This window comes from Pinus tabuliformis, chromosome 3_2 (assembly GCF_031772625.1).
Source record: "Pinus tabuliformis cultivar Carrire ecotype Pingquan chromosome 3_2, CPIR1, whole genome shotgun sequence".
Taxonomy (NCBI): domain Eukaryota; kingdom Viridiplantae; phylum Streptophyta; class Pinopsida; order Pinales; family Pinaceae; genus Pinus; species Pinus tabuliformis.
The window spans coordinates 38,440,077-38,512,165 of record NC_142302.1 but is presented as its reverse complement, the minus strand read 5'-3'; the positions used below and the strand labels follow the sequence as shown (position 1 = coordinate 38,512,165).

At 38.5% G+C, this 72,089-nt stretch overlaps 2 pseudogenes; one reads left to right on the top strand and one right to left on the bottom strand.

Moving 5' to 3' along the window:
* Nucleotides 1-20,959: 20,959 nt before the first annotated feature.
* On the bottom strand, nt 20,960-23,482 carry LOC149179708 (putative pentatricopeptide repeat-containing protein At3g25970 pseudogene; annotated as a pseudogene).
* Nucleotides 23,483-48,833: 25,351 nt separating this feature from the next.
* Nucleotides 48,834-49,409, top strand: LOC149179707 (metal tolerance protein 5 pseudogene; annotated as a pseudogene).
* Nucleotides 49,410-72,089: the final 22,680 nt, after the last annotated feature.

Sequence of the window (72,089 nt, the reverse complement as noted above, 5' to 3'; positions counted from 1 at the left end):
ACTAAGAAATCTCACTTGTCTTCTCCTTCATCCCTTGGAATTTTGCCTCGAGTAGCACAACTTGGTCTTTGAATTCTTTATTCTTCATCAGTGCATCATGGAGCTTATGCTTTAGCTCCTAGTTCTCCTTATTTGTCTCTGCCAACTCATATATTTGCATGGGGTGTGCATATGGACTCTTGAGTTGCTTTTTCATGGAGGATATTTACCTATCTTTGTCTTCCAACACAATCTTGTATTGAATAAAATCACGAGGAAATGTGGCCAGGTGAGTGACTTTATCCTCCAGGGTTTTTATCTTCATCTTCCTATATATGCATACCATCCTTCCATATTTAAATCGAGTGCTAGCCTTGTTGTACAACCCCTACAACTTCCTAGTTGTAGCATTAGTCTTTGTTGGGTTGTGTTATATTCTTTCCACGTAGTTAACAAGGGGTTTGAAGGGCACCCGTAACCCCACTTTATGGGGCCCGGGTTAGGTTGGGCGGACCCACTTATGGTTTTGTGCATGATTTTGCACATGTCTTTGGATGCGATGGTTTTCGATCCATGGTACTGGACGTGATGTTTTTTGGTCCATGGTATTGGATGCTTCAGCATGTATAAATATGTATTGTAACATTGAAAGGAACATAATGAAAAATCAAGCTAGTAGTCCCGGTTTTGGGATCCAGTGGGAAAATCTCTGTGTATATGTGTTTTATGTGTTATGCTCTTGCATTGTTTATTTTTTTATGTTTTAGAATTCGTACGCAGGTAATTTTTGTACGGGGTTAAGACCTACATTTGGTATCAGAGCTGTTTTGGCTTCAAGGGGACGCCTTTGTTGCTGAGGGGTTTCGCTCGGGCCTGTGGTATACCCTGTTCAGTGGGATATCTGCGAGATCGATTCTGGTGGTGAAAGAAGATGGCGAGCAGTGGAAAGATAGAGATCAAGAAATTTAATGGTCAGAGTTTTGAGTTGTGGAAACTCAAGATGGAGGATCTGTTGGTGGATAAAGATCAGTGGATCACCGTAGATCCAAGTACTAAACCAACAGGAGTGACCAATGAAGAATGGAAGAAGTTGGATCGAAAGGCAAAGAACACAATATGATTGTGTGTCTCAGATTCAGTATTGCTGAATGTATCAGGGGAAGCTATGGCAAAGGCTTTGTGGGACAAGTTAGGGACTTTATACCAATCTAAGTCTCTAGTGAATAAACTGTTCCTGCAGAAAAAGCTATATAACCTAAGGATGAAAGATGGAGACTCAGTGACAAAGCATCTAAATGCATTTAATACTGTGGTAAGTTAGTTAGCATCTGTTGATATTAAAATTTCAAATGAAGATAAGTGCATTAGTTTGTTGTGTTCTCTACCAGATTCGTGGGATAGTCCAGTTATTGCAATAGGTAGCAATGCAACTGCCTTGCATTTTGATGAAATAGTCTCATCCTTGCTGACAGAGGAGATGAGACGGAAAAATATGGAGAGCCAGAATGGTGATGCCTTGTCTGTACGAGGATGGCCCCAGAACAGAAACAAAAATAAGTCATCGAGTGGGAGATCTAAATCTAGAGGGAGATCTAAATCTCCAGGAAAACCTGTAAAGGTGGTGTGCTGGAAATGTGGAAAGGAAGGGCACTACAAAAGGGACTGTAAATCTAAAGCTCCTGACAAAGGAAAGGGATCCGATGAGGCTCCTTCTACAGAGGCGAAAACCACCTCAAATGAAGGTGGGGATGTGTACTTTTCTTCTTCAAGTACACATGTAGATCATGAGGCATGGTTGATTGACTCAAGTGCATCCTTTCACTTCACTCCCCATAGAGAGTGGTTCTGCGAGTATGAGAAATATGATGGTGGTGATGTCTTCTTGGGGGATGACAGGAAGGCTAGAATCGTTGGTCATGAAAAATTAAAGTTGAAGTTGCAAGGTGGAAGGGTTAAAATGCTTCCAGGTGTTCTACATATTCTTGCATTAGCCAAAATTCTAATTTTTGTTAGAAAGTTGGATGATGCAGGTGTAAAGGCAGTGTTCGAGAAGGATACCTGCAATATGGTTCGGGGAGCACTGGTATTGTTGCGGGGAGTTCGGATTGGAACTATGTACAAGCTGCAAGGTAGCACTGTTATTGATGGGTGCAATAGTTCTATGGTTCCTGAAAGTGGAGCAGAAAATATAGTGGTCTCTGGAGAGAAGACCATTTTCATGGTAAAGGTATGGTAGAAGGTATGAGTAATAGCTCTCTGGATTTTGATTTCTGTGAAATTTGTGTATATGGGAAGCAAAATCAGGTGAGTTTCCCCTCTCGTAGTAAGAGGGCGAAACAAATATTAGAACTTGTGCACAGTGATGTGTTTGGACCTGTGAAGGTTCCATCACTGGGTAAGTTTGTGTACTATGTATCATTTATAGATGACTTTTCAAGGAATACATGGATATATTTCCTTAAGAAGAAATCTGAAGTCTTTGATAGGTTTAAAGAATTTAAGGCTCTGGTGGAAAACCAGACAAAGAAGAAGATAAAGGTGCTGAGGACAGATAATGGTGGAGAGTTTTGCAGTAAGGAATTGAAGAATTCTATAAGAAGTGTGGTATACAACGACAGAAGACTACTCCATATACACCTCAGCAAAATGGAGTTGCAGAGAGAATGAATAAGACGTTGATGGAAAGGGCAAGAAGCATGCTCAGTGGTGCCAGGTTAGGACAGGAATTCTGGGCAGAGGCCGTGGATACTGCATGTTACGTGGTCAACAGGTCACCTTCATCAGTGTTGGAGGATAAGACTCCACAAGAGGTATGGACTGGTAAGAAACCCTCTCTTTCACATCTGAGCGTATTTGGATGTGATGCATATGTACATGTTCCAAAGGAGAAACGAACCAAGTTGGATAGTAAATCTGAAAAGTGCATCTTTATTGGGTATAAAGATGGTTTAAAGGGTTATAAGCTTTGGAACCCAGTCACACGGAAGGTTGTGTACAGCCGAGATGTGGTGTTCAGAGAGGTAAAAGATGTTATTAAACATGAAGTCCAATGAAAGGAACCTGAGAAGATAGAGTTTGAGCTAAAGGAGGAAGAATCAGACTCTACAGTAGAGGAGGAATCAGAAGATGAAGAGCCATAAACTCCAACCGTGAGAAGAAAAGTTCGAGAAAGAAGGAAGCCTGAAAAGTATAGTCCATCTGCTTTCTGTTCAACTTTTGCTTTATCTATTACTGACGATGATCCCAGAACTGTGAAGGAAGCAGTAGATTCAAAGGATGGAAAACTCTGGAAAGAGGCCATGGTTGATGAAATGGCATATTTGCACAAAAATGAGGCTTGGGATCTAGTGGAGTTGTCGGCTGGAAGGAAACCCATTGGAAGCAAATGAGTGTTCAAAAAGAAGACAAATGCAGAAGGAAAAGTGGAGAAATACAAAGCTCGGTTGGTAGAAAAAGGTTATTCCCAGGTGCTGGGAATTGATTTTGGTGATATTTTTTCTCCTGTTGCCAAGGTAACTTCTATTGGATTACTTTTATCTATTGCTACTGCTTTTGATTTTTAGGTAGAACAGATGGATGTGAAGACAACTTTTCTTCACGGGGATCTGGAAGAGGAAATCTACATGAAGCAACCTGAAGGCTTTGCAGTGAAGGGTAAGAAATAACTGGTATGCAAGTTAAAGAAGTCTCTGTATGGGTTAAAACAATCACCAAGGATGTGGTATCATAAATTTGATACTTTTATACGGGGACTTGGCTTCACCAGAAGCAAAGCAGATCACTGTGTGTATTTTAAATTAATTGGTGACCATGTTATTTATCTGGTCTTATATGTGGATGATATGTTGTTGGTTGGAAATGACAAAGAAATTATCCAGGATTTGAAGACCCAATTGTCCTCCAAATTCAACATAAAGATCTTGGTGCTGTAAACTATATTTTGGGTGTGGAAATTAAAAGAGATCAGGCAAAGAGGAAGCTTTGGTTAAACCAGAGGAAGTATGTCGAGACAATACTGTACAGGTTTAATATGTAGGATAGTAAACCTATGAAGGTTCCTATTCCTGTAGGTGTGAGGTTATCTGCTGAAAAATGTCCCAAGTCACAAGAAGAGGAAGAGGACATGTCCCGCGTTCCATATGCAAGTGCAGTCGGTAGCCTGATGTATGCAATGGTCTGTACTAGACCAGACATTGCACATGCAGTGGGAGTATTGAGCAGGTTTATGTCAAAACCAAGAAAGGAGCATTGGACAGCAGTGAAGCGAGCTTTTAGGTATTTGCGTGGCACTAGTGATTATGGTCTGTGCTATCAAGGAAGACCAGGATTGGACAGAGTGTTGGATATTCGTGGCTTTGTTGATGCAGACTGGGCTGGAGATCTAGATCAGAGAAGATCTACAAGTGGGTATGTGTTTAACCTATTTGGAGGTGCAGTCAGTTGGATGAGTAAGAAACAAAACTACAGAGGCAGAATACATGGAAGCCACTCATGCAAGCAAGGAAGCAATTTGGTTGCAAAGATTGTGTTCAAGTATGGGGTTAGTATAGGAAGCTATAAGGATAGACTGTGATAGCCAAAGTGCAATTTTCTTGGCAAAGAACCCTGCATATCATTCAAAGACAAAGCACATTGATGTTCAGTATCACTTTGTGATGGATATGATAGAAGACAAAAAGGTGTTGCCAGTAAAGGTGGACACGTTGAAGAATACTGCAGATGCATTGACAAAATATGTGAGCTCTGAGAAGTTCTCTTGGTGTAGAGAGACAATGGGCATTTCAGGGTTGGGAAAATGACTAAGCTCTCTTGTGGGCCCCTGTGGAAAGAAAACAAGTGGGAGAATGTTGGGTTGTGTTATATTCTTTCCACGTAGTTAATAGGGGGTTTGAAGGACACCCGTAACACCACTTTATGGGGTCCAGGGCAGCACCCCAGAAAATTTCGATTTCGGACCCTATGTTAGGTTGGGCGGACCCACCTATGGTTTTGTGCATGATTTTGCAAATGTTTTTGGATGCGATGTTTTTCAGTCCATGGTATTGGACGTGATGGTTTTCAGTCCATGGTATTGGATGCTTCGGCATGTATAAATATGTATTGTAACATTGAAAGGAACATAATGAAAAATCAAGCTAGTAGTCCTGGTTTTGGGATCCAACAGAAAAATCTCTGTGTATATGTGTTTTATGTGTTATGCTCTCACATTGTTTATTTTTCTATGTTTTAGAATTCCTATGTAGGTAATTTCTGTACGAGGTTAAAACCTACAGTCTTGTGCATTTTTCTATGCACCTATGAGTCACCAGCATATTCAACTCCATGATATATGATATATGGAATATGATCTACTAGAAAGGACAGTTGATGAACTTCATAATCTTACATGGATCTAGTTGTCTCTACCTTGGATTGTAACACCACCAACATGAAAATTCCCCTTTCATATTCCAATGCACTCTTAACTTACATGGGGGAAGTGGTTGATTTTATGCTATTCTTATGTCTCTTTTTCTTTCTTTGGTTGTTTTCTTAGCCATTTCCTAAAATTGTTCCACCACTAACATTTTTCCATTCTTGGAAACCTCACTTGACTTTGTTGTTTTGAATGCTTACATGGTAGAGGACTTGTGTTCCATAGTAAAATTCAGCTTTGATGGGGTTTCCAGTTGATTTTTATGCAACACTTTTTCATGTTACTTTGTCTCATCATCACCCTCCTCATCATCATCATCTCCTTTTCACTTCTTCTACCTTGGCTTTCTTGGAGCTAGGCTCCTCCTTTTGATTAACATCCATGGGTTCTAAAGTGGCCCTTTTCTTCCTTGAGAGGTGGGAAGTGCTTAACTCAACTGGATGCAAAATTGATTTGAATTATTCCCAAGTAGACTTATTGGCACAATCTTCTACTATGGGATTTGGGTCATGCTTATGATTTTCTCTATCCTCATCCTTTCTCATCTCATAAATGATGTTATGAGGGTTGTACTTCCATACCCCTTGTTGTAAATAGAAACTCTAAAGTATATTCTCCACAAGATCTAAGGCATTCCTTGAATTGACCACAAATGGTCCTACCTCATGAGGGAGGTGGAAATTCATAGTTGCCTTCTTGGAAGTGAAATGTACATTCTCGTTTTTGACCCTTTTCCTAATGTACTCTTATGCAAATATGTGAGGAGTTTAGAATGTTGGTAACTAGTAGGGTTTGCCTTTGAATCCATACACTCTTATGACTATGTAATCTTGGAACAAGTACCAATCACTTATTCAAGTATCAAGAGTGAGTTGTAACTTCTCCGTGAGGAACTGAGGAACTATAGGTAAAGGTTGGACATGCAAAAGAGTTGTAATATACCTCTTATACAACATATATATATATATATATATATATATATATATATATATATATATATATATATATATATATATATATATATATATATATATATATATATATATATATATATATATATATATTTGTGTGTGTGAGAGAGAATGAGTTCTCCATCTCTTAATCTGATTTAAACAATTAAACTTTGAAACGGGAACTCTGGCAAAAAAACCCCAAAAAAAACACGAAAAACAGTGCTAAAAACGAAAAGTGCGTATGCTGGAACGATGGCTTCTTTTTTTAGGGTCAATTTTCAACATGTTTTAAAAATGGTAGTGAAAACCAATTTTTTGTGCAAAATTTGTGCAAAAAACACCCTGAAAACGAAAAGTGTTGATACTGGAATGATGGTTTTTTTTGGGGTCAATTTTCAACATTTTTTAAAAATGGCAGTAAAACCAAATTTTTATGTGCAAAAATTAGTTGTTTTTGAGGAAAAAAACACACTAATGTTTTTGGTAGAATAAAATTTTTCTTTCCTAAGTATAATTTCAACATGTTTTAGTAATGACGATAAAGATAAAATAATGGGATCTGAAACACATTAAAATTCTATTAGTTTTCATCCATGTTGTTAAACATATAATAACATGACACTAAAGATCACTAAAATTCTAATTCTTGCCATCCATAACATTAAAGATACAAAAAAATTTGGAAATTTTTCAACCATGAAATTAAAAAACCATGACATTATGAACAAATTGCATGACTAAATTAATCAAAATGTCATTACATGTAGATTGAATGAAACATACATTATATCTCTAAGTTATTGTTGCATTATAGATATTCTAAGCAATAAAAATCATCATAATTAAAACATATAATCCAACAAACATAAAAATTACTCATAACTTCTGATTTAATACCATATGGAAATCAAATTTTTTATTTCAAGATACGATGCAAACATCAGTTATATAAACTGTCTTAGACAATTATTGAAAACCTCTCATATTTTCTTGCACACCATCAGAATTCACATCTTCAGATGAATGACTAGATGTAGATGAAGATGTACCATATTCTTCTCTTTCATCAACTAGTGCCCCATTTGAGTCCACATGCATGCCCACCATTTCAGGTTTCAAAATTCTTCTCGATCTACGACTGGTTTCAGCAAACTCCCATCTCAACATTGTTCCTTCTGGTAACAACCTTTTCAGAATATTTATCGTCTCGAAGCAAAGAGTTCATCTCTTTGTTAAATTGAAGTCATAAACAAGTATGTCAACATCCTCCAATTTTAAGAGGTCTATGCGGTGACGATTTATATTTGTACCCTTTCTTTTTCTCTTTCCGCCAATTTTTTTATCAACTACTATCTCTAACTTATACACACCATTAAATGGTTGTGTATTTGTGGCATACCAATGTACTTCAACACCTGTAACATCTTCATTTTCTGTAATGACCTTTATAACCTTAGCAACCCAGAATGGATATCCATTGGGATCTCCATCTGCTAGCACTGCGATCATGCAACCCTCCTTAATATCATGTACTGAACCCCTGTAAAGGCCTTCCATGGCTTCACGTTGTGCATGAGATCTTTTGGAACCAATATAGATATCTCTTTCCTCTGCCTGTGAAGAATAAATAATACCTTGAGATTGTTGATGTTCAACAATGTTTCTTTCCTCATGTTCATTTGACACATTTTGTGGCCAAATAAATGGATTTTTCAAAGGTATATCTTCATTTGTTGTTCTTAAAATGATATCACTTTGATTATTGAAAAAAGGCTCCCACCAAACTGAATCAGCAATATCAAAGTACTCATATGTATATCTAATACACTTTTTAATTTCTTCTAGGCAATCAGAATAATTTATATCTCTATTATGTCTACGTGCAATATGAACGTCAGCAATTGATTGTAATAACAATATATTTGATACAAATATCGGATGATCTAGAATGAACTTCAAAAATTCCAAACCTTATGACGGTGCCCATTTTGCAGTAGTTGAATACTTCTTGCCCCATATTAGTGTTTTCCCATCAATATTTTTGATACGAAATTGATGTTGGAAGCTAATGTGATTAAGTTTTTCAATGCATTTCTCCTCACCATGCGATCCCAGAGTAAACCTTCGCATGTCAATAGTTTCTTCCAACACATCAAAAGTAGGCTTTGGAATGTATGATTTCTTAATACATTTAATTAATGATGGAAATCTCCGAACTTCCTTCCTCAATGTGACTGAAAAACAACTGAACATCTAATCAATATGGTCATGAGTGTGCCCAACAAGAAGGTAACCAACCTTTACCTTCTGAAAAATTCTCAATTCAACAAGCATGTGTAGATATCCAAAAGCAATATGATTTTTGTTTTCATGGCAAGTGTTGTCTAATTCTAGATACAAAACTTCAGGAAGATTACTAGACCAATGAGAAAGCACATCATGAATTATGGTTATTGTCAGATTTGCATCATTATGAATATTTGGAGCTGTGAAGTATACCCTTGGCAACATTTTCTCATTGAAAACCATACAACCGACCAAGTGATACTGAATAAAATTTTCCTCCTGTAAATTTTTTGGTGTGCGAACAAAATGTGGTAAAAGTGTTTTCTTCTGGTCCATACCATCAATTATCAAACCCAAATATTTATTCAGATTATCATAACACTTCTTTCACAATGAAGTGCTTTGACAATGGAATCTACACAACATAAAAGAAAGTCATTAAGAAATACGTTTTCATAGTTGATGACTATAGAATTTTAAAAGTTAAAGTTATGAATGCTTACCTCTTTCGGACCCTTCACATTCATCCCTTTTTGATTTAACAGAATCACATGTACTGCAAATCCCCATCCTTGTCTTCTTAGGAATATAGATATTTTGAATTATTTCTTCCATACCTTCACAAAATATTAATATGTAATAAATCGACCATGTCCCTTAACACCTTCTGCATATTCTTTGTATAAGTTGTAGATTTATCGTCTTGAGAAATTATCTAGAATATGTATTGTCTCTCTATTTGGCATACACTTTCCATTCTTTGAAATAAATATTTCATCCATGACATTGCAGTATTTGATAATGGCCCAAACTGACATTTATGACGTACTTCTGAGTAAAATGTAGGATTCTTTTCCAAATTTTCTTGGATTCTTGATAGACGAAAATTACATAGTGAATGAAAATTTTTGAAAGCCTTTCTACAGATAAATAAAGACCCAATATGATAATCATAACCTGAAAATGTAGATTTCATGCACCCCACTAAATATGAATTTTGCATGTTTTTATTCATTGAAAAATATCTCTTCCTTTTCTTTAATGCAAACTTGAAATCCATATGTTTCAAGCAATCTTTTTGACAACATTCACTTGAAATGAGAGCGCTAATAGAACTTCTTCTCATCAGATATTCTGCTCTACCCCTTGTATAACTAGAACATCTTGGATTGATACGAAAAGGTCTGCTCCTACTCCTCGATACAATATTTCCTGGCAACATCTCCATCATTGGATCATCATTTGTATAAGCATTTTCATCATCATTCTGAGGAATGTTATCCTCACTATGATCATCTGTGCTTTTGAAATACTGACTTGGAGGATATTCTTCATCTTTCCCTTCTTCAGTGCTACTCTCATAGTCCTTAGAATTAGGACTAAATGGAAAATTTGACTCGATGTTTATTGGATATTCTTCATCATGTGCATTGTCAGTGCTACTCTCATAGTCCATAGGATTAGGACTACGTCGAAAATGTGACTCTTTACTTACTAGAAATTCTTCATCCTGCCCTTTATCACTGCTGCTCTCATAGTCCTTAGGATTAGGACTAAGTGCTTCATCCTTTCCTTTGTCACTACTGCTCTCATAGTCCTTAGGATTAGGACTAAGTGGAAACCACGACTCTTTATTTATTTGAAAATCTTCATCATGCTCTTCATCACTGCTGCTCTCATAGTCCATAGGATTAGGACTAAGTGGACACCATGACACTCTATTCATTTGAAATGATTCATCATATTCTTCATCACTGTTGCTCTCATAGACCATATTATTAGGACCAAGTGGACACCGTGACACTCTATTCATTTCAAATTCTTCATCATGTTCTTCATCACTGCTTCTCTCATAGTCCATAGGATTGGGACTAAGTGGACATTGTGACACTCTATTCATTTTAAATTCTTCATCACTGCTACTCTCATAGTCCATAGGATTAGGACTAAGTGGACACCGTAACAGTCCATTCTTTTGAAATTCGTCATCATGCTCTTCATCACTGCTGCTCTCATAGTCCATAGGATTAGGACTAAGTGGACACTATGACACTCTATTCATTTGAAATTATTCATCATGTGTTGGCATTATGATTCAGGTGTTGTCCTTGATGGCAAACTCATTCAGGTGGTAAATCAAGAAGGACGCAGGAAATATGTTCAGCAAGTGCGTCCCCGCAGGTATACCATACAGAACCCGCGTCCAGGGACGCAGGCCAGCCGTTCAGGAGGTGCGTCCGCCCAGTGCACACATTTCAAGGCAGAGAAAAGCACGTGGGGGTTTCTTGTGTGGTATCTAGCCGACGGTTTTTGTGTTTCTATGGTGTCGGCTCGTGGTATTGTTCCACGCTTTGGGGAGAAGCTTGCCTATATAAAGCAAAGGAGTTCATTTGGATTATGCATCATCTTGGTTGAATATCTCTTGGTGAGCTCTAGTCCAAATCTATAAGGGCGAATCTTCTAATGGACTACGATCTATATGGCGCATGATCAGATCTGTGGATCTGAGTGTTTGGGTTGGTTCTGAAGTCCTCTTATCTTCTATATCTGAAGGGACGCAGATTCAGTGAAGGGAAAGTGCGCCGGGACGCAGTACAGTAAAGGCTCAGGTGCGTCTCTGAGGCAAAGGACGCGGCGCGACTGTGGTATTGGGTGCGTCTCTGAAGCGAAAGACGCGGCGCGATAGTGTTTCTGTGTGCGTCGGTCGCAGAAAAGCAAAGAGGAACAGTGCGTCTGCACGTAGAACAGCATAAGGTACACTGCGTCCAGTCGCAGGCCACAGAAAGAAAATATGCGTCCCTGTCTTAAGATGATCTGTTGACTGTATATTTCTGTTCATAAGGTGTTCTGGGTTGTTTCTGTAATTATTGATCTGATATCTGTCGTAGACTGTATCTGTTGTATACTTGTTGATCATTTGATTCTTCATGAAAAGAAGTAGGGGGTTGTAGCTCCCTTCCAGGAGAGTCTGGAAAACGAGAGAGAGTTGTAGCTCTCTGCAGGTTGCAGCCTGCGTGCTGGTAAAGGACTGCACCAGTACAAGATCATTGTAAAAAGAATTTCTTGAAAGAAGATAGAGACATATTGCAGCAGGTGGTTTTTCTCCCGCATTGGGTTTCCACCTTACATCTTGTGTTCTTTGGTGTGACTGTCTATTTTCTTTATTCATGCTCATTGTTTTATGGTACTGATATACAAGAATATTTCAAAAGAATCAAATAAGGAAGATTTGGTAAATTGCTAGATAATACTGATTCACCCCCCCCTCTCAGTATTATTTCCAACAATTGGTATCAGAGCAGGTCCTTCTGAAAAGCTTGATCGCTTGAAGGTAGATCGTTCATCATGAGCAACTACGAGAGAGAAGCATCAATCAGGCCACCCGTCTTCGATGGGACAAACTTCAATTATTGGAAGGTAAGAGTTACTGCATATCTTCAATCTCTTGGTACAGAAGTTTGGAACATTGTAGAATCAGGCTATGCCTTTCCTTCAGCTACTCCTACAGATCCAGCTGAGAAAAAGCAGTATGAAACAAATGCAAAAGCAGTCAGTACTCTATTAGGAAGTATATCCCAAACAGAGTTCATGAAGGTCATGCACTTCAAATCAGCAAAAGAGATATGGGACAAAATGATCACTAGCTATGAAGGAGATGAACAGGTAAAAGAAGCTAAACTTCAAACTCTCAGGATTCAATATGAGACTCTCAAGATGTATAATGATGAAAGTGTGGCTAATTATTTTCTTCGGGTAGATGAGATTGTTAATTGTATGAAAAATTTGGGTGAAGAAATAAAAGAGACTATAGTAGTTCAAAAGATTCTAAGATCTTTATCCCCCAAGTTTGAATCTAAAGTATCTGCAGTAGAGGAAAAGGAAAATCTCCGTGTTCTCACTATGTCTCAGCTACATGGAATTCTAACTGCTTATGAAATGAGAAAGGGAGGTCCATCAGACAGAAGGGAAGCTGCTTTTAAAGCATCAGGCAAAGAAGATCACTATGAAGCAAGTCATGTTCCAGAAGAAGAGGAAGAAGAATCAAATTTTGTCAGAAATCTTCAAAGGGGTTCTGGAAGGTTCAGAGGTAAGCTACCTTTCAAATGCTTTGCTTGTGGAAGAGTAGGTCATTATGCTGCAAAATGCTCTTATAAGGATAAAGGAAAGGAACCAGTTAGATGGAACAAGAAACAGAGTGCAAATAAGAAAAGCTACTACACCCACGAAGATAGTGATGGCTTATCAAACAGTGATGAAGATGAACAAGGTAACAAATACAGATTGTTAATGGCATTTGAAGATGATGATTATGAGGATGCTGTAGATGTAGATAACCTTTATGATGAAATTACTAGACTCAAGAGATGTATAGAAGAAAAGAACATGATTATTGATACTCTACAATTTCAAATTGATGAAAAGGAAAAACATCTTGAAAAATTAGAAGGTGAAATTGTTGGTCTTAGAAAAGAAATTGAGAAAACAAAAACTATCAATCTCAAGTTTGTCAAAGGATCTGAAACTTTGAATGAGATTATCAGTGTGCAGCGGTCTCCACTAAATAAGACAGGTCTGGGCTATAATGGAGAAACTTCTCAAGCATCCACTTCAAAAAGTTATCTTGATGCAGCAAGAAGAAATGAGCAAGAGCACAAGGAAGATCATCAGGTAAAGCAGGGACAAACGTCAAACAGAAACTATCAGGGGCAATCCAGCTTAAGGGTGAACAAAAGCCACAACCAGCCACAGGTAAAATCTTCCCAATTTGGTTCAAGAATAGATGAAAATAGAAATTACAATCAGTTGGCTGGTAGATTCAATAATCGCAGAAGCTTCTTCAATGGACAATGCTTTTCTTGCCATAACTTTGGTCACAAAGCAGCTCAATGTGTTGCGTATAAAACAATCATGACTAGGGAAGCTCAAAAACAAAGAAGTATGACAGGGATTACAAAAAGGACCTATAACAACTTTTCAGCTCTTGAAAATGAAGTTGAATGCTCTATTTGCAATAATTTTGGACATGAAGACTTTGAATGCAGAAGCAGGTTTCCGGAAAGAAAGGTACAAGAACAAAAAAAAGAACAAGCCTCAGGCACCAAAACATGGAAAATAAAGGAACCTCAAACAGAAAGATGTGGGATAGCATTCTATGCAGAAGGACAAGAAAATCTATGGTACATTGACAGTGGATGTTCAAAGCATATGACAGGTGATAAAGAAAAACTTGAATCTTATTCTAATTTAGAAAAGGGAAAGAAAGTCTCTTTTGGAAATGATACTCCTGCAACTATAAAAGGAAAAGGTATTGCTCCTTTAAAAGAAGATGTTAAGGCTGGAAATGTTTTGTTTGTTGATGGACTAAAGCATAATCTTCTAAGTGTAAGCCAAATGTGTGATCAAAGAACCGAGGTTATATTCAGATCAAATGGATGTCTTGTTCGTGATCTTGATACAGGTAAAACAGTTCTCAAAGGAAAAAGAACTCCAAATAATCTATACATATTTGATGAAGGACAACAACAATGCTATCTAAGCAAGGATGAAGAGCACTGGTTATGGCATCGAAGGTTGGGACATCTAAGCTTCTCACAAATAAGGAAAGCTTGCAAATATCAGGCAGTTCGCGATCTTCCAGATATCAAAATTCCTGACAACACCATATGCAGATCATGTCAGTTTGGAAAACAAACCAGAACTAACTTTCCAGAGAAAGAAGGATCAGCCAGCATGCCTCTTGAGCTAGTACATACAGATGTATGTGGACCATTCAGAAAAAGAACACCTAGAGGAGAGGAATACTTGATATTATTTATTGACGATTTCTCCAGGTTTGTTTGGTTAGGACTTATGAAGCACAAAGATGAAGCTTCGAAAAATTCAAATCCTTCAAAGCTTTGGTTGAAAATGAATCAGGTCACAAAATTAAGTGCCTCAGATCCGACAGAGGTGGAGAATTTACTTCAAATGAATTTTTCGATTTCTGTGATGAACATGGGATAAGGAGAGAATTTTCTACAGCTAGAACTCCTCAGCAAAATGGAGTAGTGGAAAGAATGAACAGAACAATTCAGCAAATGGCTCGTGCTATGCTTGATGAATCAGGAACTCCTGCAACCTTCTGGGGTGAAGCTGCACATGCGGCAGTTATTATTCTCAACAAGACAAATGTCCGAGTGAACAGCACTCAAACTCCTCATGAGCTCTGGAGTGGTAAAACTCCTTCGGTAAAGCACTTCAAAATCTTTGGGAGCAAATGCTATATCAAGAATACTGAGGAGCAGCTTGGCAAACTTGATCCTAGAGCAGATGAAGGAATTCTTCTTGGCTACTCTCCACATAGCAAAGCATACAAATGCTACAATAAAAGACTTGGCAGAATTGTTGACAGCATTGATGTAGTGGTTGATGAGAAAGGATACATTCCTAGGCAAATACATCGTGAAGACATTGAAGAAGATGAAAGCTACCCTCAAAGACAGAATGATGAAGAAGAAGAACCGCAAGAACAATCTCAAGACGGACCTCACGAAGAAGCAGAAGAAAGAACAAGAATAGAAGAAAAGACTCCATCCAGATATGTTCAAAAGAACCATCCGGAATCTCAGATCATGGAACAAAAAGAAGCAGGTATACAAACTAGAAGAACAGTTGCAGAAGCTTCAAGTTATTTGGCATTACTCTCCTCTACAGAACCACAAAATGTGAAAGAGGCTTGCAAAGATGAATGTTGGGTGAAAGCAATGGATGAAGAACTTGAGCAAATCGAAAAGAACAACACTTGGGAGCTGGTTCCTAGACCAAAGGATAAGAATGTTATCGGAACAAAATGGGTTTTCAAAAATAAATTGAATGAAAATGGAGAAGTAATTAGAAACAAAGCCAGACTTGTTTGTAAAGGGTATGCACAGCAAGAAGGAATAGACTTTGAAGAAACTTTTGCTCCTGTTGCAAGACTTGAGGCCATCCGAATGTTTCTTGCTCTCTCAAGTTGTCAGAACTTCAAAGTATTTCAAATGGATGTGAAATCAGCCTTTCTGAATGGAGACTTGGATGAAGAAGTGTACATTGAACAGCCAGATGGTTTCATTCTTGGAAACGATCCAAATCTTGTATGCCGATTAAAAAAGGCTCTCTATGGTCTCAAACAAGCTCCAAGGGCTTGGTACTACCGGTTGGACAAATATCTTCATCAACAAGGTTTTTCAAAAGGTTCAGCAGATAGCAATCTTTATATAAAAGTTGAAAATGACAAATTACTAATACTTGTTGTGTATGTAGATGACATTATTTTTGGCAGTAATGAAGAAGCTATGAGTCAAAGCTTTGCCTCGGTCATGCAGAAAGAATTTGAGATGTCCTTGCTAGGAGAACTGACATACTTCCTTGGTTTGCAAATCCAACAAAAGAAAGGAGGAATCCTTTTATCTCAAACCAAGTATCTCAAGCAGATTTTGAAGAAATATGGCATGGAAGATGCAAAACCAGTATGTACACCCATGGTCACAGGATGTAGTCTCAGTGCAAATGATGAATCTGCAGCAGTACATCAACCAACCTACAGATCTATGATTGGAAGTCTACTATATTTGACAGGTACCCGACCAGACATCATGCATGCAGTTGGAATAGTTGGAAGATTTCAGGCAAATCCAAAGGAGACTCATCTTCAAGCAGTGAAGAGAATCTTCAAATATCTTCAAGGGACTCAAAATTATGGCCTATGGTATCCTAGAGATACAGATCTCACTCTTCATGCTTATACAGATGCAGATTGGGCCGGAAGCGTGGATGACAGGAAAAGCACAAGTGGTGGTGCATTCTTTATGGGTTCCAGACTGGTATCTTGGTTCAGCAAGAAACAGAGTTCAATTGCCTTGTCTACAGCTGAAGCGGAATATGTTGCTGCTGCATCTTGTTGCACCCAACTTCTTTGGATGATGCAGACTTTGCAAGATTATCAAATCACTTGTACACCTCCTATTCCTATCTTATGTGACAACACAAGTGCAATCAGCATCTCAAAGAATCCGGTTATGCATTCAAAAACCAAGCACATACCAATCAAGTACCATTTTCTCCGGGAACAAGTACTTGAACAGAAGGTCAAGTTGGAGTATGTTCCTTCTAAGGAACAAGTTGCTGATATTTTCACCAAACCGTTGCCCAGGGACACTTTTGAATACCTCAGGCAAAAGCTGGGGGTTGTTGATGCATCATCTCACTGTTGATCTTCTTCCTATTGATGGTATAGGCTCAGGGGGAGCACATAATGCATTGTTGGCATTATGGAGAAGGAGATCTTGGAAATAGCTGCAATATGTTTCTGTCTCCTTCATGATGGATTTCTGGTTACAGATCTGGAGAAGCATGAGCATAGGGGGAGCATACCCTTTGCCCTTGATGTCAAAGGGGGAGAATGATGACGCTGAAGATTATGTGGTTGCCATCAAGTCCAAAGGGGGAGTTTGTTGGCATTATGATTCAGGTGTTGTCCTTGATGGCAAACTCATTCAGGTGGTAAATCAAGAAGGACGCAGGAAATATGTTCAGCAAGTGCGTCCCCGCAGGTATACCATACAGAACCCGCGTCCAGGGACGCAGGCCAGCCGTTCAGGAGGTGCGTCCGCCCAGTGCACACATTTCAAGGCAGAGAAAAGCACGTGGGGGTTTCTTGTGTGGTATCTAGCCGACGGTTTTTGTGTTTCTATGGTGTCGGCTCGTGGTATTGTTCCACGCTTTGGGGAGAAGCTTGCCTATATAAAGCAAAGGAGTTCATTTGGATTATGCATCATCTTGGTTGAATATCTCTTGGTGAGCTCTAGTCCAAATCTATAAGGGCGAATCTTCTAATGGACTACGATCTATATGGCGCATGATCAGATCTGTGGATCTGAGTGTTTGGGTTGGTTCTGAAGTCCTCTTATCTTCTATATCTGAAGGGACGCAGATTCAGTGAAGGGAAAGTGCGCCGGGACGCAGTACAGTAAAGGCTCAGGTGCGTCTCTGAGGCAAAGGACGCGGCGCGACTGTGGTATTGGGTGCGTCTCTGAAGCGAAAGACGCGGCGCGATAGTGTTTCTGTGTGCGTCGGTCGCAGAAAAGCAAAGAGGAACAGTGCGTCTGCACGTAGAACAGCATAAGGTACACTGCGTCCAGTCGCAGGCCACAGAAAGAAAATATGCGTCCCTGTCTTAAGATGATCTGTTGACTGTATATTTCTGTTCATAAGGTGTTCTGGGTTGTTTCTGTAATTATTGATCTGATATCTGTCGTAGACTGTATCTGTTGTATACTTGTTGATCATTTGATTCTTCATGAAAAGAAGTAGGGGGTTGTAGCTCCCTTCCAGGAGAGTCTGGAAAACGAGAGAGAGTTGTAGCTCTCTGCAGGTTGCAGCCTGCGTGCTGGTAAAGGACTGCACCAGTACAAGATCATTGTAAAAAGAATTTCTTGAAAGAAGATAGAGACATATTGCAGCAGGTGGTTTTTCTCCCGCATTGGGTTTCCACCTTACATCTTGTGTTCTTTGGTGTGACTGTCTATTTTCTTTATTCATGCTCATTGTTTTATGGTACTGATATACAAGAATATTTCAAAAGAATCAAATAAGGAAGATTTGGTAAATTGCTAGATAATACTGATTCACCCCCCCCTCTCAGTATTATTTCCAACATCATGCTCTTCATCATTGTTGCTCTCATAGTCCATAGGATTAGGACTAATTGGAAATCGCGACCCTTTATTTATTTGAAAATCTTCATCATGCTCTTCATCCCTGCTGCTCTCATAGTCCATAGGATTAGGACTAGGTGGAAACCGTGACTCTTTATTTATTCAATATTCTTCATCATGTCTTTCATCAGTGCTGCTCTCATAGTCCTTAGGATTAGGACTAAGAGGAAGATTTGACTCTCTATTCATAGTGGAATAATTTCCGTTATATTCATCAATATTAATAGAGTTGTTACACGACGAAGATGTTGATGCTTCACAAAGCGAAACTTCATTATAAAAAGAATCCATGTCTTTCAAATAGAAGAGGTTGAATGATACAAATTCACTCTTTCCTAATGATAATATATAGCTTAAAGAATGAAAATTTCCCTCCAAAGTTTCCCTCCAAAACATTTCACCAAAATTTTTCCCTCTAAAAAATTTGTTTCATGTATTTCCCTCCATAATTTTCTTCTACAATTTATTAAAAACAATTAACTAAAATTTTCTTATGAAATAAATCTTTTAAATTAAAATTGTAAACTAAATCTTTTACCTAAATTAATTTTTTACTTAAACTATATAATATTTACTAGACAATTGAATGCTTTTTATTTTTATTTTTATTATATCTTATAAAACAAATTAATCTCACATTCATCGTGTTGTAAAACAATTCCATAATGTTCGCTATATCATAGTTTACTATATTGTCATAACAAGAATTATATGTTAAATTCTTTATAAAAAATAAATTAATCCCACATTCACCATGCAATAAAACAATTATGTAATGTTCGTTTTATCATAGTTCCCTATATCACCATAGCAAAATTTACATGTTAAAGTTTTTATAAAAACAAATTAGTCCCACATTAACTGTGTGATAAAACAATTTTGTAATTTCTGCTATAACATAAATTTCATTATCACTATTTCTCAAATCACATCAAGGTTTTCCAAGGTTTGTTAAAATACTTGGAGCGAATTTGTGGCACAGCTACATTGCTATCAACAACATATTCAACAAAAGATTATCACATTTGAAATGTTAGTTCGAAGTTTCTCTTTTGTCATGTGCAAGTTTTAAAATTCAATAGGTTTAATGAACTTTTAATTTTTTTTAGAAATTAAAAATTTAAATGATTTAGATTTACCCACTACGTCCACAGTGGGCATGGTGGGCACAGTCATGCTCCCCGACGACCCAACGGGCCCGTGTGTAATGCCCTATTTAATCTTATCCTGCAAATTTTACTAAGTGTTTAAATTTCCTTAAAATATGGACTTATAATTATCAAGAAATATTGGTATATACCTACATTGGTGAAACTATAAATTTGGTACTGATATAAATTTTTTTATTTTCCTCCCAAATTTTTAAATTTTGAGAAGACATAGTCCTCTCCAATTCTTTGCCAAATTATATATATATATATATTCATACCTCATTCTCAAATGTCCTCTCATATTTACTTGGGAGAAGACATGGTCCTCACCAATTAATTACAAATTTATATATTCATCTCTTGTCCCCAAATGTCCTCTCACATTTACTTGAGAGAAGACATGGTCCTCTCCAATTAATTACTCAATTTTATATTCATATCACATTCCCAAATGTCCTCTCAAATTTACTTGGGAGAAGACATGGTCCTCTCCAATTAATTACCAATTTATATATTCATCTCTCATCCCCAAAATGTCCTCCCACATTTACTTGGGAAAAGACATGGTCTCCTCCAATTAATTACCAATTATATATATTCATCTCTCATCCCCAAAATATTTATTTGGGAGAAGACATGGTCCTTTCCAATTAATTACCCAATTTTATATTCATATCACATTCTCAAATGTCCTCTCATGTTTACTTGGGAGAAGAGAAGTCAAATGTAAGGATGAGGGAGAAGTTATGACATTAATGAGAGGTGGTTGAGGTGGAGAAGAGGAGAGCATAAAAGGGGAAAGATGAGGGGAGGAAGGGGATGCTTGGTCATGCTTTTGGTTTTGGTTGGCTATGGTTTTGGAGGAATTGTTTGAGAGAGAGGAGGGCAGTATTGTCTATCTTGGGCACACACTACATCTTGTTGGACTTGGGCTCGAAGGGCTAGGGAACCTGTGGAGGTTTCCTGGGCTGAGAATTATTTCCTAGTTGGTTGGGAGGTAAATCCAGTCGATAGTCAAGAGGAGCGTTCCAGCAGGAGCAACAGCTCAAGGACATCTCCACCGGACCATCGGTACATATATTCCTCTATGCATAGATTACTCATGTAAGTGATTGAAATGAAATGTTCACTATTTAAATTGTAGGAATTATATTTTAAATGGTAAATTATCATCGTTTAAATGTCTTGTCAGAAAATAAATTATTTCCCTTTTATTGCATTTAAAATTAGAGAATATAGATCAGGTAAAAGACCCTAGGAGGGGATCTTACACGTGGTATCAGAGCTTAGGTTCAAAATCTGGACCCAAAACCCACTAAACCCAAATTTCCGCTATAAGAGCTTGTAACCCTCATAATTACTTGTAATCCTAATATATAAATATATGACCCTATATATATATATAACAATTTGTTTTTAGATTGAAAATGATATGTCTCTTTATTGCCTTGGAAAGCAATAAAACTTGAGTAAAGACATGTTAGAGTTGTGTTTTACAGGCATATTAATTGTCATATGTTTCAAAAAAAAAAAGATGTTTGTATATGTTCCTGAGTAAACCGTGGGAAATTTTTTACCCCGGGACCTTTGTGGCTTTCTTGACAAAGGTTGTCCTTTCAACGTTTGATGCCAAACTTCTCTAGGTTGCATCTGAGATGAGAACCTCAGAGTCCTCCATTGCCCTGTCCAGCGATGCCTTTGAATCCATCTGCTCCTAACCCTCCTTGTGGAAGGAACTCCTCCGCCTTCATTTTCCGCCATTAATTCTTCCAATATTAAATATATCTCCTCTATTTGTGGATGGGACCTGTCTTCAGCATTAAATGTATGAACTGTGTTCTTAATCTCAATCCAACTACACCCTGGCTCCTTTTTCAACCCCTTCTCTCTCATCATTTTTCTCATCTTTGCACAATCATCCCACCTGCCAGCTGCAGCATATATATTTGACATTAGAACATATGCTACATCTTCTTATGGCTCTAACTGAAGGAGATATTTTTCCGCATGTATCCCAAGCTCAATATTGCCATAGGTTGCACAAGCACCAAGTAAGGTCCGCCACACTGTACCATCAGGCTTAAACGGCATTTTGTTAATGAAATCCATTGCTTCTTCCAAGTGGCCAGCACGTCCAAGAATATCAACAATACAGGCATAGTGTTCCATTCTTGCATCCCATCGAATTAAAGTAGCAGACCCCTTCATTGACTAAACCTGCATGATTGCATGCAGAAAGAACACTAACAAAAGTGATGTGGTCTGGTTTCAAGCCTGCCTCTTGCATTTGCTCAAAGAGTTGGAGGGCCTTCTTGCAATGCCCATGCTGTGCATATCCAACAATCATTGCATTCCAGGATACTGCACACTGTTTAGAGGTTTCATCAAATACTTTGCACGCATACTCTATTACCCCACACTTACCATACATGTAAACAATGGCACTCCCTACAAAGGCATCCATCACAAAACTGGTTTGAGCAATCTGGGCATGAACCTGCTTGCCCTGTTCTAAAGCTGCTAGGCTTGCACATGCCCTCAGGACACTAGAAAAGGTAAAACTTGTCTTGCCTTGTGCAAGTATGTTGCATTTGACAGTAAAATTTCAAAGCCTCTTCACCATGCCCATGCTGGGCATAGCCTGCAATCAATGCATTCCATGAAACCACATCTCGTTTAGTCATGATGTTAAACACTTTACTAGCATCCTCCACACAGCCATAAGTGGGATACATGGTGATCAGAGCATTCCTTACAGGTGTCTCTGACTCAAGTCCAATTTTCATAGCATGGGCATGGACACCCTTCCCTTGCTCCAAGACTCCTAGGTTGCCACAAGCACTAAGGATGCTAGTTAATGTAAATTTGTCTATCATCATGCCCATTTTCCTCATTTGAGTGAAGAATCTCAGGGCCTGCTCAGTATATTCATTGTAGGCATAACCAACGATCATGGCATTCCATGAAACCAAATCTGGTGCATTCATCGTCTCAAATACCATTTCTGCATCCCTGATATGCTCACATTTGGCATATACTGTGACAAGCGCATTTCCCACAACAACATCAGACTCTAGTCCATATTCAATAACCTTAGCATGGACTTGCCTAACCTGCTCAGGAGCCTCTGAACTAGCGAATGAAGTAACAACACTGGCAAAGGTCGATTGATCAGGAGTCGCGCCTCCCCTCTGCATTTGATTGAATTGTTCAAGGGCTTCTTCAACATAACCGTTTTGAGAATATCCTGCTATGAGAGCATTCCACGAAACCGTATTCGGCTCAGGTAGTTCATCAAAAGCTCTCTGTGAATCGTCTATTCTGCCGCATTTTCCATACATGTCAAGGAGCGCACTTCCTGTGTGAACATCACCTTCATATCTTGTCTTTATGATGTGGGTATGAATTTGTTCGCCTTGTTGCAGAGCTGCTAAACTCACAGACGCTCGCAGGGTGCTACCAAAGGTGAATTCATTCGGTTTCATGCCTGCCTTCTGCATTTGCTCAAAAAAACTTCAGGGCATCGTCAGCCCAACCACACTGGGAATATCCCGAAATTATTATATTCCATGAAATAACATCTCGTTCAGGTATTTTGTCAAATACTTGGCATGCGTCCATCAAACTCCCACATTTGGCATACATGTTGACGAGGTTATTGCTCGCAAACATGTCTAGATCAACGCTAATTTTCAGGATGTGGGCGTGAACTTTCTTGCCCGTCTTCAAAGCTCTGGAATTGGCACATCTCTGCAACAGGTTATTATAGACAGTCAAGTCTATCCACATGCCTTCTTCATTTTCAAACTGGTGCATGGAATCCAGCACCTCTGTCAATCTTCCAGCTCTGGAAAATTTAACCACATGATCAGAAGTTACATAAGAAGCTACATCGGTTCTATGTTCTTCTACTGATTGCCATTCAATGGCCATGGCAGCAAATGTTTTACTAATCGTACGCCCTTTGAACAACGCTGTTGGATTCCATAGTCGAAAACAACAATCAACTGCAACATATGGGTTGTTGTGATGGAAGGAATGAAGTCTCTTGAAATTTACATTGGTTAAAATAGAGATGTCGAATTTCATCATTCATTCATGCCAAAAGATTTCGTATAAAGACATTATCAACCCATAGCTACTCAATCCAACCCTGAAATCCAGAGCATGGAGACATCATCGAACAAGTAAAAGAATGGACGCTCAATTCAAACCTGAAATCCAGAGCATAAAGCCATCATTGATTAAGTAAACGAATGGACACTCAATCCAAACCTGAAATCGAGAGCATGGTTTCTTGAAAAAGTAAAATATGGAGGAACCATTGAAAAAAAATCTACTGGTATCCAATATAAGAAGCATTCAAGAAGTACCCTGAGGTTGTGAATAATGTTGTCCCTACTTATGATGGTCAAAAGGAACCATGATTTATCCTCTAAATTCTTCTCTTTATTTCCCAGTAGGTTCTGTATAGATAGGAGTGATTTCCTGTCGAATTCCTTGGTTATCCATTGGTTTAGAAACATGATCACATATGTTTAAATGCCTTTATCTTGCAGCCTTTGGTGCCACAAGTATACCAATGACCATAATGCCCGATCAACAAATGGCATGTTCATATTTAAGAACAGAAGAGGTGTTCCTTGATAACATATATTGATAACAACTATATATATATATATATATATATATATATATATATATATATAGATAGATAGATATATACATATAATCTATTTTAAATTAAATAACATTATACTCTACTTTATTTACTATAATATTTAAAAATTCTAAATTCTCAATTAACAATTAACAATTATATATATATATATATATAATCTATGTGGATGTAGGGGTTTTGAGTAGTTAAAAAAAAAAAAAAAAAAAAACAAAACAAAAAACAAAAAAAACCCTATCTTCTAAAACTTTAACACCCAACTCCATTGCATTGCACAAAACATATTTATCTTTTCTTTTTAGTAGATTTTAATACATTAAAGTTGTCAAATATGAACAACAATTGATTGGTATGATAGAATCACTTACAATATACAATATCATTATCTTAAAACATGTAGCACTAGCCATTCTATATACATTAATTAGATAGTACATATCTAACAATAATGTCAATGTTGAGTTGATTGGGACAGCTAAGCATCCACTTGAAAACTAATCTAACGTTGTTGATGGAATTTAAAAAGGGCACCTAGTTATAATAATGTAAGTTAATGTTTATGTGAATGCTCAAAATGAATAAGATGGATTTAGTATGATTGTTTCAGGATATCTAAGGATATTTGAGGGTGACTAGTAGTGTGTGGTAGCACTTGCTTAGATAGCAATGGGGGAGGATATAGTGGACCCACATTTATCATCTCTATATTAGAAATAGTCATTTACAAGTATAACAAAAGAAAAACATGCATCTATCATTATGCAAAACATGTGTGAGCGGAGTAAGAATTGAGGGGGTCCTAAGTTGTGCTAATAAGTCTTACATATCATACAGATATTTGAACCATTCAAAATGGTGAGGACACGAAGAAATCAAGGTCAGGGGGAGTCATTACAAGGAACTCCTACAAATAACCCATTACCTTCACTGGACTTGACTCTCATCTTGTGTTCCCTAGAAGCAATTAATGAGACCTTAAAAGGGCGCCAAACAAATGAAGTGGAAGTGGAGCACCCTCCCTCAGGGTTAGGAAATCTCGAGGGATCAAGAGACTCTGATAGAGGACCTCCAATCAAGGACATTACTAGGGAGCTCCAGAAGATTAAGCTCCCGAAGTTTGTAGGAGGTCGTGCCAGTGAACGTGCAGAAGCCTGGTTAGAAGGAATGAGAAGGTGCTTCGCACTAAGGGATTACAATTCCAATTCAAAAGCTAAAATAGCAATATTCCAACTCAGAGATAGTGCTCTGAATTGGTGGGGTAACTTGGAGCGTCAACTACACCTCACTCCAGACACAGTTACTTGGGAATTATTTGAGGAGAGATTTAGGAAAAAGTACCTGCCAGCATATTATGAAGAACAACAGGTAGGAGCCTTCCATGCCTTGGTACAGGGAAATCGTATAGTAGAAGAATATGAAATTCGATTCATGGAATTGGTCAAGTATGTCTCCTACATGGATACTGACCAGTGCCAAGTGGATCGTTTTATTTATGGATTGAACCCTAAGATTAGGGCAATGGTGCAGATGTGGAAACCATCCTCAGTTGCAGAAGTTGTAGAACAGGCTCGTTATGTCGAAGAACACTTAGACTTAAAAGGTGGAGGCAAAGCCATTTTTCCACGCCAACTAGGGTTTATGGGGAAGGCCCCTCGTACCTTCCCTAAGGGAGGAAATTTGAGGCCATCACCATATGGAAACAAGGTTGTACCTAGAGCACCGACAGTGGGGATTTCAATGGTTACTAGTGCAGCTTCACCCGCAGCTTCAAGGGCGCATACAAATCAAAGTCATATGCGAGGAGAAACAAGTGGGGGCAAGGGTCCCAGGGGAAGGAACTCTTTCCAAAGAACTCCACAACATTCGGTTCAAGGTCTATCACGCATCACTTGTTGGGGATGCAGAGGACCTCATTACCAGTGGGACTGCCCTGAGTTACAAGCTGGTAACAACTGTAGAGAAGGAAAAGCACCAGTGGGGGGGGCAAGTAGCCACCATCGAATCTATGCAGCAGTTGATAACCAGCAAGTTGAACACTAGTTTACTGTGGTAGAAACCTCAGGTATGATAAATAAAGTAAAATTTAAAATTTTGTTTGATTCTGGTGCTACAGATAGTTTCATTTCACCAGTTGCATTAGAAAAATGTGGGTTGGCAGCCTATGAGCACGATGACTTTAAACAAGTTGAGATGGCTTCTGGGATAAAACAAGCAGTAGGACCTAGTGTTAACCAATGTCAGGTAAACCTCGGGGTGTGTATGACTAAGTTGAAGGCATACGTCACAGCATTGGGGACGTATGATGTAATTATTGGAATGGACTGGCTAGAAGCTCATCGAGCTTTGGTAGACTGTTTCAAGAAGGTGATTTGTTTAGATGATGAAGGTAGGCCAATTGAGATTTTTGGAATCAAGAGGGGAGTGTCACTACGATTCATATCCATGATGAAGGTAAAACGTTGTCTCCGACAAGGTTGCAAGCTATATGTGGTCGAGGTTGTAAGTGACTAGAAAGGACCCTCCCTAGATCAACACCCAATTTTGTCATAATTCAAGGATGTTTTTCCTAAGGAATTGCCTGGATTACCTCCTGTAAGGGACATTGATTTCACAATCGACCTAAAACTTGGTGCCAAACCAATATCTAAGTCACCCTATAGGATGACAACTCCAGAACTTTGTGAGTTGTAGATGCAATTAAAAGAGCTCTTAGACTTGGGATTTATCAGACCTAGTATTTCACCTTGGGGTGCACCAGTGATTTTTGTCAATAAGAAGGATGGTTCCTTGCAGCTATGCATAGATTATAGGGACTTAAATAGAGCCACAATAAAGAATAGGTACTCGATACCTTGAATAGATGACCTATTTGATCAAATGAAGGGAGCAGTAATTTTTTCAAAGATCGATCTATGATCTGGATACAACCAATTGAGGATTAAGGAAGAGGATATCTCAAAAACTACATTTCAAACTTGGTTTGGGCACTATGAGTTCGTAGTTGTTCCATTTGGTTTCACCAATGCACCAGCAGTGTTCATGAGCCTCGTGAATGGTGTGTTCAGGAACCATTTGGACCAATTTGTGCAAGTCATTCTCGACGACATTCTTGTGTATTCCAAGAATGAAAAGGAGCATGAAAATCACCTAAGGGTTATCTTGACTTGCTTAAGGGAAAATCAATTGTATGGAAAATTGTCAAAATGTTCCTTATTTCAGAAGAAAGTTCATTACCTTGGGCACATCATTTCAGGAGAAGGGATTTCAATTGACCCGGAAAAGGTGAAGGCCATAATGGATTGGCCAGTACCAAAAAATGCCCATGAGGTACGTATTTTTATGGGGCTATCAGGGTATTATCACAGGTTTATGGAAGGGTTTTCAAGGATTGCAAAACCCATCACCACATTACAGTGAAAGGGGGTCAGGTATGAATGGACATATGAATGTGACACTGCATTCATAGAACTAAAGAGGTTACTAACTAGTGCACCGATCCTTCGAGTACCAGACATGGAAAAAGACTTCATTGTCTGCACCGATGCTTCAACGCAAGGATTGGGTGCAGTATTGATGCAAGAAGGTGGAGTATTAGCTTACAAATCTAGAAAATTGAAGAAACATGGAGAGTTGTATGCTAGCCATGACTTAGAATTAGCAGCAATGATGTTAGCCTTGAAACTATGGAGACACTACCTCATTGGGAGAAGATTTGAGTTAAGAACAGATCATCAAAGCCTTCACTCAAAGGGATTTGAATGTCAGACAAAGGCGGTGGAGCGAATTCATGAGTGAGTATGATTTTGAGATCTCATACATCAAGGGAAAGGAGAATGTGGTGGTGGATGCACTAAGCAGGAGACCACGAACCTTCTCCCTAGTAGCCTTAAAGGTAAATTTAAGGGAACGTGTGTTGGAGAAACTCTTTGAAGATAGTTGGTATCTAAAGGTCATCTCAGCAATCCAGAGTGGGAAGCAGATAGAACCAAAGTTTGAGGGATATGTCCTTGAACCAGATGGGCTATTGAGATTTCAAGGGAGAATGTACGTACCTAAGGAAGGGGGTATAAGAAGAACCATCCTCGAAGAGTCACATAGAGCACTCTATTGTGCACATCCTGGAGTAAAGAAGATGTACGCAGACACAAAGAAACTCTTCTTTTGGGCAGGCATGAAGCACGACATAGTCCAGTTTGTCGCCAAATGTCTTGAATGTCAACGAGTGAAGGCTGATCATCACCATCCAGCAGGACTCCTACAACCACATGACATCCCTATATCTAAATGGGAGGTAATTTCCATGGATTTTGTTGTGGGTTTGCCACTCACTTCACAGAGGCACAATGCTATATTGGTTATAGTTGATAAATTGACCAAAAGTGCCCATTTCATTCCAGTAAGAGACACTTACGATGTTACGGATGTGGCACGAGTGTTTATAAGTGAAGTTATTTGACTACACGGGTTACCCACAAAGATCATTTCTGATAGAGACTCTCGATTTACATCGAGGTTTTGGACAAGTTTGTAGTCAGCGCTAGGGACTCAATTGAACCTGAGCACTGCATATCATCCAGAAACAGATGGGAAGACTGAAAGAGTAAATCAGGTTCTAGAGGACATGCTTAGGATGTACGTCATGGATAATCAGACTCAGTGGGAAAGGTACTTACCATTGGTAGATTTTTCCTATAATAACAGTTACCACAGTTCAATCGGGATGCCTCCTTATCAAGCTCTATATGGAAGGCCATGTAGGACGCCATTGAGTTGGAAAAAGTTGGAGGACCCAGTAATAGTTGGCCCAGAATCAGTTCAAGAAATGGAGGAATAGGTAAAGCAAATTCGACAAAGGTTAAAGGAAGCACAAGATAGACAGAAGAGTTATGTTAATTCACATAGGATTGATCACAGTTATGAAGTAGGGGACCAAGTTTTTATTCATATCCGACCCAACAAAAGCACCATTCGGTTTGGGAAGAGGACGAAATTGTCACCCCGGTTCGTGGGACCTTTTAGAATCAAGGAGAAGATTGGACTAGTTGCCTATCATCTTGTACTGCCACCCCATTTGCATAAAACTCATGATGTTTTTCATGTATCTATTTTACGACATTATGTTTCTGATGAATCTCACAAACTGGATTGGAGGGAAATGCAGGTCTAGGACATGGGAACCATAGTGGTCGAACCATTATGCATATTAAACCATAGGGTTCAACAGCTCAGACATCACACAATGGACCAAGTTAAGGTCCAATGGGACAAGTATAGCCCAGGATCTGCTACCTAGGAGGATGCAAAGACTATACGTCGGGACTACCCCTCACTTTTTGAGCATCTGTGATGCCCATTTTTCTTTTTGACTTAGACAACTACCTATGTTAAGGTTCTATTTTGCAGTTCCATGTTATTTATTTATGAACATTATGTAATATTGATGCATTTTGTTGGACATGTGAAACTACTTATATAAATCAATTGATGGATTTGGTATTGATGATGGAAATGGTTGATGTATGGCCTAAATGTATGACTCATTTAGTGATGAATTATCTAGTGTGTGACTTATCAGAATTATTTTGTTTCATATACAGCTCAAGTGGATATGATTGTTTAAATGAATGACTTAGTGAATTTATTATTTATTTCCAGTATGAACTGCAAGATTGAAACATGGATACTAGACTTAATAACATGATTATTAAAGATCACTTATATATCTTGTTGTTATATAAATGCATGCATGAGAGCTAACCCACAGGTTGGAAAGAACTATATGATAGCCGAGATCTACTCTTCCATTGAGGGGAGGTTGATACATCTCATGGGGAAAGGTATAATGTACATTGTTCTATTACATTTGGTATCTACTTGATATACACTCTTATGGCATGAGTAAAATGTAGATGACAGGTGGCAAGACGACCTAACTAGATTATTCGATGACAAGTCCAACCAGCGTTGTAGTGTAGTCCATATTACGGTGTTGACCCTAGTTGTGAGGAGGGGTGGAGGTATTTCCCACTGTGTAACCTCCAAACCTGGAATCGTGGGAGGGAAGTGATGGACACGCTCCCCTAGATGTGTGATGACGATTGCCAGTTGCCTGCTAGGGAAGTTAGGTCGATATAGTCGACGTTTCCGCCATGTTGGTTTTATTAGTGGTTAGATTGGTATAGCCGATGCCACCGTATATAGCAGCAGAGGATGGATACGGCGGGAATGAAAGCAAGTCAGGAGGGATAGGAGGATATAGATGAGTTGGAGACTCTTGATGGGAAGTAATGTCATTGTCTGACTTATCAAATTTTACTACTATAACTCTCTCTCCATTTGTTATACCTTATTGCCAAACTACTTTGAACTCTTGTATCTTTTACACTCTAATTTCGGGACGAAGTTTTATGAAGGAGTGTATGTAATGCCCTATTTAATCTTATCCTGCAAATTTTACTAAGTGTTTAAATTTCCTTAAAATATTGACTTATAATTATCAAGAAATATTGGTACATACCTACATTGGTGAAACAATAAATTTGGTACTGATATAAAAAAAAATATTTACCTCCCCAAATTTTTAAATTTTGAGAAGACATAGTCCTCTCCAATTCATTACCAAATTATATATATATTCATACCTCATTCTCAAATGTCCTCTCAAATTTACTTGGGAGAAGACATGGTCCTCTACAATTAATTACCAATTTATATATTCATCTCTCATCCCAAAATGTCCTCTCACATTTATTTTGGAGAAGACATGGTCCTCTCCAATTAATTACCCAATTTTATATTCATGTCACATTCCCAAATGTCCTCTCAAATTTACTTGGGAGAAGACACGATCCTCTCCAATTAATTATCAATTTATATATTCATCTCTCATCCCCAAAATGTCCTCTCACATTTACTTGGGAGAAGACATGGTCCTCTCCAATTAATTACCAATTATATATATTCATCTCTCATCCCCAAAATATTTATTTGGGAGAATACATGGTCCTCTCCAATTAATTACCCAATTTTATATTCATATCACATTCCCAAATGTCCTCTCATGTTTACTTGGGAGAAGAGAAGTCAAATGTAAGGATGAGGGAGAAGTTATGACATTAATGAGAAGTGGTTGAGGTGGAGAAGAGAGGGGTGCATAAAAGGGGAAGGATGAGGGGAGAAAGGGGATGCTTGGTCTTTCTTTTGGTTTTGGTTGGTTGTGGTTTTGGAGGAATTGTTTGAGAGAGAGGTGGGGAGTATTGTTTATCTTGTACACACACTACATCTGGTTGGACTTGCGCTCGGAAGGCTAGGGAACCTATGGAGGTTTCCTGGGCTAGGAATTACTTCCTAGTTGGCTGGAAGATAAATCCAGTCGGTAGTCAAGAGGAGCATTCCAGCAGGAGCAACATCTCAAGGGCATCTCCACCGGGCCATCGATACAAGTATTCTTCTATGCATAGATTACTCATGTAAGTGATTGAAATGAAATGTTCACTATTTAAATTGTAGGAATTAGATTTTAAATGGTAAATTATTATCGTTTAAATGTCTTGTCAGAAAATAGATCATTGCCATTTTATTGCATTTAAAATTAGAGAATATAGATCTGGTAGAGGACCCTAGGAGGTGATCTTACACTGTGGGGGAGGGGCGAGGCGGCTGGGACCACCCTGGTGGCCCAACGGCCCGCTGGGGTGGCGGGTCGATTCCCGAAATCAACTCGCCACCCCGGTAGGTTGTTGGGCCACCGGGGTGGTGCAGGGGGTTGGGCGCCAGCCCCTCCACCCCACCCCGGTAGGTCGTTGGATCAGCAGCATAGGGCGGGGAAGATAGCGGTTAGCCCCCCAACCCACCCCGGTGGATCATTGGGTCGTCGAGGTGGGGCGGGGAGGCTGGCACCCCCCCCCCCACCCCAGCAACCCAATGACCTACCACCCAGGTCGGTCGTTCAGTCGTCAGGGTGGGAAGGGAGGCCAGGTGCCTACCACCCCCCCCCCCCCCAACACCCCCCAACCCCACCCCGGCGGCCCAACAATTGGCCCAGGTGGCGGGCTGCCGAGGTGGGGTGGGGGGCTAGGTTCCGGCGTGGGTGGTAGGCTGATTTCCGAGGTGAGGTGGCAGGGGGTTGTATTTTTTAATTTCTTATTTTGTTTTTAATTTTTTTTAAATTGTTATGTTTTACAAAATTAATTATCATTTATTGTTTTTTTGTTAATTTAAGCTATTTTTTTGTGATTTACTAATTTATATGTATTTTTTTTACAGGAAAATGGCATCAAAGAAGATTTATGTGAATCTTTCTGGACTAATGACTGCTAAAATTAAAGGTGGATCCTCAGAAAGCATTGTTGAACGAACCAAACCTGAGGTGATGGCTACAAATCTATCAAGTGCCTCAAATGATAAGAAGACGATTTCATACTAGAAGAAATCAAAAGAAGTGAGATTTATAGAAAATGTATGGTATGTGAAAGAAAGAGAAGGTGAAGATGTGCATATATATCCATATGTTTATATCCCTAATGATAGTGGAATTTATGAGGTGCTGGGAAAGGTCATATACATGTGTTTGGTACCGAACACTGAAGTTGTTTATATACTTACAAAATCGCCCAAGTCACATGACAGGATTAAATATTAGTTATTATATTCATTGTATGACACAAGAGAGGTATCTACAAAGTTGTGTAAACAAATCATAAATGAGATTGCACAAGATATCGTAAGTATTGTTATTTATTTTTGTGTTTTGCGTTATTGTAACTGTCTCATTATATTTTTATAACTTAGTTTTTATTGACATATGATATTTTGTTTGACAGAATTTTGTTGAAAGTCTTTCAATTATGTTGGGAGGCATTCATTTCATAGAGCAAGATGTTATGAATGTTGTCAGTAGTTTCTACTCAGGGTCAGAAGAAGATATGGCAAACAAGCAAAAAGTAGTAATTCATGATGCTACAAAACTACATCCAAGGGATCAGAAAAAAATGCCTCTAGTGGATAAATCTAGAAAATGTAGATAGGTTACTTTTGAAGATAAGGAATTTGAAATTGACACTGAAGAATATGTTGTCATCACTGAGGATGACATTGGAACTGATGTTAGAAAGGAGAAGAGCCATAAAAGAGCAAAGGTAACAATGCCCATGAATGTCTATGTTCTAGTTAATGATGAGAATGTTAGGAGGAAGAAAATTAAAGTTGAACATTCTCAAGTAGTCATTACCAATAGTGAAGATCCTAGTGAAACTTCAAAATAAAGCAGGGAAAACATTACAACATGAGCTTATTTAGAGGATGACATTATTAAAACAAAAAAAAAAAAGCCATTCGACAGAACTTGACAAAAAGAAACTTAATTGAGGGTGGTCGTACATTTTAGCTTCATGTGAGACAAATCTATAAGGTAAGTGAAGGACAATGTAAATATCAAATCAGAAAGCCACACCACCTGCATGTCCACAACTTGAAGACATTGATGAGGTACAATCCATATGCTCATGTGGTTAATTATGTGCTTCTTGTGTATCCAGTTCAAGTTCCCAACAAAGAAGCATTTGATAAGTCAAAATGTTTTGAATACAATTATTATGTGCTTGGGGGGAACCATTCTGTAGAAGCTCAAAGACAATTGATGGAGGAATATTCCAATAACCCACGTTTGAAACAATGAAATGTATCATTTTTGTTGGTTTATTAGATATAGAAGCAAAGTTAGTGGCATGGGATCATAATTTAGATAATGAATATAGGATGTCTATGACTTTCTTCCAAAGAGTTAGATTTATTCATAGTGAATTTGAAGAAAAATGTGGTGGTGATAAGATAAATCTTACTATATCTTTCTGAAAGGAATGTTGTATGGAAATAGTCTATCAAATTGAGGTGAAAATCAATTCAAAAGGCGACAGAGTAAACATTGATATGTTCAGAGGTATTGATAACATTTTTCATTTGGCATTTAGAACTGGAGAGATATGGGAATTGATTAATAATATTTTTATCATGTGGGAGAACAATGGCATTAAAAACTAGAAGGCCAAAAGGTATAAACCATTGATATGTAGCAATAATAAAACAGGTCCTGAAATGAAGCAACTTCCATAAGATATCACTATCACACCTTGCAGAGAATTGCAAGGAGTGAAGGATGAAAAACTTGTCAAAGCAATATTATCTCGTGTGAGGTCAGGGGAATTATCGTTGGAGGAAATGTCTGAGGAATTTCAAAAGTAAGTTTGTTGAACTAATTTTACTTATTTCTAGATTATAATTTTATTTTAAATATAACATATTGTTCTTGGTAGTATTTGTTATACATATCGTTATATTAACTTTTCTTACTTTATCTATTCAGTCACAAATTTTACATGAAAATACAAGAACAAATTGTTAAAATTGTTGAATGAAGATAGTTGGGATGATGTTGTATGTAGCTATCCAGATTCAAGTTCTACATCAACACTAAAAAAAAACCTTATCTTGCATTTAAAAAGGTATGTTGATTTATACATTAATTTTTATTCATCTATATACTACTTTTATTTTATAACTTATACATATATTTGTTTATTTTATTAAAGATGAGGAATGATGCAAATGGAGTGCCAAATAGTTTAGAACCTTTATTGAAAAAATTAAGATCGAAAGACTGAAGAAGCAGCGTCTTATGAATGTTGAACTTGATCCAACTCTTACTCATTTCATTTGGAATGGGCTTGACACTATTCAGTAATACAAGGCTACAATGAAGCCATTGCTAAACTCGTACCTAAAATGGATTATGCCCTAGTTATTGCAGATATTCCTCATGGTTTCAATATCCCAAACATTGGCTATGATAGTGACCCTTATACTTATCAATCTCTTAGTAAAGTGGTTGCAGGATTTGTAGAAGTCATATCATCACCATTATGGATATTTGTGACATTTCATTCAGACACACAATTGGCAATATTATTGTCAACCTTCAAGGGGAAAACAAACTCAAGGATGCAGCTTACATGGTAAGATGTTGAAAATGTATGTTTAATTAATGTTAAAAAAATCATTTATGTACAAGATAATTGAACTTTTACTATTTCATGTTACCGACAAAAGTCAAATCTTCTTAATCGTGAAGATCAACTATTTATAAATGATTGTGAGTTCATCCATATTGATAATTGAGCAAAAGATTATAGCTATATGTCTATTCTTTTTAATCGGGTATATGGAAAGAGTCATAGCCAAGTACTGGTTTATGATGTTGTTGTGAAAAAACTAACATATGAAGACAAAGAAGCAAAATGAGAGATAGTTAACATTTATCGAAAACCACGGTTATTGATTAACTATCTTATAGACATATGTTCAAATGAAGGAGATTGGGTTCTAGATTTATTTTCTGGCTCATGTAAGTTTTATTATATGGAATTGAATTTCAATATCTTATTTCTTAATTTATATGTCATTATACTAATTTACTTCATTATTTCTTTTGTGCTTGATAATTAGGTACAACACTAGCATGTTGCCTACAAAAAGGAAGAAATTGCATTGCCATTGGAAAAGATCCAGTACAGTGCACTTTTATTCAGCAAAGAATTAATGCTCTTTAATTTCTTCTAGATGCAATGCAAAAAATTGGGTTGAAGAAAGGGGATTTAGTGAATCACGTGTGGCAAAAAAGGCAAAGGAACCTCAACCACCATTACATGGAATGATTGGAAAGGCATACATTGGGAGATTCGCAGACATCAAAGATCCATTAGAAGAGGAAAATGAGCAAAATGAAGCAGAAAATATTGTGGAAGAAGACAATGATGTAACTCTAGAAAATGAAGAGTTTGGATTATGTGATATTGTTGATTAAATTTAAGTTATGCTTGGAAATCAAGCTTATTTTTTGTAACTATTAATTAGTTATATTTGTAATATTTTGACTTTGACATTTTATGAGAAGAATAAGCATTCAATTAATGTTGTTATGTGTTCAATATTTGTATTATGTGATTTTCGCATTAATTTTTATGTGAATCATTATTTTTTGAAAAAAACAGTGATTATTATTATTTTTTGACATGAAATTCATAAATAAAAAAAACTATTATTTAACCATTTTTTGTTAAATTTTTCCTATAAAAATTGTGATTTTGACATGTCATTTCTAGCAAAAAATTATCAAAATGTGTAATTTTTTAGTTATATTTATGTTGAAAATGGTTATTTTTATGTCAATTGTTAAAAATTATTGTTTTTTAGAGACAATTATTTGATGTGCATTGAAAAATTAATTAACGATATATAAATATGTAGAATATCGAAACTTTAAAATATCAACCTTCTTCTTTAAATATGCAAAACAATAAAAACTTCACTACAAAAAAAAAAAAAAAAAAAATAAAGACAAAAAATTATGAAGAAGAATACCGCTTCAAAAATTGTTAAATTTAGAAAATAATTATTCACATTTAATACATTATGTTATCACTCCAATATTTCTCTAAGTAGTTAAGAAAGAAATAATTAGAGGTAACCACAAACCTACTTTGGAGATTAAGATCTAGCCTTCCTAATGCTTAGAGAGGGCTCTCTTTATGGTTTAACTTTGTTTTGTTAATTGATTATAGACTAGTTATTATTGTACTTGGGTTTTGATTTGGATTTTGGTGGTGGGATCACTTACTTAGATGAATAGGGGGATGTTTTTTACCATTGGGCTATGGGGTCAAATGTCAAACAAACAGGAGTGGATCAAGTTCTAAAAGCAGTGTCTACAGGGTAAGATAGCAGAGTTACTTTAGATCTCAAGGCTGGATGGTGAAGTGGTTTTCAATCGGATCCAAAGATAAATTAAGGGTTCCTTAGGCCGGATTATGAAGAAAATGAAAGAGGTCAACTGGGATGGGAGAGCAATTAAGGATTCTCAAATCCGGATATCAAAAGAAAACATGTAAATGATCAACTATTCAAAACAGAGTGTACTTAAACAAATTCTGAGATAAATTTCCAGTTAATTCATTCAACTTTTGATAACATTCAAGTTTGTGAAAAACATAAGAAAATAACAAATTTGACAAAGAAAATACTTCACTATAATAGATCAACACATGAATCTTGTAATGCAATCTCTTTATTACTTGGTCCAGTCTGATGTCTTGAAAAATTAGTACAATAACCCTTAGGTTTGTGATCAAAATAACTCTACAAATGTATAGTAATCCACACTCAATACTTCGAATTATGAAGTATTTATACAAAAATAATTTACAAAATATCCCAAACTGTCTTGGGAATTAATCTAGGGGAAAGAAATATCTTCATGCAAGAAGATAGAGATAGATATTGAACTGTTGTATGATGTCCCTGTTTATTAGGTTGTGTTGTCTTTAATCTTTGATATTTTGCCTTTTAATCTCTACTTTGTTGTTGGTCTTCACGCTGGATGTTCTATTCACTCTAACCTTTCAACTGATACACTTTCATCTGGCTGGCCTGTCATTATCCTTTTACTGTGCTTTTCAATTTTATTGTACATTTTTACATTTTGACCGTGTGTTTCTACAATAAGTCATTCAATTTCTCCCATGTTTCTGCATCTGGTAATTGGATATTTATCATTTTCCTATAAATCTCATCTGCCTCTGTGTACTTGGTAAAAGTAGGCTTATTCACAAAAAGGTGTTTTACCTCATGCTGGAGGTAAAACAAATTCTCAAAAGTTTGGTATAGGACCTTGCAAGATTCCCTTCATAAATGAAGTACTTACTTGATCTCTAGCCACTTCTCTTATCTTTCTGTTGTAGTCCTCTTGTGTCATTAACTTATCATTTATTACCAAGGGATTGGGCAGACCTTTTTGCCTCAAAACTTCAAACTTAACCATGAATCTGTCTATAGCCAGTTGCATGGTTTGGCACTTATCTTCAAGGTTTAACATTAAATTCCTCTTGGTGAGGACCCTTTTTACTTCTAATATTGTACCTGTCCTATCAAGTATCTCTAATTCCTGCAATTCATACTTATTTTTGGAGTTGAGGAAGTGAATGATCCTTGCAGCTTCCTCTGGCATGTCTCCTAGCTCTTTTTTTACTCTTTGTATGGCTTCTGTAGCTTATTTTACTAAGTCAATTTGCTCAAAAATTACTTGAATGCATGGCCAAATATCATTGACAGATTCAATGATATTGGCCCATAATTGTTCCTTAGCCTGTCCAAGGGGTTCCTTTAAAGTCAATTCCTTCTCCAAGTTTTTTATTCCTTCATTCATCCTAGTTTTTTTTTGCACTTCTTCTTTGTGCATAATCTATGCAATATTATAGTTAGTCTCTAGACTGGTCACCTTTTCCTTGAGCTTGTTCATTTCAGTGGTCTGAATGGACATGTCTTCCATTGCTTTAACCAACTTACTTGCCTCATCACCTGTTGACCCTGTTGCTAATGTAGACATTGTAGAAGTTGGCAGTGTTGTAGCCATTGGAGCAGTAGGGGCTAATGATGATGCCAAAGTGGAAGGTACTGCAATAGTAATTGTTGGGATAACAATGGCAGGGGCAGTCTCCAAACTAGCTTGTTTTACCTGTATCAAGCTATCTAACTCCTTTTCCATTTCCTTCAATTGATCATTCAATTGTAAAACCAGGTCCATCATCTCTTCCTGATGTGTTTGGCTCTCCAAGACCTCTTTTGTCTATGGGTGCTCTGAATGAGGAAGTTTTAATTGTTTTTTAAGAGCTTCAATGTCCTCATTCTTCTTCTTGATCAACTTCTCAGTAGCTTTGATGTCATTGGGATCATGTCCCAGCTCAATTACCAAGTCCTCCAATGACTTGATCTTGTTGTCCTTAGCCTCTGAGGAGGATTTTTCCAATTTATATTGGGTTGTAATGTTATCTAATGAATTATGCAACTTATGTGCAGCCATGGCCTTCCCTGTCAAGGTGGAATATATCATATCTCCTGCCTGCTTGTGGAATTCTATCTGGTCAGTGGGATGAACATCCTTGGCCAACACCTTAAAGTCTGTTTTTCTATAGTCAGTTGATGTCTTTGGCTACTGGATAGTTGGCTACATGAAGGACACTTGCATTTTCCCTGCTTTGATGTCAAAAGCTGACATCAACCTGCTCTGATTAGCTAGTGTGTGCTTGAAGTATTGGGCATATGTTTTAGCCTTCAACTTCTCATTTCTCAACTTGATCTCCTTGTATCTGTCCTTGATATCTTTTTCCTTATCTTCTGGCTTGGTGAAAGAAGAAACCTCAACACTGAGTTGTCTCTCAATCAGTTGAGTGTTAGATGTTGATGGTTGTTGTGTTTCTCCTGAAGCAGTTGTGCCTTTACTTCTTTCCACCATTGTATCAGTGTCAGTTATTTCCACTGATTCAATGGTTTCTTCCTGTTCAGTTATAGGATTCAACTTGGGCCTTTTCCTGAGCTCAAAATGCTCATCTGTGGTCTCCATAGTAGAACTGGAACCCTCCTCCTTGTTTCTCTTTGGGTTTCTCTCCTCATTTGCTAGGGTTTGTAAAACAAGAGGAATATTCATGGGTTCCCCTAGTTCTGGAACCTACAGGAAAGAACTTTCATCAATTTGTTTCTCTACATCAATCAGTGTATTTTCTACATCCACTACTGTGCTATCCATGTCAATTAATGTGTCTTCTAACCATTCTAGTTGGTTGGAAAACCTCCCAAAATCCAGTCTAGGATGGTGGATGAAAGGTCCCAATTTGACCTTGATTCTTAACTTATTTATTACCCAATGGGTCATACTGCCACATAAAGTTGTTCCTAAATTTAATTTACTGCAGCATCTTGTCAGCCTCTCATCCAACTTCTTTATTATTACAAATGAAGGGGCCCAGTTGAATTTTCATTTTAAATTGGGTTTTCTTCCTAGCTTCTAGGAAGTTGACTTCATCAGAATTGATGATCTGCCTAAAATATTCCAATGCAAATATCCTCATAGGGAGGTATTTGGGTAGTTTGTAAGGGGCAAGTTGGCATCCATAAATTCTAATCTCTATATGGTTATGGTACAGATACCAGTCTCCCACCTTGTTGTTCTTGGCCAACTGTAACACCATTTTGATTTCTTAGCTGATTCTGGGCTGAGAGCTATTGGTCGGCATGTTCATGACTGGACGGACAAATGAATCGATGAAGTCCTTATAGGTGAATGCAGTGGAGAATTTCTGGATCAAGAGTGTCCAATAAATAACTGACCTTGGATTCCCTTTGGTATCCAACTTCTAGATGCTGACAGGGAATTTGTCTAATTGATAATATAAAAACATATGAAATAACACAGAGGAGTACTTGAAGACTCTCTCAGTTGGTAGTATGGTGAACTGTTCATGCATCCTGTCTGCAATGAACTGAGCATATTTTTAAATGACAACAGGAGGCTTACCTGGGATAAAGATGGAAATAAAAGTCAGGACAACCTCATCCACATGCTCATCTGAGGTATATCCTAGGATGCAAGAGAGCATGGTAATAATCTGTTTGCCTCTCTCTAAAAAAATGGTGGCAGCATAAGGGGGACTATCTGTGGGAGTATGGCAGTCCTCTATAATGAAAGTCTAGAATATTTGGGCTATTTTGGCCAGGTCTAACTTGACATATAGGTCCAGCAAGTCACCAATAGACAATGGGGTCTCATTAGGGCTTGGTTGGACCTGCAGCATTTGGTTAATAGACTCTGCAGTGATGGTAAATAACAGCTACTGGTTAGGGGTGATAATAGCCCTTTGGCTAGGAATGTAATAGGCATGACAAAAGTGGATGATGTCAGGGAATGGGTGTACTTCTGGGAACAAATACTTGGGTAAATTAGATTCCCAAAGGTGGATGTCATCATTCTGGTTTAGGAATCTGTCCTTACTCCAGCAGTGGAGCTTTAGAAGGTAAGTTGGGGAAGCAGTATCCTTTATTTGAAAATCTTTGTCTGCTAATGCTAGGTGGTCGATGTCCAGGTGAGGGGTTGACAGAGGTCTCACATCCAGAGAGGTCTGGGAAGCCATGACTGAGTTTATGGATATGAATTAGGCTTGTAGTGGTTGTAGAAGTGAGGTTTGGAAGCCCTGGAATAGTGGGATGGTAGTTACAGTCTATAAAAGAAGGGTTTGGGGTATACAAGTAAATTTCTCTTCAATTTAGGCAAGTTTATTAATTAATTTCAATTAATTAAGCTTTCAATTGGACTATACGTTTTCAAATTGAGAGGGTCGTTCTGGTTTTTCTCAAGAATACCTGGAATTTGGCGGTTTGGCTTGCAAACTGGGTTCAATGGTGAATGCAGAGGGTACAGTAGCTTGAACTATCAACTGGTTGCTTGAATTAGGTGTCTGGAGCTTCTTCAGGTGGCAGACAGTGGTCAATTTGGTCACAGAGGTTTAGGGTGTTGCAGAATGGCTTGAGCAATAGTTACAATGAAAACGAGCAAAAGAGTGAATTGGGGCTTTCTTGACCTTTTAAAGGGTAACGGTCACATTTTGGTGCGGAAACTATAAATGAGCAGTGGGTGGTTTTTTTTCTAGGCGAGGAGGCGGTTTTCTGGGCCATCGCACCTCTTTTGGAGGGCAGGCAATATTTTCCACAAGCACGTGATCTAGCCTAGGCCCACAACGTAGCAGAACAGCACCCTGGAAAAACCGTGAATCTCGCGTGCTCTCGGGCTGTTATCGGGCAGATAATGAACCTGCGCAATATGGATGTGCACCGTCGAATTTGGCGGTATGAGATCGGACGACTGTCGCGTGGTTAAGATGGACGGAGGGAATTGGGAAAGGGATTTACGGGGCCCGGGGTTTAATTACGAATAATTGTAATTAATTAGTAAATAAGGTAGGGATTAAATATAAGTAGCAGGTTTAATAAAATGGGACTAGGGGTTATGTGGCGAGTTTTTTTAACTGCACCGAGGGTTGGTGGGTTAAAAGGGTTTGTTGGGAAATATAAAGCAGGGAGTTAATTAAATAATGCAGGGGGGATAAAAACTTAGGATAAGGGGGTTTTTTGGGTTTTTGAAGGGAAATAGGGAAATTAATAAGGGGGGAAGTTAATATTTGCAATGGGGAATGGGTTTCACACTAGGGAAAGGGGGTTGTGGGTAGGGAAATGATTTTTGAAGGGTAATTACTAGGGAAATGTGTGAAACCAAGGGGTAAGGGTCAAAATGAGGGGAAAAGGGGATTTATAAATGATAAAGGGATAATGGGGAAATTAGCAAATAAGCATGTGGGAGCATAGTGAAATGAGGGGAAATTAGATAAACTAGGTTGTGAACATCTTTTCTTTCTCATACATGCTCCTACACATGAAACACAGGATTAGGCATGATAAATGTGTTTTTGACTCAACAACCTTATACATTTGCAACCTTTTTTCTACCTACCCTTTATTTATCCTAACATTTTTTCTTCACTTTATTGGGTGCATTTAAGCTTGTTGACCCTTTATTTTCTTTTCTTTTGACAAGAAAACTATATAATTCTAACCTTATAACTTCCAATGGCTCAGATTAAACTGATGAGCTCATTTTTATTCTCTACCTAACCACTGATCTACCAAGGTTAAACAATTTGGCTAGATCTTTATTCTCTATCTATCAACATGAAATTTAAAGCATGAATGAGTCAAGATTAAGCTATTTGACCATCATGGATTGTGGCATTTCTGACAAGCTGCACACAACATTCTTTTTCATAAAAAAAAAAGTAAAAAAGAGTGGCATTTGAATTTGCACACTTTCATGATCTGTTTTATTTCTTTTTGGGGTTCATATTTTTCACTCTCTTTTTTTTTATCTTTTTCTTTCTTTTTGTCCTTTGATTATTCTTTTAGGACATACCCTCTTTACATTTTTTTATTTTTAATATGGAAAACATTTTGCAGAAAACAAAAGTATGTACAATATTACAAGACTAACCATAGCCAATTCAAAATTATGAATCCTATTATTATAGGACCCTAACAATGGCTCCACATGGGGATGGCATTTCCTAGTGAAATGTCAAGAACTTTAAGATCAATAGCCTTTGAAACTGTGACTAAAGTTAACTTGTAAACTGCTTTTCTATGGTTATGCTTTATTCATACTTATGATGGTGAAACTTTAAAAGCTCAGGGCCTTCTCTCCAGGCTTCAACTTCAAAAAATTACCATCCAATCCAATCTAAACTTTGCAATGTTATATAAAATGAGTAAAGTAAAGTGAATTACTGTTAATTTTCGGAAAAGTAATGCTTCAGCACTCTACCATTGACAGGTCCTCCTGGCAGATCTATTCCATCTAATTCTCTCAAGGAAAATGCATTGTTACCTCTGTAACCATAAATACCATAAGGGCCTTGCCATAGGAAATCAAATTTTCCATGTTTGCCCTTGTCTTCTCTTCTAGAATCCCATTTAAGTACTTTTTCACCTATGTAAAAATCATCAGCTTTAGTCTTTTTGTCAAAAATATTTTTGATTTTATCCTGGATTACTTGTGATTTGACATAGACTTCTTCTCTAGTTTGTTGCAAGTGTATTGTCTGATTTATCCTCCTCTAGATATCATTTGGTTCTACCTGCAACTCCTGGATGATATTCATCACTGGTACTCCTAAAGATGATGGAAAAACATCATCCATTCCATATACTAACTGATAAGGAGATGTACCAATGGACTTTTTGGTAGTTAGTATGTCTGCCCATAAGGCATTGACCAACTTTTTATTCCATGTCTTCTTGTTGTCTTCCAGTAATTTCTTAATGATATTGACAAGGCTTTTGTTAGAGGATTCTACAAGTCCATTACCTTGAGGGTAATAGGCAGTGGAATGGCCAAGGGTAATGTGATATTTGTTACAAAATTCTACCATTTTCTTGGATTTAAAAGCAGTTGCATTATTAGTAATGAGATTTTGGGGGCATCCAAATCTTGACAGGATATTGCTTTCAAGGAATGAGATAATGACAGAGTATGTGGCTTGTCTAGAAGGGATGGCTTCTATCCATTTGGTAAAGTAATCGGTGGCTGTCAAAATCCATTTATGTTGGGCTGAGGAGGTTGGGTGAATTTCCCCAATGAAGTCTAAACCCCATTGTTGAAATGGAATTTCTGTGGATATGGGTTTGAGAGGTAAAGGTAAAAGCTTCCTTTTACCCTCAAATATTTGGCACTTATGACAGGAGGTCACATGTTTCTTGACATCTGCAAAAAGAGTGGGCCAGTAAAAACTAGCCCTCAGAATTTTGTCAGCAGTAGTTTTCCAATACAAGTGTCCTCCACAATCTCCTGCATGAAATTCTTGCATAATTTTATCAGATTCGTCTTTCAGGAAATAATTTAGTAGAATGCCACCATTATCTTTCCAAAATAAAGCATTGTCTATGATAAAATATCTCATTGATTTCATTTTCAAAAATCTAGCTTTAGTTCCAGATAAACCAGGAGGATCTTGTTAGTTTAGTAAGACAAATATGATATCTGCATACCAAGGTGAACTTATAAAAGATTCATTGATCTGTGGAGTCTCCATCTCTTCCTGATCATCTAGGGAACCAATGAAATTTATATCTAGGGCCTGACAGTTTGATTCAGCCATGAGTTTAGCTAAACCTTGGCCTTTGATAAGTTTTGTAGGCTTTATTTCTGTGTCATATTCCAAAATAGTGGCAATCCATTTGCCTCTCTTTTCTTCAAGCCCATTTTGTGTCAAAATATCCTTTACTACTAAATTTGGAACATAAGCAATGACGTGTGAATACAAGATGTACACTATAAAATCTTTAATAGCTTTCACTAAAGCTAATGCCTGTTTTTCCATTATGTTGTATTTTAATGTTGCATCTCTTAAAGATTTACTAAAAAATGCAATGGGTTGTTCATATCCTTGATCATTCTTTTGCAACAAGACTGCTGCAATAGTATGTTCTGAAGCAAAAGAAAAAATTATAAAATCTTTTTGAAAGTCGGGACTTATGAGGACTGGAGTTTTGGTAAGGGCTTGTTTGATGGCCTCAAAAGACTGTTTATCTTCCACTATCCATTTAAGTGTTGAATCTTTTCTTAACATGTTATTTAGTTCTCTAGTTAATTCTGCTAGGTTTGAACTGAATCTCCTAAGAAAATTTATTTTAACTAAAAATGACTGTAATTCTTTGATGTTTCTAGGATGGGTGATGGTTAGGATAGCCTCTATTCTAGTTGGATCTATTCTAATTCCACCTTTAGATATTATATGTCCCAAGAGTTTACCTTCTTCTATACCAAAGAGTGTCTTTTTGGGATTTAAGGAAATGCCAAATTTTCTGCATTTAATGAAAACTCTTCTTAGGTGATTTAGATGTTCATTATCAGATTTGGAAAAGACTATAATGTCATCTTGGTAAACAATTAGGAAGTCATGGATTTCTTTGGAAAAATCTATATCCATAGCTCTTTGAAATGTTGCTCCTATGTTCATTAATCCAAAAGGCATTTTCAAATACATGAAAGTACTCCAAGGAGTAGTAAATGTAGTCTTTGCTTGGTCCTCTGGTTGAGCCAAGATTTGGTTGTATCCAGAAAATCCATCAAGCAATGAAATTCTAGATGAACCTTTGAAGAATATGGTCCATTTTTGGGAGAGGATAGTTATCTTTTAATGATACTTTGTTCATATTTCTAAAATCAACGCGGGGTCTGATTTCTTCTATTTTCTTCCTAGTAGTGACTAATTTTGAGACCCAATATGAATATCTAATGGGAGCTATGATCTGGGCATCATACATCCTCTTGAATTCCTTTTCAATTGATGGCATAAGAACTGGATTAATTCTCCTAAGTTTCTGTTAAACACATACATGGCAGAAACAGAAGATGAATGATAAGCATGAGAGAGTATCTATTATTAACAAATGATATACATTTATAGTACATTCATATGACCTTTGGTTTTGTATTCCAAGGTCTCTTGGACTTCCTTAGACTATTCAGCTTCTACGCCAACCCTTAGATGATTAGGTGTCCAACATTCCCCCCCTTAATCCGAAGGGTTGTGTATGAGTCCAAGAAGAGAGTTGTAATACAAAACATGCAAAAATTCATGGAAGCATTAGATTGAATGTGCTATCTGAAATGTTGGTATAAGGGAGGTGATTTAAGGATGGCCACCAACACTGGAATGCTTAGTGCAGTTCCCAGAACTCTTCCAAGTCTGGCATGAAGCTCAAGTCTTCTGCTACAGGAAGTGTTCCTGATGTTTTCAAGAGGGAAACCTTCAACCACTAAAGGGAGGTCTCACCCTGCATAAAAGGGAGAACCTTAACCTGAAAAGGGAGGTCTCAACCTGTGATGGTTTAAGGATGACCAACAACTCTGGAATGCTTAATGCAATTCCTAGAACTCTTCCAAAACTGGCAAGAAGCCGAAGTCTTCAGCTAGAGGAAGTGTCCCCAATTCTTTGAAGAGGTATCACCAATTGAAGGCATGATCAGGGGCATATTTGTCTCTGGCTACAACTCTAAATCTGGTATGGCAGGTTGTGGCTCAAGCTCGCTTGATGTGGCTTTGAAGCTTGCAGGTGACCATCATTTCCCCCCTTGTCAAATACAAGGTGAGATGATGGAGAAAACTCAACTGCAAGACTGTTCAATACTCTAGAACAAGTTCAGACATATAGCTGAAATATCTTCTTGGTGGTTGATGCCCATTGCCAAGAAGCGATCCATCCAAGATGAATTTTTGTTCTTTCATGAGATTTGTTTCTAAAGCATATGTTTAAAGAATGACTAGTTTTATGACAGTGCTTACATGTATGAAGATCAAAACAGTGATCTTTCATATGGCCAACTCGGTCACAGTGTTTATATTTCACAATTTGTTGTTATTTTATATAAGAGGAGCAGAATCTGGAACAACTGAAGGTGAACTGTCATGAAGAAATCCAGCACTTTGAAATTAGATTAGGTTGGAGTAGTCTGGAATATGAAAGGACACCTCCTTGTCATATTCAAGACTTGTTCTATGCTTGTTGTGGACAAGCTCTTCCCAAGGTCCGATGGCCGACTTGGGAAGTGTAGACTAAATTTTTGCATCTACATTCACATCTGCTCTTGAAGCAGCGTCAACTTTATTGTCTTGATTATTTTCTACATGTTGATGGGAGTCAATTTCTTACTCAACAAGAGAATTTTTCTGAACATAAACAAGTTCAAAGTCATGACTATACTTCTGTAACTCCTCTTGTTGTAGTTGTGATTCAAGATGCAAAAATCAATTTTTTCTTGTGCATATTATAGACATGTCTGAATTTCCAAGAGAGAGCCTTTGTTGATGTTTACCTTTCCATCAACAGTGGAATGTATCAAGGTATTTAATAAATCTAATACATCACTAATTAAATCCATTTTCACTTACAACAAAAGAGCACTTAAAGAACTCTACCTCTTCTTCTTTTTTTTGGGAGTAAGGAATGCAAACATTCTGCCTTCAGTTTACTAGAGCCAAACTCCAACGATAATTGTTATGCCTCATGATCATGAATCTCATCACTGTTAATCGAACTTGCGCCCTCCTCTCACGGATCTTCAACACATATATACCAATTTTGATTGCACCATTCAATGCATAGAAAATTTCAACAAGTAATGACAACAACAAAGGCAATGTGGCTACTCCGCGGGCCTGGAATCCAAGGGCTTCTGACTTGGGATTCTTTTCATCCGAGGGTTGTGGGTAAACTTTCTGTGATTCATTTTAAGTATCGTCTATTTCGTTGGATATTGTTGTCTCGTCGCTGCTATGTTCAGATGAAGGCCATTGATTTTCTTTAGAAGAAACCCCAATGTTGCGCAATCTACAAAGCCACCAGGTTTCGAATCGTGGTGATGCCGAAAGCCAAAATAATGAAATTGAAGACAGAATTTTGAGCACACATCCTATCGCCGAGCCTTCTGCTTCCAATGGCTGTGAACCCCCTCTTTGCAAATATTTCAAGGGGGTTATTGTAGAAACGACGAGTTGTGTCGATTCCAGCATGCAGGATCCCAAACGTTGGATAGTTCTGCTGCCAATGGAGCCAGTTCTGATAATTACAGTAAAGACATCTGGTTGAATAGCACAATGAGTGAATTCTGGTATTATTTTTCACTACCAGTAGCCTGCTAGTTGCAGCACGCAATATTTAACTGTTTTATCCCTGCGCTTTTCTGCACGCAAAAGGCCTTTAAAGAAACAATGTTTTTACACAACAAGAATCATCAATAAGAACCACTGGATGAATCAACGCAATTCTGCTCCAAAATGGTATGGTTTAAGCTGAAAGTTCCAGTAGGATGCACCAGCGGGCAATTCAAGAAGGCCCGACTACAGAATAATTAAACAGGAGGCTAAAACAAACGAATAATGTTAAATCCACTCCAAATACGCTGGAAATGAGACTTAAAATTAAGTGTGAAATAATGGGTATGGACTGAATTACAATGAAAATGCTATCTAACTGTTCGATTCTCCTACCAAAAAGTTGTGAGAAAAGAAAAGAAGCGATTTAGATGTTGTATCGCTTAGACGAAGCGTTATCACGCAGAGGGCAGAGAGAATTGTCGATGATTCTCTACACATACGTTTTCTGAAGCTCGGGAATCACTGCTTCTCTGCCTCAATTCCCAAAAATTACAATGGCGGAACTTCTGACGTCCCCTCTGTCAGAAGATGGAACCGAGATCCTACTTTCGAATGCTGAGAAGGCCAAGACAAGCGAGGAGAATGTGTGGCGTTTGAGTTTCAATAGGATTTCCAGGTTTGAAAGCGAGGAAAGGCCTCAACAATGCGACCTTCATGATTGCTTTAGTGTGCTCGGTGCTAGTAGCGGTGATGGGGTGGCTGAATATTATCAACAACAGGAAGAGATGCTTGAGGGATTCACAGAAATGGATACAGTTGCTGAGCGTGGTTATCTTCCTGGCTTATCCAAGGAAGAGCATGACAAGGTTGCAAGAAGTGAGACAATTGCAATTTGGTTGCCTAACATAGCAAACATTATCCTTTTCACTACGAAAGTATATGCATCAATAAAGAGTGGCTCATTAGCCATAATTGCTTCAACTCTAGACTCACTTCTGGATCTTTTGTCAGGCTTTATTCTTTGGTTCACTGCATTTAAGATGCAGTCATCAAATCCTTACCTTTATCCCATTAGGAAGAGTTCGAGGAGAGAGACCGTTGAATGCAGTCCAGGAGGGTGGACTGTGTAACATGGACTGTCGACTGTGTAAACAACAGCGTATGGGACAGAGAATCAACGTTACAATGACTCACTTACAAAGTATTACTCAAGTAATGAGTCACTTACTAAGCGTTACTCAAGTCAGTAATGAGGAAGGAACAGGGTATTTTGGCTAAATATAGGACCTGCGCATTTTGATTGGCTACCAAGATATGAGAGGGGAGTCGATTGTTGTGGTGGATGGTGTATAGGAATGTTATATCAGGCTCTAATAAGGTGCAGCGATAGGTGACAGATTAATAGCTGACAAGATTCACTGTGAGGTAAATGTAACGTTTTTGTAGGAAGGAAAGTGCAGAAGATAGAGAGGACAACTAAAATAGTGCACAAGGTGTCGGTTGAATGGCAGAGCACCTTGGAGAAGACCACACAATTAATGGTGGGAGAAGACCAGACATCGTGGCTCAGATACAATGTTAAACACATAAATGGCAGAAACACAAGATGAATGATAAGCATGAGAGGGTATCTATTATTAACAAATGATATACATTTATAGTACATTCATATGACCTTTGGTTTCGTATTCCAAGGTCTCTTGGACTTCCTTAGACTATTCAGCTTCCACACCAACCCTTAGAGGATTAGGTGTCCAACATTTTCTGATAGTTGAAGACCGGTAGATCTCAAGTTGGGAGCCAAGCCTCCCTAAATTTAAGGAAGTTGTTGGTAGCTTCAGTTGTATGAATAAGAAGGCCTAGAGCCTCATTAGGATTCGATTTTTTTTGTTGTAACCAAGAGGAATTTTCAAGATAAGACATTGTGACTGATAAATCTTATGTATTTTTTATATTTTAATGAAAATGAGAAGCATTTCCTTGATCGATGATCTGAAAATCACCGTATGAGTGCCCTCAATGAAGATTTATTAAATGAAGGTATTACAGACTCATGTGCTGGTGGGTGTCTATGCTATTTAGGCAATGGATTGATCAGATTGCAAATACACGGACACTTGAAATAGAAAACAATAGAGAAATACATTAAACAAATACAAGGACACAAAAAATTAATAAGGAGTTCACCCTATCCTCCAGGGCTACGTCTCCGGTCCAGCTCTCAGTGGTGGCCTTCTTTTATTATGTCTTAAGGCAGAGAATTACAATGAAGGGGCTCAATGTGAGTCTCCTGAAATAGAATTTTCTTGGTAGGGTGGTTCTTGGATGCCCCAAGCCACTAGAGTACACAGACTCTTCTCCTCACGAGCTCTGTGACCTTTATGGTCTTTAATGGAGCGAGCCCAATGTGGTGCTCAATTCGAACAGATCCTCTTAGGGATGGCTCGAATTTCTCAAGCTCTCTGGTGCTCGATTCTACCTTTGGTCAGCTCGGCCCTCTATCTTCCGTTTTGTTTTTGCTTCACTGTCTTCTCTTTCTCTGTTCTTCCTTTCTGTGTTTAGTCTTCCTTACGGTGTTCCGTCCTCCTGTTTTTCCTGTGCATGGCTTTAAGGCCATTTGTTCTCATGGTTTTTTGCTTCTTCCCCTTCCACTTCCATCGGTTCACCTGCTATAACTTCGCTTGGAGTTCCCTATTCAACGTCATCATCAGGCTCACAAGGAGTGGCCACTTGTCCTCCTGCAACTGTGCCAACTCACTTCATCGGTTCGGTTTTTCCGTTACATCGTGGAATGAGTCTTGTACCACCTTGGCAGTCAAATCAGACATCAAATTCCTACAAATCGCGGGTTAATCCCCCCTGTCGATTCCGCTTTCCCATCGGGCGCGATCTCAACCGTTAGATCTGGGGCCTCCACATCCGACGTCATTCGCATGTTTCGTGCTGTTGAATTGCTCGACCATTAGCACGCAAACAACGGCGGTTTTCTCTCTCCTTCACTTGCCACGCGTCGGGCACTGAGTGGAATCGCTCTGTTTTCGCCAATTCCGTTTACCGCTTGAGGGTGCCCTCGATCAATACCACCGGTTTTCGAAGCATGGGTCCCGCCTTGACCTTTTAACCATTTCCCCACAGTTTTCCCGGATCTCCATGCGACCGAGCACTCGGGGCCTCTACTTTTCGAGGGGTTTTGCCCAGCGATGCGCGATCGCACATCGAAAACTGCCTCTGTTTCCTGATCCGGGCTTCCCATGGGCTAGTTTCGCCTCTTGTGCAATCTCCATGGGCCTCGATCAGCACACTTTGACCGAGGTCCTCATCGCTCCACGCTAGCTGCTAACTGCCACTGTTCAGGGGTGTTTTTGATCGTTGTTTCTTAATTCTTTAATGTCTCCCCCGACCTGATACAGTCATGGGCCTTCTAACAATTCTTCATGGATCCAATTCGGATCATGGCCTTCCCACTAAAAAAAGCTTTTGGACCACCAAAAGTTGGGTTTTAAGCATCAAATAAGTGATGGTACTGGTTTCTCACTTGTCCAATCTCAATCCACTTTGCACTGCTTGGTTTTGAACCTTTGAGCCCAACTCTGAGGTACTCAACATCTCCCCTGCGTGTCGTCCTCACCTTCCTGTCCAACATTGTGTCTTCCTACAATTCATTAAGATATTAAGGTAGCAGGTCACCAATAGAAGGCAATTGACTCTGCTCTTCAAGGTCCTCAATCATTGAAGGTTCAAACAATCTCAAGCAATCTGCATTTACGACTGAGTAGATGTGCATGTAAGCTGGTAGATCAAGGCGAAAAACATTTTCACCAATCTTCTCAAGTATCTTGAAGGGTCCATACCTGATAGGCTTTAGCTTCTTACCTTCACCTTGCATCCTGTCCTTGCTAATATACAGCCAGACCTGGTCACCAACTTGAAAACTATGCTCCATCCGATGCTTGTCATGCCTAGCCTTGTACTTGGCTTGGCTCTTCTCCAGTTGTTCCTGTACTGCCTGGTGGATCTCCTGGATATATTCAATGAACCTAGTTGCCTTGTCCACATCACTGTGTCCATCAACCATGGTATCTTTACCAAAGACGAAATCCAAAGAATACCTTGGTTTGAAACCAAAACAAGTCTCAAAAGGAGATCTCTGTATAGAATAATGTTTTGCTCTGTTGTAAGCATGCTGCACATAACATAAATGTTCATCCCAAAGCTTAGGATGTTTGCTACAATATCCTCTGAGTAACTGGATCATTGTCCTGTTAACTACTTATGTCTGGCCATCAGTTTCTGGATGAAAAGTTGTGCTTTTCTTCAGTTTGGTGTCCATTTGTTCCCACAGACTTGACCAAAACTTCCCCACAAATTGGGTGTCTCGATCAGATACAATGGAAGTGGGTAATCCAAAATGAACCCATACATGTTCAAAGAACAATTTTGCAGTCTATTCAGCTATAATCTATTTATTACAAGGTATCAAAATACACATTTTGCTGAACCTATCCACAACAACATATAGATAATCATGACCTTTTCTAGATTCAGGCAGTCCCCCAACAAAATCCATGGAAACACTTTCCCAAGGGTGAGAAGGAACAGGTAATGGAGTGTACAAGCCTAGTTTTCTGTTGTTGGGCTTGCTTTTAGCACACATAGTACACCCTCTTACATATCTAGAAACTGTCTCCTTCATTTTTGGCCAATAACAAAATCTTTGCAGCTGTGCAATGGTCTTACTTACCCCAAAGTGACCTAATATCAGAGAAGTGTGTGCTTCTCTAATTATCTTTACTCTCTCTGTTTGTGGAATGCAGAGTTTCCCACAATGGTATAAGAGTCGGTCCTTCACATGGTAATCCAATTCTTCTACCCGTTTTCCTTGACTCAAAGTTGCATATACATCTTTAAAGTCTATATCTTGAGCATATTGTTCAATGTAGCTTTCATGTAGCACAGAATTATGCTTAAGTATAGTAGATGCATTTATAATGGGTCTAGATAGCATGTCTGCAACTTTGTTATGTATGCCCTTTTTATATCTGATGACTAAATGAAACTGTTGTAGAAAACCCATCCATCTATAATGTCTTGATTGCTGCAACTTAGTTTGGGAGTGTAGATATTGAAGTGGTTGATGATCAGTATGTATTACTGTCTCTTTGCCCATTAAGTAATGTTTCCACTTTTTCACACTCTGAACTAATGCATACAATTCTTTATCATATGTAGGATAGTTAATTATTGCAGGATTAAAAGTCTCAGAATGATAACATATGGGTTTATCGTGCTATGTCAACACTGCTCTCATGGCATAGTCACTGGCATCTGTTTGGATCTCAAATGGTCTTTGCAGATCAGGCAGTGCTAGTACAAGTGTTGTACTAATCTTTTCTTTCAAGGTGTTGAAGGCTTTCTGATGTTTGCCTCCCCACTGAAACACCTTGTTCAATCCGGTTAAAGCATGTAAGGGAGCTGCAATTGAGGAAAAATTAGAAATGAACTTCCTCCAATATTGAGCTGCTCCTAAGAAGCTTCTCACCTCTGTAGCAGACTTGGGTTTAGGCTAGTTTACAATGACTGCCACTTTAGAGGGATCTATTTTCAATTCACCACCCCCTACTATATGACCCAAATAATTTAGAGATGTTTTGCCAAATTCACTTTTTGAGAGTTTAACGTGAAGTTTTTCTCTTTTCAAAACATCTAGTGTCTTCTTAACATGATTTAAGTGTTCTTCCCACGTTTTACTAAAAATCATAATGTCATCCAGATACACAATAACAAAATCATCAAGAAAAGGTCTGAGTACATGATTCATTAATCTCATGAAAGTAGCAGGAGCATTGGTCAAGCCAAAATGCATAACCAGCCACTCATACAATCCCTGCTTTGTTTTGAAATCAATATTCCATGCATCTTGCTCTCCAACCCTGACCTGATGGTATCCACTGTGCAAGTCTAGCTTGGTGAAATAAACAGCTTCCTTCAATTGATCTAAAAGATCATCTATGTGAGGAAGGGAATAACGATTTTTTATTGTTATCTTATTTAGTGCTCGGTAATCAATGCAAATTCTCCACGAGCCATCTTTCTTTCTCACCAAAACAATTGGTGACCCACATGGTGATGTGCTAGGCCTGATGAACCCCTTCTCAAGCAACTCCTACACCTGCTTCTTGATTTCAGCATTCTCTAAAGCTGACAACCTGTACATTCCAATGTTAGGCAATGGAACATCTTGCTGCAAAATAATATCATGTACTATTTCCTTTTTGGGTGGCAGACCTTTAGGTTCTTGAAACAAGACATCATACTCTGAAACAACCTTTTCTATATCAGCTTGTTGTTTAGCATTACAGCCCTCAAATATATTGGTTTTATCAGGTTTCTTTTCCTTTACAACCATCAGTAAGAATTTTTTGCATGAATTTATCATTCTTTTCATCTGCCTTGAGTTTATGAGAGTATAATTATTCTTGAGCTTATGAGATCTTACAAAGTATTCGATTCCATCTTTAACAAGTAGATACGTGTTCTCAGCTCTATAGAAAATAGCCTTCCTATCATACAAGTAAGGACTTCCCAAAACAATTTCACATATATCCAAAGGAATTATGTCTAACTCAACCTCATCTACAAACGTTGACCCAAAAGAAAACTTGAGTTTGCACTGTCTAGTCACTTGTAGTTGTGCTTTATCATTCAACCATCCTAACGGGCATGGTTTCTTGTGAGGTGTAGTTGCTAATCCCAATTTCTTTACAATTGCTTCAGAAATTAAATTTACTTGTGAGCCACTATCAAACAAAGTATCAATCTTTTGATATTTAGAAACAACTCGAATATGGAAAAGCTCATGTCTTTTTCTCTCATTTTCTTCATCAATAACAGATTTAGCAGAATTACTAGTAGATGCTTCAGAATTCTTACCTTTTATACCTGTGGCTGCAATAGTTGTTTCATCTCCTGAGTCTGACCCCAAATCTTTCTGAATAGTTGCAGCAGTCTTCTTCTTCTTGCCCTCGAACTTCTTAAGTCTCAGCTCTGGATGCAGAATCCAACAATGCTCATCATCATGCCCATCCTTTTTACAGTGGGTGCATGAAGCTTTGTTCTTCTGTGCAGTGTTTGCCTTCCTTGCTTTCCACTTCTGTTTTCTTTTCTCCTTGCTCTTGCTTGCAGTGGGTTGGGATGGTCCCCCAACTTCTGGATTTCCATTCTTTCCTCTAGCTTCTAGATGAGTAGCTTGTACAGATACCTCATCTATACTAGTGGGATTAAACATGAGGATGGTATGCCTCATGTAGCTATGTAGACCACCAATGTACTTCAAAAGAGTTTCCGGTGAGTCTAATGAGATTCCTAAAATCAATGCTCTCTTTCTAAATTCTTGAGTGTACCCTTGCACACTTTTCCCTTTCAACTGTCGAAGGGTTTTCCAACTCATCATGGCTTGTTGCATGTAGGCCAATGGATAGAACTGCTTTTTGATTGCAGAAACAAATTCACTCCAGACAGAGATGGTCTTACGATATCTTTTCATGTCTTGGGTTCTGCCTTCCCACCAAACCAAGGCAGTGCCTCCTAGGCGTAGGCTTGCCAGCTTCTTGCTCTTGTCTGAGTCTATGTTTTGTACCCTGCAATAAACATCAATTTGTCTAATCCAATTGTCCAACTTTTCAGCATTTAGCTCTCCATCAGATACAGACAAATCAAATTTAACATCTGGCTTTATCAACGATGCTTTCTTGTTATGCACGGGGCTATTAGGAGGTGTGAGAAAGCTTTCCTCTTTCCCTTTTCCTTTTGAGTGGTCGTGGAGGTGAGACTCATCTTCTTCTTTGTCTTGTTTAGAACCTGATGAATCTTCAACCTTATGTTTCCTAAAGTCCCTATACATTTCTTCCACCATGGACTTTATGGCTAGGAAACTTTCTATGAATTGAGGGTCTAGTCCTACAAAACCTTCCTCTGACATTGTCTTCCCAGGATAGACCCTCCAAATTTCAGGATTAGTTTGGACCAACTCTCCTTCTCCTAATTTGAGCTTTGATCTAGTGATCATTCAACAGCTAACCAACACAAGAGTGTCTAACCTTACAGCCTAAAGCTTTGATACCACTTGATTTGAAAATCACCGTATGAGTGCCCTCAGTGAAGATTTATTAAATGAAGGTATTACAAACTCATGTACTAGTGGGTGTCTATGTTATTTAGGCAACGGATCGATCAGATTGAAAATACACAAACACTTGAAATGGAAAACAACAGAGAAATACAGTAAAAAAATACAAGGACAGAAGAAATTAATAAGGATTTCACCCTATCCTCCCGGGCTACGTCTCTGGTCCAGCTCTCAATGGTGGCCTTCTTTTATTGTGTCTTAAGGTAGAGAATTACAATGAAGGGGTTCAATGTGAGTCTCCTAAAATAGAATTTTCTTGGTAGGGTGGTTCTTGGATGCCCCAAGGCACTAGAGTACACAGACTCTTCTCCTCACCAGCTCTATGACCTTTATGGTCTTTAATGGAGCGAGCCCAATGTGGTGCTCAGTCCGGACAGATCCTCTCAAGGATGGCTCGAATTTCTCAAGCTCTCTGGTGCTCGATGCTACCTTTGGTCAGCTTGGCACTCTGTCTTCCATTCTGTTTTTGCTTCACTGTCTTCTCTTTATCTGTTCTTCCTTTCTATGTTCGGTCTTCCTTGTGGTGTTCCGTCCTCTTGTTTTTCCTATGCATGACTTTAAGGCCATTTGTTCTCATGGCTATTCGCTTCCCCTTCCGCTTCCGTCAGTTCACCTACTACAGCTTCTCTTGGAGTTCCCTGTTAAGCATCATCATCAGGCTCACAGGGAGTGGCCACTTGTCCTCCTGCAGCTGTGCCAACTCGCTTCGTCGGTTCGGTTTTTCTGTTACATCGTGGAATGAGTCTTCTGCCACCTTGGCAGTCAAATTGGACGTCAAATTCTTACAAATCGCGGCTTAATCCCCCCTGTCGATTCCGCTTTCCCATTGGGCGCGATCTCAACCATTAGATCTGGGGCCTCTAGATCTGACGCCATTCGCATGTTTCACGCGGTTGACTTGCTCGACCATTAGCGCGCGATCAGCGATAGTTTTCTCTCTCCTTCGCTTGCCACGCGTCGGCCGCTGAGTGGAATCGCTCCGTTTTCACTAATTCCGCTTACCGCTTGAGGGTGCCCCCGATCAATACCGCTGGTTTTTGGAGCGTGAGTCCCGCCTTGACCTTTTAGCCTTTCCCCATAGTTTTCCCAGCTCTCCATACGACTGAGCGCTTGGTGCCTCTCCTTTTCGAGGGGTTTTGTGTAGCAATGCGTGATCACGCATCAAAAACTGCCTTTGTTTCCCAATCCGAGCTTCCCAGAGGCTAGTTTCGCCTCCTGCGCAATCTCCATGGGCCTCGGTCAGCGCGCTTTGATCAAGGTCCTCGTCGCTCCATGTTGGCTGCTAACTGCCACTGTTCAGGGGTGTTTTTGATCATTGTTTCTTAGTTCTTTGATGTCTATCCCGACCTGATATAGTCATGGTCCTTCTGACAATTCTTCATGGATCCAATTCGGATCAATCGAGCACTGAGTTGACTCACGGGGCTGAAGCTCTTGGGTTAGGGCCCAACCCTAGTAGTAGAGGTTCCTCTTTCTTTACATGTATGCTTAAATTACATTCATAGTTAGCTGCTAAAGTAATTTTGGTTTTGTTAATCTGCAAGTATTTGGATGATTAATTAGTTTGCTTCCATTTGTGGATAGATAGATCAGTGGTATCATAGTGGCAGTAAACACTTTAGCAATCTCGTGATAGTGGCTTTCACCTCATCTCCCTTATGGGATCATGATTTTAGGGTTTCATTCACACAACTCTAAAACATATTTCTTGTTTGATTACTACATAATATAGGGTTTCTTGTTGAATAGATCATTGTCTCTGAATTTCTTAGAAGTATTTGCAATTTTCATTTTGATATCTTAAGTCTGTTATGGTTTAGAAGCACTTCCATTCATAAACTTAGCCCTTAGTTATTGATAACTCTGCTTTTCTCCATTCAACTCATATTTTCCATGTATAAATGAATATGTTCATAAATGAAGAAAAGAGTGTATGTTGTTACAGGAGATTCTAATTTGCAGGGAGACCTCATCTCATTCGCCTCATCCAAGTCTTCTCCACCTATGCTTCCAAGGTCCACCAAACCCTAATCTGAATTCTTGTTTTGTAAGCAAAGTGGTCACTTCCATTGAGAAAATCCAACCATCTTGAAGCATTTGACTGAGCCTTGGATAGTGTGCACCTCCTCCATGCCTTATTTCCCCATCAGACACCTTTCCCACACTTCATTCTACCTTTCTTACCATCTTCTAAGCTTTCGGCCTGTTTCCTATAGTAAAACAGGGCATCCTGTAGTAGAACTAGGACATCCTGTAGTACTACAGGAAACCCTGTAGTAGCATGTTTTAAGCTTGAATTGAGTAGAAATGGTCATATGAGCTTAGGTTAGGCCTCCACTTGGCTTCCATACCCTTGAAACTAGTCCATACCTGTCTCCCCTGCCAAAGAACAAGTTGGAAATTAGCATTTGCATTCATAAAACTAAAACATAAAAAATGATTTTTCTACAATTTCTAAGTTAGCACATGCATGCAGCAGTCATAATAGTTCTTAGATCAAATTCCATGCTCAGTTAGTCCAGGTCACTAAATGTTATAAACAAGGTTAAGTTAGGTTTCTTTTGCAAGAAAAATGTGTAGATGTTTAGCTAGATGATTTCATGTCACTTTATAGCATCTTCCAATTCATCTCTTTCTTTTCCTAGAGTGGGCAGCATTCCCTTTTTGCATTAAGGATAATTTTCCCTTTTTCAGTTGGTAGTCAGACTCCTTCTAGTCAATAGAAGATTGGTTTGAAAAACCCTAGTGTTCCATCGCCTAGTTTAAAAGTGAAAAAACTAGACCATTGCATCTATTGTCTATACAGCACTATCACCTCCAAGTTTGTACGAACCCCAGGTTGATGACGTAAAGTTGGTAGCCCCAGGAGTTAATCATTCTTGCTGCAATACTGGTGCTCATCACTTTTTGGCACCGTTTTTGTGGAGATGTCTAAGTAGATGTGATTTATGCTTTCTTTCTTTCTTTTTAATTCTGTAAGTAGTTCCATTTAGCTTGTAGTTGCAATATTTTTCTTTTTTTCCAATTCTCCAAGTAGTTCCTTTTTACTGTCTTTCCATTCTGCAAGTAATTCTGAAAAAACCCTTAAAAAAACAAAAAACAAACAAAACAAACAAACAAACTCCTTCCATGCCTCTTAGGACTAGAGACGACTTAGGGAAATTGTTTCCAAATACCCCCACCATATCGAACAGCGAACATTCCCTCTTCTTCGATGGTTGTGAGCTAGAGGACCCATTAGGCAAACAACCAGAGATATTTAAAGAGTCTATTGGGGAAGAAGAAGAGACCATTCCACTGACCTACACCATGGTTGAAAATAGAAATGGGATTGGATACAGAGAAGGAGTTGAGAATAGAGCTTAGGGTGCTTTTCTTATCGAAGAAACTAATGGAGATGTTAGGATGAAAATCATAATCCCCTCTGCCCTTCCTCACTTCCATGGACTGACCTCAGAGGACTCAAATACCTTTTTTTCGAGTTTGTTGTCATATGCAGAACTTATGATTAGATCTTTGGTGACTAGAAGTTGAAATTGTTCCCATCCACCCTCAAACATGTAGCCTTGCACTGGTTCATGGGTTTACCTAGGGATAGCATCACCACATGGGCTCAGATGCTACAAGCCTTCACCAATTAGTATAGGGACTATTGCAAGTCCAAAGATACCAAAGAGGAAATTTTTAGAATGGCCTTGGGACATGATGAATCTTTGGAATATTATGAGGAAAGGTTCCAACTCAGCTATAAAAGGGCCATGTGCACCCTTGATCCTAAATCACTTAAGCTAGTCCTTCTTAGAGGGATCATGGAAGATCTCCTAGAAACCATAAATCTATTGCCAGGAGGGGACATCTATCAGTTACCCTATAATGATATCAAGACATTTTTCAAAAATCATTCTAGGGCAGCTAGAAATAAGGGTAGGGATAGTCAAGCTTTGGCCAGTTCATCCTCCTCCAAAACATCCATAAAAAGTTAAATTAGGAACATGTTGGAAGACTTCAAGAGTGAAATGCTACATACCCTTGCTCTGCAAATGGACACCATACAGATCAAGAGGAAGCAAGAGGAAGAATAAAGCGCCTTAGTTGTCTTCTACCCTAGATGCACCAGGAGGCACCCTAGGAACAAATGTCCATTGAATCTTATAGAATTATGCTCAGTCTGTGAGGACAACCACTCCACAGACATGTGCCCTTCTCTTCCTAGATTAAAATTTGTGTATCAAGGAACTAAAGGGGTGACTGAACAACTCTTTTATATCAACCAAATGAGCCCTCAAGGACCTCGACCATACCAACAAGGCATGCAAGGGGCATCTTATTCATATTACAATCCTAACCAAAATACATCCATTCCTCCTTGGTTCCCTCCTACTCATTCTTCATGGTCCACACATTCTCCTTGGTCTTTTGCACCTCAATACCATTCCCAACTTGCCAACCAACTATTTTAGCCATATGCTCCTCCACAACCTCAATGGAATGCATCATCCTAGGGGTGGAGGCCCCCATACAGCCAATCTCCAGCTTTACTGCCTCCACATCCATCTCAACCACAAATCCTACACCCTGCTCCACCTAAGAAACCTCAGGTGCCTACTCAACCAAATCCAAACCCGAACAACTGACAAGCAAGCAGTTCTACAGAGGAGAAGCATCTTATCTTACCTATGTTGTGGAAATTCAAGAAATCAATCTCAAGTCTAGAAGAGTGCTTCTAGATAATCAACCTCCATCTCCACCTAAGGAGCTTGAAGAGGAAAAGGAGGAGAGTGTCCCTCAAGAAATCCACCTCCTTTTCCTGAGAGATTAATCCATCATGTCCAGCACACCCCAAAAAAGACTAAACTTCTCGGTGAATTGAAAAACCTGTGTGTTAAAATCTCGCTCCTCCAAGCTATCAAGGATGTCCCCATCTACAACAAGTTAATCAAATAGTAATGTTTCAAACATCCTGGGAGGTGGAAGAAAGACACCCCTACCATTAATGTCATTGGACAACTATCCGACTTAATGTTGGGGTGGGTGATTTTCCCAAAGTATCTAGATCTTGGAATTCATGTGGTAGATGTGCACATTTATGGCATCATTGTCCCCCATACCTTGATCGATATTGGGGCTTCCATCAATGTGATGAATAAGGAGACTATGCTTAAACTGAATCTCCAAGGATCATTAAGAAAGACCACAACAGTCTTGCAGCTTGCAGACAGGTCCACAGTAGCTCCTGAGGGAGTTGTTGAGGATGTGATGGTCTCCATTGATTCCTGGGAATACCCTACTAACTTCTTAGTTCTCCAACCTAAGACCAAGTTCAATGGTTATCCTCTCATCCTTGGAAGGCCATGGTTAGCCACTGTTGATGCTTACATAAGTTGTAGGGTTGGGAATATGACCATTAAAAATGGGCATTTGTCCAAACAATTGGTCTTGTACCCTCTTGCTCAACCATCTCTGGAGCATGACTTACCTTTATGGTTAGAAGAGGAGGAGGAATATGAATTCTACTCTTCCCCAATATGTACCCTAGATGCTACTATAGGAGGGGGGAACCTGATGAAGATGACCTGATTGAGAAAATCCTCCAGAATCAGCCCCCCAACACCATGTCTCTTGAGGATTTAGTGAAGAAAGCTGAAGATAACCCTTGGATTGATTTGTGCCTAGCTGACTCAAGTCCTACTCATGTCAAGATGATATAATTTGGCCCAGAAAGAACATTGAAAATCAACCCCTCTCTCTTTGTACATCATGAAGAGGTGTTATGTGATGCTAAGAAACCATTTGGATGCCTTTTCCTGGAGTTAGAAGGAAATGAAGGGAGTGCACCCTTCGGTGTGTACTCACCACATTTACATTAAGCAAGGCTACAAGCCAGTGCACCAACCTCAAAGGACAATGAACCCAGCCCTCAAGGATATAGTCAAAGAAGAATTGGAGAAGTTGTTGGATGCAGGGTTCATTTACCCCATATCATATAGTGAGTGGGTATCTCCTATGGTTCTGGTTCCAAAGAAAAATGGGAAGTGGAGGATCTGTGTGGACTACAAAGATCTAAACAAAGCCACAAAAAAGGACCATTTCCCTCTACCTTTCATTGACCAAGTATTAGATGGTTTGGCAGGAAAGAAGTTCTTCTCTTTCCTGGATGGATTCAGTGGTTACAATCAGATCTAGATCAGCCCAGAGGACAAAATAAAACCACCTTCATCTTTCCTTGGGGTACCTTTGCTTATAGGGTCCTATTGATGCCTCGAAAATCATTGCTTAAAACATGGGGGAAAACCACCTGGTTTGAACCTTGGTTGGTAGTTCCTTTTCCGTTTGGTGTAGTGGCTTCGACTGGGGATAATGGGACCAGTTTCCCAATCTAATTTATGATAGTGCTGATGGGGTGATATGTGATATTTTGGAGTAATGTTTAAGCTAAAAGTAATCTAATCTAAACTAATAATCACATGTATATATCCTAATTTAAACACTATCTAGCTATGACTATACCCGGGAATAAATTTGAAGTATGCGATCTACAATAATGTCTTAAAGCAATTGGTAATAAAGATCATTCAACTGCAATAAGAAATGAAATCGTTTTAACAATAATAGTTTCGGATAAATAGTTAGCCGAAATGATTGTGAAATATATGTCGCATAAGAAATTATTCATGTATTCAGCATAAAATTTAGGCCATCACCATACAAAAGTGCAATAATGCTAACCAAGATTCAAAATTTCATACATAAACAACTTGAAGAGAAGTTATTGCTTAATACATAAGTAAAACAGAATTACGAGATAAAAGTACCATTTGTAATAAGTCATGCTCATGTGTTTCAACAATATTGATCTACTTCCAATCAATCCAACGCCATCTAAGAGTACAAAAGTGCAATTTTAGTAGACTATGCCAGATAAGATGAAAATAATTCTTGTTCCATTCATTTCACCAAAACTTCCTCAAAGGGACAAAAGTGCATGTTTTGAAGATAGTTTCTGATAAAATTTCTGGACCCCTATCTAAATGCATGAGAGGGGTTTAAATATTAAACTATAAAACTAAAAATGGATTATTACAAAAATAGTTGAGGAGGTTTAAACGACCTTCCTCAAATTATGCAAAATAAAACAAAAATAGAAATGAACATGGTGACTAACTCCTTTGCGTTTGATCTTTGAGATCGCAGATCCTGTCATGAGCTTGAGCTGTTTCGGTTGGCTGATTTCAGATTTCAACTGCCCAGTGAACATGGCATCGGTCAGTGTTGACACCATTTTCTCCGTGGAAGTGCTTAGACATCGCAGGTTCATCCACTGGCTGTGAGGTTTCACTGAATGTTGCCAATATGCTTCCTAGTCTAACCTGGTCATTTGCCTAATTGCTTCTCCTTTTTCCTTTGTTGCCTACCTCCACTGTTGTTCGAGTTGTTTGACATTTGGAAGAAAACATGGAATGGACTCTGCCACTAGGTTGGCGCTATGTAAATTTTCATTGATGTTCTCGATAACACTGTTTGTTGTTGTTGTTGTGTCTATTGTTGCCTTTTCTGCCTGTCTAAGTCTAGAATCCCAGTCTGCAAATAAAATTTCCTTGTGTGATTCCTCCAGTTTAGGCAAGTTGGCCTTTCTCCCATCTTCTGAATTCTTCCAGGTAATGAATTCAGAAACTCTTTTCAAGATTTCATCATATTCGAGTCTCATCTCAATGACTTGACTTGTCAATTTATCACTTGTCTCGCAATAGGAATTCCATTGCGATATCTTCTAGCATAATAGTTCCTTTTGGTGCATCATCTTGGAGTTAAGGCCAAGTGCTTCAGTAATAAACTGATCAATTTTTGGATCATATTTATGCAGATCAGTTATTCCTTGTATATGTGCTTCCTTTTCTGCTAAGTTGGCTTGATGTTTTATTTGCATCTGCTTGAATTATTGTTGGAGCTTAGCTAACTGTGATTTTGCTTGCTGGTTAGATTTTTCTTGTTGTAACTATTGTTCTAACAACAAAAATTTATTTTCCCTTTCCTTGAGCAACATTTTCACCTCTGTTGCTTTATCGATAGTCGTTGTAGCATAGGCTCCTACAAACTGTGACAGTCTAGTAAGGTTCTCAGATGGGTCGATGGGTGAGTCTTTCCAGACAATATCCATCGGTTCATTATCAGGAGTAGTAGCAGCTGTAGCATCCAAATTCCTCTTCTTCCTTTGTCTTTTAACAATGGCTTTGTGGGAAGGGCTATAGAATACATCTAAAGGAGGAATCTCCTCAATCCTCAAAACAATTTCAGAGGTAGGAGTGACAGGAATGTGCTCTACCTCTTGAGTATTTACAATTTTCTCTACTGCAATTTCTTGAGTTGTTCTGTGTTGTGGAGTCTGTAGCTCTGGCGTTTGTTCCTCTGTATGGAGCTTTCTATTAAAGTGCTCCCATTCTTCATCTAAATCAATCACTAGGGTTTTTATTGGCTGGGTGGAGGTGGAATAAATTTCAGCCTATTTTTTAGCTGAAGTTTTCTCAGCTGTCTTTTCTATCAATTGGGTTGTATCTTTTTCTGACTCCTTACTTTTTCTTCTCCCATTCTGTGATTGTTGTTCTGAGTGCTCTGACTCCCTGGTAGACTTTTCTTGGTATTCTGCTTCATAATCAACTTTAGAATTTTCTTTGGAACTCCCTTCCAGACTTACGCTGGGAGTTGGCTCCCTTATTGGTTCAATCCGCAATTGGTCTAATGGGACCTTTAATAGTCTCATTTCTTTGTATTCATGAAAGGCCTCGAGATCTCTTGGGTCAAAAAGTAGTGATGCCATGTGCTTCACATCTGTGAATGTCTCTTTCTGTAAAAATATGTCATCAAATGCATCTTTCTCATGACTGAATACCTTCACTTTTACCATGGTAGTAAAGTCTTTGGCAGTGCCAAATGGGTCATACTACCTTCCTAGGAATTTAGGTAATTGTATAGATAATATGATCTCTACTTCTCTAAATGCATGCCTCACATCGTGTAGTGCAAATGCTCCACACTGCAAAGGGAATGTAGGCCAAATGGCCTTTTTTTCTTCCTTTAATCCTTTTCTCAACCCACCCTCACTAGTTGTTTGATAGGCTATCTCTCTAGCCATCAGTTTGTCTAGAACATAGTATGAGAGGAAATGTGGTGAGGTAATGCTGCCCAATACCCTGATATATGTGAATGTTTCCTCTCCAAACCATCTGGCCACTGGGAGGATATCTACCTCAGCTTCTTTAGAAAACCTATTTATGGATAGGCAACATAACTCCATGACAAATTTTGTAAAAATGTTGGTGAAAATGAGATTCCCACATGTCTTTATGGTATATATGAATGGGAAGTGGATCTTTGATAGTCCACTTCCATCCCATGACAGGAAATTTTGAACCAAAATAGATTGCATCCATCACATATGCACTCATAAAAAATGGAGGGTAAACCCTCGAAGGGACACTTCTTTTCCTCCTATACTCCATTATCGTTCTTGCTAAATTATCAAACAAAGTTTGGGCCCAATTCATTATAGTTGTGTTTACGGCTGCATCTATCAATGGCAGACATTCTGGGGAAAATTTAGTGCTATCGAGCTTGCCAAATATCCTACATAGCATGGCCGCTGCAAAACTATGAGGAGGAGAAATAGACGCAGTAGAGTACATACAGTTTTTGTCCTTTTTTATTTTTTCCTCATTATTTGACCAAGTCTGGGTGCAATCTGCTGGGTCCTCGTTCTCTTTGGCAAACTTCTCAATGAACTATTTGTTGTAAATGACTTGTGGCTCTGGTAAGTGGTACATAAGTCGTAAGTTGTCTGGCGAAAAAGATCCCATAACCTCTTGGCTTCTGGTTCTGAATTCTCTGTTTGAGATATCAGCCTCATCAATAACCCATTTAACCATATCTGTATAAGGGATTATCAGCTATGCGATGCAAAAATGAGCATGTCGTCTCAAAAATGGAGGCATCTGAGGAATCACGACCGTCAACTGTGATCTTTGTTTCCAGAAGTCTTGGTTCCTCTTCTTCTAATATATTATACATGGTTTCCCACGTAGAGGTTCCTCCATCTCTGCTGCATGTAGTATCCGAAAATAGAGGAGTCATTTCTGATTTCTCAGACGCGACTGCCTTGCCTTTCTTCACCATCGCTCCCAAAGATTTGTTCTGTGGATTGTTCCTGAAAGTGGAGAAAAACAACAGCTATCGGATATACAGAGATAATAATGAACGTGAAATGGAATAATACAAACAACTTGTAAAGGTGATAAAAAGGAGTTTTATTTGAACGCAAGTAAGAAGATATCATATCACATTGAATGGCTTTTCACACATAAATTCCATTAACCTTCACTAAATGCCCACTAATGTTTCGTTATCTCTTAGATTTAATGCTCATAAATGTCTGCATCGTAAGTTGGGAAGAAAGCTTCTAGGGTGGTGAGCCTTTGAATTGCGATAATGCTGATTTTGCGATTTGCGAAGCAATATCGCAGATCGCATTATCGCATTATGCCTTTTTGCTTTTCTTATCGTCTCTTATGTTTCTGCGAGATGCGAGCCACTCATTATTATTTCTAAGACATAGCTCATTTGTTAGGTTTTCTATGTAAAGACCTTTTTACTAAGCGGCGGACCTAAACATTTGTTTGTAATGTATCTCGGGAGTGGGTCCGGGTCTTGATCGTATTTCGCAATTTCGACCGATGGTAAGTTTGTAGTGCTCTTTTAAATGCTCGAAATGCGATGCAGTGAGGGAAATGATGCGATCACAATTTTGCATTTCACTTGCTTTTTAGGTAACTTATTAATGCGTGCCTCCTATGAATAGTGATATGCGATGTGAGACTTAGTTTTGATAAGAAATACCTAAGGACCTAGTTTATATAAGAAACTGAATAGTGATATGTGATGCGAGACTTAGTTTTGATAAGAAATACCTAAGGACCTAGTTTATATAAGAAACTTAGTAGTTTCAAAGCGTTTTAGCACGAAGTCCTTCTTTGATTATTTTTCGCTAGATTTGGTGGGTTAGCAAGGATTTCAATCATGCTTAATCGTGCGATATGCGGGAAAGACAAGCATTTACTAGTTCTTTTGAAAAGGGGTTTGATTGATATCTTGTTTTATTCCAAAATTAAATAAGAAAAATGCCTAAATGCTAAGTTTATTTTTGGAAGGATTTTTTTAAAGGGTCCCCATTTATTAATGTAATATTGACTACTTCTATTAACAAATGGGGGGTTGTTGAATAGCACAACAGGTCCTTCCTTTTTGGTTATGCAATGCCCCTGCCACTTTTCATAGGGTAGTTCTGAGCATCTTTGCAGAGTTATTCCATGACTTTTTGGAAATTTATATGGATGATTTCACCCCCTATGGGTATGATTTTCTGGAGGCTCTCTCTAACTTGGGAAAGGTATTAAACAAATGCATTGAAATGAACTTATCCCTTATTCCTAAGAACTGTGAGTTCTTGATGACTGCGGGGACTGTTCTAGGTCACTCAATATCCCAAGAAGGACTGCAAGTGGACCCAAATAAGATAGTTATCATAAAGAGGGTCCCTACTCCTCAAAAGTAGAGGGATGTCAGAAGTTTCTTAGGTTTAGATGGATACTATAGGAGATTCATAAAAGACTTCAGTAAGGTAGCCTCACCTTTGTTTGGACTATTGGCTAAGGACTCCGAATTTTTATGGTCAGAAAGTTGCCAAGAGGCCCTAGAAACCCTAAAGGACAAGTTGACTACTGCACCTATACTCTGAGGCCCAAATTGGGCTCTTCCTTTCCACATCCATGTTGATGCCTCTAACAAATCTATAGGAGCAGCTCTGGGCCAGATAGATGACAAGCTACCTTATGCCATTTACTTCATCAGCAAAAATTTGTCCAAGGCTGAATTGAACTACACTGTGACTGAAAAATGGCTCCTGGATGTTGTTCATTCCTTGAATAAATTTAGACATTACATCATTGGTCACCAGAACTTTGTACATACTGACCATGCTGCTATTAAATATTTGATGAACAAACCTGATGTGAATGATCGAATTATTAGATGGTTGCTTTTGTTACAACAATTTGATCTAATTATCATTAATAAGCCTCTTAGAGAAAATGTAGTTGCGGATTTTTTGTCCACATTGGCTTTGCATGTAGGTGAGGAAGGAATGGTTGATGACTAGCTGCTAGATGAGCATTTATTCGCTATTTCAGTTCTCTCTCTGTGGTTTGCTGACATAGCTAACTACTTAGTAGCTGCACAATTCCCTCCAAATCTGTCCTCCAAGGAAAATATTATAATCATAAGGAAAAGTGCCCCATTCACTTGGATTGGGGGCAATCTCTTCAAGCTAGGCCCGAATCAAATTCTGAGAAGATGTGTAAGGGAGGACGAAGTTTTTGACATCCTTCTAGCCTGTGATGATGGGCCTTGTGGAGGTCACTTTGTAGCCAAAAGGACAGCATTCAAGATACTACAAGATGGCTACTATTGACCCACTCTCCACCAAGATGAAAGAATATATACCAGCCAATGTGATCGGTGCCAAAGAATGGGGAAACCTACTCCCAGGGATGAAATTCCTTTGCAACCTCAAGTGACTTTTGAGCCATTTGACAAGTGGGGCATGGATTTCATTGGGCCCATTGATCTACCATTAGGACAAAAAAAGTACATCATTGTGTGCACTAACTACTTGAAAAAAGTGGGTTGAAACCAAGGCTGACAAGGTATCCCCAAAAGTGAAAATGGTTGAGTTCTTGAGGGCGAATGTGTTTTACAAGTTTGGATGCCCTAGGGAGCTAGTCACTTATGAGGCCACTCAATTCATCTCACACATGATTGAGATTTTGTTAAGCCAGCACAAGATCAAGCACAAGAAATCAACTCCTTACCACCCTTAGTCCAATGGACATGTAGAAGTTACCAATAGATCATTGGAAAGCATTCTTACAAAGGCGGTGAGAAGAAGCAGGAAGGATTGGGCTGACAAACTAGTGGAGGCCACTTGGCTCTATAATACAACTTGGAAGACAACCACTAGCTTCACCCCTGATGATTTTTTCTATGGGAAGAAGGGTCTTCTCTCCATTGAGTTTTGAGTACAACACTTTAAGAATGGTAGCATAGTTGAATTTGGATGTTATAAGGGCATAGCAAGAGAGGCTGCTCCAACTTAATGGGTTAGATGAATTCAAAATGCAGGCCCTCCTACACACAGAGGTGACTCAAAGAAAGGTTTGGCATGACAAAAATATCAAAGACAAATTGTTTCAAGAAGGTGATTGGGCTCTATTGTATGAATCTAGGTTCAAGGATTTCAAAGGCAAGTTGATGACCAGATGGTTGGGCCCATATGTGATAGAAAAGTGCCATGACAATGGAGCTATTCAGATAAGAACCATTGATGAAGAAGGTATCCCCTTGCTTGTCAATGGGTATAGATTGAAAGCCTACAAAAAGCCTATGTCAAAGGAAGAGTTCGTCAGTAGTATCAATAAGGTAGTAATGGTGATTGAAGGAGTCTCAGCTTCCACCTCACCAAATTGTTGAATATTGTTGAATTTTTGAAAAAAAAAACAATAAGAGACCTAGGTGAAAACCTCCATTAGGTATCTAACGCCCACTTTTGGGTTGAAAACCTCCTTGAGGCAGCCCAAGAGAGAAAGAAAAAAAATAAAAAAACCCCTAGGTGAAAACCTTCCTTGAGGTGCCTAAGGTAGGCAAACAGGGTGAAAAAATCCTTTGAGATGACCTGGTTGTCTTTCAAAAAAAATCACAAAACACAAAAAAGTAATGGCAGGGACCTTAAACCTGCCCACTCATAACAGTTCCTTATTTTTGCAGGTTTTCAAGAAAATAATGGGCACCAAGTTCAGAGGGAAGAAATCCATGCAAAACCCCATTTCTCCTTCATTCATTCATATCTTCCATGACCTTCATGTCTCATGCATCCATACTCATCTCCAACCATCAAAAATCCAATTTCCAGGCAATTTTCTGACTTCTACAGGATTTCCTGTAGTTACTACAGGAGTTTCTTATAGTACTACAAGAAGTCCTGAAAATCTACAGGAATGAAATCCCGATTGAGAAATCATAATGCAGGCCTGTTTTGGGTTGAAAAGGAGGCCATTGTCCTCACCACATCTCAACCAACACCATTTCATAACCATGTCACCCTCTGTGTCCATCAAGAAATCCATTTAGAAAAAGGGAAAAAAAAATTATATATATATATATATATATAACAAAAGAGAAAAAAGAGGAAAGAAAAGAATAGTCCAAGGGCCATACCATCAGTAGCCTACCTCACCTACCACTCCATCTCCCCATTTCCACCCCTTCCACTCCTACTTCAACACCTCTTCCTCCTCCAAGCAAAAGAAAAAACAAAGAAATTCAAAAAGAGGCAGCTACAGGATTTCCTATAGTACTACAGGAAACCTTGTAGCAGCCTATATTGTGACAACAAAAGTCTCCAGGATCCTCCTTCAGCACCCATGCAAAGGAAGAATAGAAGCACACCTACAGGCACTATGGCACCTATCCAAATCTCAATAGCAACAGAAGAGGCCAGCACTTGCACATCACAACAAGAAGACAACCTATCAGCAAAATAAAATCAACAAAACAAGAGCAAAAGAGAAGATGTACCTGAACCAGAAGCAGCACAGCAGAGCCACCCTCCAGCATGCATCAACAAAGCAAAGGAAGCCACGAGTATGGCACCTCATCCACACTCTCTCCTAAGTATGAATATGATAAAAATTGTAGGAATATGAAAAAAGTTGGTTTTATAAGCTAAAGGTGGCCAGTTAACTTGGCCACCCTCAGCCCGAAAACAAAAAGTTAAGTTCTAGTTAGCTGAACACATGGCAAGGTCACATCAAAGGAAATAAATCAGAAAGGTGGTCAAGTTACGTTGTACAGGAGTGGGTGATGATTACGAGGAAGGGCTACATGATAAATAATAGTGGGCCAATGGTCCAAAAGGAGAAATTACGTACCCATCCAGCCAGCACATCGCTCAAAGAAATCAACCATAAATAGAAATATTCCCTAACTTTCATGCAATACATCGTTCATTTCGATATTTTGAGAGTTGGGACCACCTGGAGGAGCCATCGAAGGAGAAATCTAGTCTCGCCATCCTATAGTGAGCACCTACAGGAAACGTAGGAAAACTACAGGAAACAGTGAGAATTGTCAAAAATTCTATGAGGGGGTGCCTAGGGCCCAACTATTCAAGAATTATCCTCAACCAAGGCATTACAGTGAAAGGTAGGTGGCCCATATCCTTTGTGTTTTCATTTGTAAAGAGGAAAGGAAAAGAAATTGTCACTTCTTTCTAGTAATTACATTCTGCATAAAGATAAACATAATTGTGTGGAGATAAAAGGAGAATTGTAGTCATCACCCTCCTAAACTCTAAACCCTCAATCACCTGGAAAATCTCTTAAGTTATAGCCACCAAGCTTAATACAATAAGGTTGACATATAGAAACAATGTAAACTTTGAAACGGGAACTATAAACTCAAAAAGGGAACTTTGGCCAAAAAACCCCGTAAAAACATCAAAAACAGTGCTAAAAACGAAAAGTGT